Source organism: Argiope bruennichi, chromosome 5 (assembly GCF_947563725.1).
Source record: "Argiope bruennichi chromosome 5, qqArgBrue1.1, whole genome shotgun sequence".
Classification (NCBI taxonomy): domain Eukaryota; kingdom Metazoa; phylum Arthropoda; class Arachnida; order Araneae; family Araneidae; genus Argiope; species Argiope bruennichi.
Genome location: NC_079155.1, coordinates 93,083,974 through 93,156,062, shown reverse-complemented (window position 1 = coordinate 93,156,062; position 72,089 = coordinate 93,083,974).

The window sequence follows — 72,089 nt, the reverse complement described above, 5'->3', positions numbered from 1 at the left end:
GATGACAAGTTGTGGGAAAGTCTTTTACCTTGCATAATACGCATATCATGCACACATTAAAATATTAATAAAATACGACCATTTTTAACAATAATTTAGATTATAGTTCTGAATCTGAGAATATTGGAAACATGGAGTCCGTGAAGATTTATTCATTCCACTTATAGTATGAAAAAGTGATCAGGAGAGCCATCTGCCAAATTTTCCAAAAAAGGAAAGGTATAATTTCCTCTGTTTTTAAAAACGTCAAATTCTTTGAGAAGTTATTTTTAATCAAGATTTGGAAGGTTTAATTCGATATCAAAAATACAAATGTAAATTGTATTTTTTTGAAAAAGATATAGACAATATTTGTAGAAAGAAAAATGGAGAATAGGCTTCAAGCAAAATGGATTATCAGCTAATTTATGCAAGTAAATCATTACTGCGAATTATCTTAAGATCTAATAAGTGTTGTAAAATATAATGCAATGATACATTTTTGAGTTCGGTTTATGCTTTTTACAAAAATAACAAATTTATAATGGATGCCATTTGTAAGTCTTATAGAAAGCCTTAACAAAATTCTACAGTATATTCTGCTGAAGATTATTTGCCAAATTTCGCAAAAGAAATTTTCAATTCATAGATTTCTAAATTATTATTATTATTTCTATTTGATTTTACTGCAGTAATAAATCTTTTAAAACAGAAATAGTATAACCCTTTTTTTTATCTTTTCTTTCAGCGTAGAAAGTGAAAAATCGCCCAGACAATGCCAAAAACAACTAAAGTTAAAAGTGTTTTCCAAGAAAAACAATAGCGAAGTCGAAATAGATTTTACAATCCTTTTAAAAATCCTTTAAAGCATATTATATAATTCAGAGTAAAAAAATGTAGTATTTTAGCAATTTATTTTCAAGTCAAAGTAAAAATATTGTATTATTTTTTCTCACTATCTTTGGCATGTAAGAAATTTATTCGTGTTTCTCTTATAAATATTGGATAATGAACCTGTAAAGAATTCATAGCTTCATTTCATTGTATCTAAACGAGCAAATTTTTACAAAATATTTTTATAATAAATAATAATTGGAGGGTTTAATACAATTTCGAAAGCAAATTAAGAGTCTCATTAGAGAATATATACTATTTTTATTCAAGACATCGCATTCATATTTCTCATTTTGTCATATTTTAAAATTGATTGTAGAAAGGTTCAATACATATAGGTTTAAAAAGCCTAAAGGCCATATTAAATATTGCAGTCAATGGAGGTTCATAGGACAGGAAATACTGTTTATTTTGCCTTTTATTTCTTAAAGCATAATAATCAGTGCACATATATAAAATATATTTTATTGCAACCGTAAGAAATATGATTTTACTATATTTACAAGTATTATCTGGAATCTAGTATTGCATCTGGTAAATATACTTTAATTATTTCCACGCAGTTTATTCTAAGCACTATTTAAGTACTTAATTATTACAACTGTTTTATGTATTTTTATTACTTTCCCAATTCTTTGTTGTTGTTTTTTAATTTCAATGTATTAAAATGAAATCCCAATGCTAAATTCTAGAAAGTCAAATGACGAAAATTCGAGGGGAGCAACAACTGGTAATTTAATGGCCAGGATCAATCCTTTATCCTGAAATCAGTACATTATTCTTACAGGTCAAGTTTATTTATTATGTCCTTTCTACAATGTTAGTGTGTCCAGCTTTCAAAAATCTAAAATATAAGAAATATGTTTCAAATTTCAATATTACAAAAGAAGATAATTTGCTCGAAAACGCTTATGAATAATGAAGAATAAATTGAAACTCGTTTTTGAAACTTTCTTTCATCAAATTCTGTAATTAATAGATATTGTTGATATAGGCGACTTTTATTTGTCCAAGAAATAGCTTTTCATGATTCCATTATTAAAATTTTCGCCCTTCTTTACTTGTTAATAATTTTGATTAAACAGCATAATGTTTGATAAAAAGCACATAGGTAAAATAATAATTGAAATGAAACAGCATATAGTTTTTCTCGACCCTGTGGTGTCATTTGACATAACCATAAAGCCATGCTTTTTTGCGCATTTCTAGATTTAAATTCAGTTGGTGAGGGTTTTATAAACCAAGATTTTATCAGAATCTTGATCTTGATTAAAATGAATAATAGATAACAAAATTTTAGTTAATTAGCGAATTGATTGAAAAATAATTAATATGAAAGAAATGAATAATTTTAAACATGGCGTATACATTTTTTATTAATATAACATGAATATTATAATATAATTGATCAAAGTAGCAAAGCTCATAATAATTTTGCTTCACATTAGAAAAACTTTCGTGCAATTTAAATATAATGAATGTTACAAGAGACGATTAAATACATCTTATGGAAAGAAGCTTATTATCAAAGAGAATATTCGGTATAGGTGTTTAAAAAAATTTAAATGATCTCTTTCCTTTCTTCCCAGATGACTGCACTTTTCCACCTTCTTCATTTTTATTTTACACCCCTTTCTCCTTTAACCTCTAGTATTTTTTTGTTTACGAACACATTTTCAAAAATTAAGTATAATTAAACCAAGACTTTCATTTAACGAAGATCGTTAGCACTATGTTTTCTTAATATACTCTTTTTATTTTTATTTAGCTTTATTTAGTTTTTCTTCCAGCACTCTGAAGGTACTTAAGGCATAGCAAATTAACACCTACTTGCATGATAACAAGTGTCGGTTAAAACTATGATAGAAAGAAGTGTTGCAAGATTTTTTGAGATATTATTAAATAATTTAAATTAATGAGTATGCTTGAAAAACTTATCAAATCATTCAAAAAAATCATATGAATACTAGGAAAAATTGCTTCCCTTGGTTTTTTAAGAACTAAACATGGTAAACATATAAGAGTCAGTTTACATCTAAGATATATAACATATATAAGAGTCAGCCACATTGATTTTCTAATTCTACTAACACATATCAGTAACGATTATAGAACAAAAAAACCCAAAAAAGAATGAGATTCCAGCTTCAAAATTTAATCTGAAATAGGAAAATTCATTTTGTTAAACTATATTGGAACAAATTATAAAATTATAAAGATCGTTACAGAAATTAGCTTTGTGAAGTTAAAATAATGTTCCATTTTAATACACTTGATGGTATGGATAATATGCTAAAACCATTTTGATATAAAAAGAATGATTTTTTTCGTCTTAAAATATAGATATCAAGATCAAAAAAGAGATTTAAAAAAACGTAGATGTTTCAGAATATATTGTTATGAAACTCCGGGGTTCTTTTGATTTATTAGTCGATCGCATGAAGGAAAAGACACAAGCAACACAAAGCAGCACACTGCAACAAACCAGCTCACAAGTAGTAATAAGTAGTAATAACAACCACAACACTCAAAGTGGCCAGATAGAATTCAGCTTTTACAATAAATTCCAGGACTCGGCACACAGCTCAATTCAGCTATCGCTTGTGTTCCACTCACTACCTGCGCTTCGCTGGACTAATCCAACTAATACGCAGTTGACTCGCTATATGACTGTAAAACTTTCGTCTACTCTTTTCACGACTTTGTACACAACTCAATACACGACTATCTTCGGCTTGAGACTGCCGGCCTTTAATAGTCTCCTGAGGCGGGCAAAGAAAGTTCTGGAACACTCAAACATACCTCTGCTCCTATTGGCTATATCGTCAAAATTCTGGAAAATTCCAGCATTATCTATTTTTCGCCAAAATTGCGAAATTCGTTGCCAAGCAGCCAATGGTCACCAAGTTTGTCGCCAAGTTGAGATCTCTGGTTCGGCATCCTATCAGCAGTCAACAGAGCTGATCGTAAAATGGTCTTTCCAGTAATTGAACTAACCATGCTGGGAAGCAACATTACAGATATGTAACAATATTTACTGTGGTAATGACCTCAAAAGACTTTGACTTCACGAAACCAATATCTAAATGAATTTGAATTATATCACAGGACAGCTATGATATGAGAATCAGAAGTATTGATCAAGGGAAAATAGGAAATGAGTGGTACATGAAAATATTTAAATTTGGGATTTTGCATGTGAATATTAATCTGTCATGTCAATCTATCATTTTAAAAGTCATAATTTATCTAATGCAATCAGTTTGGAGGAAAAAGACATTATTTGAAATTAAAAGGTTAAAAGCTTTCCTGAAATTTAGCGATAATTGATAAAAAAAAAGTGTTAGTAAATTACAGGAGAAACAGCTTTTAAACATGCATTTTTATTAAAGTGTTTAAAATTAATTATTTTTTCTTGAAATCACTTATTTCTATTTTCATTATTTTTTAATTTTAATCCTTAATTTATAATTTTGCGATTTAAATATTTAGAAATTTTCAAATTAATATTTTTGTCTATTTCATTCTCAAATTGTGCCACTTGCAAGGAATCGGAATTTAATTCAGTTGCTCGAGTAAATCATAACTGAATTTCAAACATTTTAAACCCGCATGCTTTTATCAACAATATACCTATGTACAAAATTTCGAAATGCTGGTACCGAAGATAAAAATGGTGGTGTTTTTTTTTTTTTTTTTTTTTTGTGGAAATTCTATTAAAAAATTAACTTTTTACAAAATTGAGGCAAGAACAAATAAAATAAATGTGAGAAAAAACAAAAATGGAGTAAAATAAAAATCGATAACTATGCTGTAAGCATGCATTGTTATAGATATATTATTAGAATACAATCTGAAATGGAACCATGGAATAAATGAAAAACCATCGATTCCTTTTTCATTTGAGAAAGTTCTATATAGTTAAAAGTTCTATATAGTTAAAAAGTTCTATATAGTTAAAAAAGTAAAAAGTAATAAATTCCCCATTCTATATTTATTACTTGATAATTATATGTAAATATAACTGAACACATTTGATTAAACAATTTTAACATATAATATTTTATACTGAATTTTCACTTCTTTTAAATATAGAATTAAATCCCTTTTAAATCAAAGAGGATGTATATATTCCCTGAAATGTCCACTAAGTTTGAATTACTGCATGCATTCAGTTTGAAATTTTAAATCCTTTAGACCATATTTATATGCATTTCTTTTTTCATATCTTCCAACTTATTATCGTTTCAATGAAGTTGTCGTTTATTTATCACTTCCCTTAAACCGATAATTAATTCCAAAAATCATTTTGAAAATTGAAATTTTTGTTAAAAATATTGATGGGATCACTAATTAATGAACAATATAAAAATCGAATTTGCAAATAGAAAGAAATTGCAAATTAAGATTATATCAAGCAAGATAAATTGAGATGTTGAACAGTAATGCCAAAAATAGATAAAGGAAAAAAGACATTTTCGAATATAAAAATGTATAAATAAATCGAAAATAACGATGAATTTTTCATTGTTAATTGTTAAAACATGTCTTATTCAATTTAAAAATAAAAAGCTTTCTCTTCTTATTAAATTTAAAAATAAACATATGTTGCTCAATACGTTTATTTCTCTATAAAATGTCATATTTTTAATTTAATAAAATCTTTACCATCTTTATAATGAAGTGTTTTAGCATTTTTAAAAAAACAAAAAAACATCTACATGAAACAGAATATAAATGAAATCCTGTTTCCAATAAATTTAATTTCAATTTGTATAAAAGTTCTGTTATTTATTTCAAGTTAATGGAAAGATGTCATTTAACGATCAGATTTAAAAATTTTACAAACTTTCAGCATTATGGGAAAAAAAAATAAGTTTAGAATTCAAAACTTTTTTAATTTGAAATGTTTCATAAGCAATTATTTTCATTTTCGTAAAACTTTGTTTTCACTTGACATATTTCATATTTATAATTTAGTAAGTGATTTTTCACTCACTCTATGATGTGCTAGAACGCGTTTGAAGATTTGTGTCTTGATAAATCTATACCCTACATTGTACAGAAATTAGTACTGACTATACTGTACATAGAAAAGTACAGTGTGCTTTTAAAGTGATCTATTTTCAAGTTTCAAAATTTAGTTACTTGTGAAAAGAATGGTTTAACTCAATTTTCATTTCATGTAAGTGGTGCTACGTCGTAGTAAAGCTGAATTATAAATTTCTCCATATTCATAATAAGATTTTTTTAGTTTTTATTAGTTATATCCCGTTGTTAGAGCAACACTAGGGTAAAATTGAGACGGGCCTCGTAATTTTGAACCGAAGTCAGATGACGTGGAAGACACCTGAACTGGCACCCCCAATCCAAGCTTCCACACCACACAAGCGAAAGGACGTTTAGACCCGACGGATTTCGCGCGTTCCAAGCCAGCTTACAATGGTGTCCTCCGGTCGAACCTGTAACCCTCCAGTTCGATTCCGAGATCTTATCACCATGCCACCCCGTGCCATTTGTAACAAAGAATTATAAATTAAAGATAAAAATTATAAAATAACTAAAATTATCTCCTTTTTAGTACAATAATAATAATACAAAAGTTTTAAACGGTATTAATTAAACTATTCAAGTTTTATTATTAAAATATTTCATTCAGCACGTAGAAAATTACAAGGGGTTACATTATGTGTTAATAATTTATTTTTACACGTTTTAAATCCCTAGAACAATCTCTGTAAGATTAAACACTTTTCCCTCATGTATTCCCAGCCTTAGAATTATATTGGCGAAAGACCAAAATTCATCAATTGAAGGGAACAGCCTTTCAAAATCCTTTTTTTTTTCCCTCTCTTTGCTGTATGTGATCCAGATATCCTTTCAATTGTTCTGCATATGAAAAAGATATCAATCAGGTGCCATCTGGTGGATTAGATTTATGATTATGATTACCATTTGGATTTTAATTAGCAATATAAAATCTTATTAATGAAATAATATTTAATGGTATGAAAACTAAATTATTTCCAATAAATAAATTACAATTAAATATAATAGGATCTCTCCCTGGATAATATATTGATCATCATGATATATCATATGGAATCCCCGATTTTTGGACACTAATATTCACTATCTATAAGTGTCGATAAATTCAGTGAAATCCCTTTACTCTTTATTATGAAACTATTATCAACACTAATAGCTGCAATCCACTCATACTGAAATAAACGCTTTCTTTTTAATTAAAATGTTAAATATTTTTTTAAATTTATGTTTTACAGATTTCAAAGATTAAAATCTTTAAATTTATATAAATATAAAAACAGCTTCGACCTTTCTTTTCTGATTATAATGGCTGACATTAAAAGAAAAATGTATGCATGTTATAGAAAATGTTTGCATTAATTTAAATTATTAATTCATGCAAAAAATTCTAAATATAATTTTCCATTCTTATTAATTAAAAATTGTCTGTGGAAAATGAGCATACATGGAAATGTGTGGGATGCTTATAGTTAATTTGAAATTTGTAAAAGAAATGCATTAACAGTTTGATATATCAGTAAAATACTTCTGGAATTTGCTTCTGGGTAGTCATTTGTGATGTGCTATTTCATATCACATTGGTCACATTAGTCCTTCTGGATAAAATATGAATTGAAAAATATAAAAAAAGAAATGAAATAGAGCAAAAGAAATCAACTGAAATAAAATGCAAATTTGGAACAATAAATTATTGTGTATTAAAAAAAACGATATAAAGAAAAATCAATTTTCGCTGTCACAAAATAGTATATCTTATAAAAAGAAAAATGGAAAAATGGAAGGTCATCTTGACATTTAAAAAACAAGTTAAAAAGAAAAGGATATCGAATTAAATTGAAATGGAAAATATCTTATTATATGTCAATGAAGAAGATTACAATTTAATTAGGTGCATTCATTTTCTCCCTAAAATATGTTTTTTTTATTACATGATGCACTTACCTCCCTTATAACAGAATGTTTAGATTCTTTGCAAATAAAATAGTTTTTGAAGGAAGGCGTAAAAAAAATGAATTTTATTTCTTGTTACATTAAATTGTTGTATTTTATTTCAAGAAAATGACGCATAAAATGCTGTAAATGAGAACAGTTCAACTAGTAAATTGATTTTCCATTTTTCGTCATGTCCATTGCTATGATGATATAAAAAGACAGACACAATTTAAAGTAAAAACTTTATTCGTACTATGATGTATTTTTCAAGCGATGCTTTTTAAACATTTTGAACACTTTTTGATAAATTAAAAATAAAATTTAATAAAATAATTATATAAAACTATACAAATATGTATTTGTACATTTATAATTTAAAAATAATAAAAAAAAATTGTAAAAAATGTTTAGATGTTAAATTTCTTTTCACAGTTAATTAAATAAGACTGGTGTCAAGCTGACAACTATTGACTGCTCTCTCATTAATATATGTCTTGATAAATGTTTCATCACCTCATAAAGTTAAAAAAAATGCCTTTAAGAAATTACGTTAAAAGTAACCAATCGTCTTAAAGAATGAATGCAGATTTTTGGTATTAAAATTTGATTTTGTTGAATTATATTAATTACTTTTAATACGCTTAGATCGTCTTCGGAAATTTTTTTATGAGGGTAAAAATGCAGATGGATTTTTTTCTATACTGTTTATTTCATTATCATTTAATATAATTTTAATAATGCTTTTTATTAAAAAAAAGCTTAATGCATTAAATCTTGAAACACATCTCAGCAAAATCAGATAGATTTTCCATAACAAGATTATGCCTTCAAAAATTCAAATTAAATTTCCTTGGAAACCGGACCAACAATATAGTATTTTATTAATTAAAGCACAATTAATAGTATAAAGACTAAATTATTTTCAAATAAATCAATTACATTTAAATATAATAGGATTTCACCTTGGATATTATATTCATCATTGTGATATATCAGATACAATCCCTTATCTTTGAACACAAATAGTTACTATCTATATGTGTGAAATCATTTAAATTCAGAAAAGCAAAATTGAATATTTTTTTTCTTTGTTGAGACACCGTTATCAACATTAATAACAGAAATAGAAATAATATAGAAAGACTGAAAAGTAATACCTTTCTTTCACCTCGAAATAATAAAAAATCTCGCAAAAAACACTGAAATTCATGCCCTTAAGTATAATCCAGTAGGAAATATCCTAACTCCTTTCTATTCTTACACAATCTTGCTTCTGCCGAGTTATCTTTCTAGCTTATTATGCATCCCTTTGAACTTGTAACATTGGCAGTATAAAGTAAGGAGGGAGATAGAAAACCCTTGAAGATCAAAGCAGTCCTCAAACTTGTACTCAGACAGATGAATTTCGCATATATAGAGAGAGAGTGTGGCGTATTTACTATTCCGTAATATAGTAAAGAGAATTTGCATTTTAGATACCTCACTTTTCACAAACTTCATTCAAAATTTAAATATATCTATAATTTTGTTACTGTACTAGTTATATACATGAAAATACTGAGGCCCAATGAATCATCTCTGCTTTTGGAAAACTTGCATACTGGACAAATTTGAACAAAATACAAAAATGAATCTATAATTCTGATGATAAGTTTGTATATCAAACTTTAACCATATAACTATTTGTGTTATTTTGAGATATCATGCTCATATGCGTACGGGCAGATAGACGGATTTACTTCCTATAAATTTTATCTAAAATTCCATATAAATCCGCGTATTTAATGTTAAGGCTACAAATTACATTGCTGAAATTCAATGCATATTTTTAGTTTTCGTGTGCGAACTAACAGAGCATAATTCCAATATCATAATTCCAAAAATGTGTTTTTCAAATCCCAGCATGTTTGAAATTTCCAATTTTTTGATGATTAAATTATTTATCGAATAAAATACTTGCTACTAAATTTCTTTTCTATATACAAGAAAGAGAAAAGAGTAATTTCCATGTTAACATGCATGCAATGAGAAAATAGATACAAAAAAATTATATTTTATAATTATTATTTTTTAGCAATTCCTGAAAGTAACATTTTGCTCATAAATAGAGTACCTGTAAATAACATTTAATACATAGTTATATTGCAAATAATGATTTTTTCATATCCACATTACTTTCAAATCATGAATTTAAAAAGAGTAAACAAATTCAGTAAGAAAGTATTTTAATATAAAAATGAATTCGACATTCTGAGATACATTCAAACATCATATATGTCCCAAAGTATCTTTCTACTTAGAACAGTTAATAATATAAGTTCAGTATTAGTTTAACGTTTCATCAAAAATAATCTATGAAGAACACATTATATATCATAAATAAAAAGCTTCTCCATCCATTTTATTTTCATCGATTCTTTATTTTCCAGCTTCAATATGATTTCAAGAAAGGGCCAATTATAATTTTATCAATTATAATTATATAATTTTCCAAAAACGCACACCTTAAGTTCCAAATTAGGCATTGAAAAGAGCTAAAAATTGAGAGCATGCAGTTTTTTTCTGAATTTAACTTTTAAACCTTTTCTTAAAACTCATTTTATATCATTTCTAGAAATTTTACTTTCATATAACAGCTAATTCAAAAGAGGAATAAGGTCTTTGAATACATGTGAGAAATGAATAAGCAATTATTAAATAAAACTGAAACAGAGCTTTAAAAAAATCTTTCGAAATAAAATATAGTCCTAGAATTGCCAGATTTTGTGCATTAAAGACAATCTAAACGGATAAAGCAAAAGCTATTTTCGAATTTCTAAATTGGCGTAACCCATAACAATAAAATTGTCGCCTTGGAAAAGGAATGTTCATTTTAACTTGTTAAAATTGAAAAGAAACATGTGTTGGAAAAAAAACTCAACTTAAATTGGAATGGCACATTTTTATTACGTTTTGATGAAGAAGAACAGAATTCAATTAGGTGACTTCATTTTCTTCCTAAAACATCTCATTTTTAGTTTAAGATAGCTGTCGCCTTCTTGATAATAGAAAGTTCTGACTCATTGGGAAATGAAATTCTCCCTAGAGGAAGACATAAATAAGAACAAATGAATTTAATTTCTTTTTACATTAAATCGTGATCTTTTATTGCAAGATAATGAGACAAAATGGCGTGAAGGAAAAGATGTAATTTGACGACTTGATTATTATTTTTTTATCATGTTCATTACTATGGACGTATAAAAAAAATAGGATACACTTGGAATTAGAAGCTTTTTTTTTTCAGGATTTAAATTGCATTTTAAGCATTTTCTTTCCTCAGATAGAATATACTATTTTTTTATAATTATTAAACAGAAAAATATCATTAAAAACCTTTGATAAAAAAGTTGTCACCTTAAACCATTGCAGTTCGCAAGCATAAAACTACGCTTATAAAATATTTAATTTTTGCTTACTACAAATAATTATTCATTTTTATTTTTTATACATTACTGAAAATGTTTACAGGGGTACATTTTTTAATAAAAATAAAATTAAAAAATTTAATATTCAGATATTAATATATTTAATGTATAATTCAATTTTTCAGGAAAATTTGAAAAAAAAAAATACTAGTTAAAGTAAAGAGAGAAATTCAAATAGTTTCTTAAAGCTATAAATTTTTATACAGAAGAAAAAGGCTTTATATGCTTCAAACTTATCAAAATAAATAAAATATATAAATAATCAAAATAAATATGTAAATAATTATAAATCAGTTTATGTACGGCCATAAACAGTTTATATTCTTAATGCTATTTGCATCAAGAAAAATGTTGTTTTTTTAATTTCAATTTGTGCTTCGTTTAAAGAAAGAAAAATTCTATACTCACTTGATGTACTTGTGTCATCTTAATTATCTTCGCCTTTAAGTTATTAAAACCTCTAATTTACATCAGTGCTATATATATATATATAAATATATATAAATTTGAATTTTAAAAAATCAGTTTTATGAAGACTTTAATCAAAGTTTATTCATTTTTTATTTTTTCATGTAGTTAAAAAAAATCTAAGAAATCAATTCAATTCTTCAAAAGATTTTTGGTCAACGAAACATAAATTTCACGTTTATTGTCTTACTTAATAATATTTTTTAGTAGATAAATTAGGATCCTGGTTAATTATAACTTGTTAGAATCATGTTTGTCTTGATAATTAAATTTATTATTTCCTTGGTAAAAAATTGTTCCAAAAATGTTGTTTGTTGGTATGTTTAAATAATTGCAATAATATTGCGAAGTTTCCTGATTATTTTCTAAAACCATACTGAAATAAAAATGCCTGAATTAATTGTTTTGGTATGAGAACAATTAAATTTTTCTTTACGTAACTCCATATTCATTTGACTAGCCATGTAGTAGTATTTTGATGATTTATTAAAAGACTAATTTTAAAGTCTAATGATGGAAATAGAGTCAGCACTATTTTTTATGTAAATATATATGTACTTATTATAGTGTGTCACTTTCAGGAGAACAATTATTTGTATACTTGAAAGAAGTAAACAATGAATTAAGGAATTATCGATAATTCAATAAATAACAAAGCTCAGCTTTTAAGAAAAGTTATTAATATCTTTTAAGACAATGGATATAAAAGAATAATATGAAGAGTTCAAAAACATATTATGGCTCGAATAAAAGTATATCTGGTTAGAGCATCGTGGATGAAGTCCAATAGACTTTCCATTTCTTGTGATTTATATTTCACAGCACAGTGAAAAGAATATGTCTTTTTTTAAATCCATACAAAGAGAAAACCCATTTTTATCTTTACCATTTCACATTGTTGTAAATCCTGCATTCATTGAATTCTCTTTTGAATTTTATCGCAATTGTTTGCGACTATTGCAGTACTTTAGTACTAACAGATCATAATTAATTTTCATCTTGACATTTAAATGAATTATCATTCCAATGTGCTTAGATTCAAACATTTCCAAGTCATTCATCTTTGGGAATGCTTGGATCATTCAGAATTTGTCAATTTTCATCTATATAAATTTTAACATTATTTAAATTGTAAACTATTTAAATCTAGCATTATTATGCAAAAGCATATTATAATTCTTTAATATGCTTGGTTAATATAATGGATTTTAATTTGTTCAGTTATTTCCATTTTACAGTTATGTCGCAATCCAGAAATATTATAAAATTATTTTTTTTTCCTCTACTATGCTGTGAATGGGCCATTTTATAGAGAGAAAAAGACTGCATAAATTCTCATTCACGATATAACAAGAAAAATATTTAACTTGCGCAGTCTTGTGATAATCTGCTAAAAATGAATATATATTTCTAATCTAAATTTTTAAAAACTTTTTTTGCTCTTAATTTTAGCATTAAGAATTCCTTTTGATATCATTCTTAATTTTTTTTTATCTTGAAGCTGTATAAAATCCAAAGCGAAATATTTTTTTAAATATCTCACGATTTTAATAGCACTCGAGCTATAGAAAATTAAAAATAAATTGTTTCATAAAAGGTCATTCATAAACAAATTATGTAAATTACAAAATAGATTAATATTCATCGTGGTCAAAGACTGGAGATAATAATTTTATCGTTCTGCAGTTCATTTTTCTTTCTTCAAAAAAGGTTGGTATTATAAAAGAACATTTGGAATATCCGCAACAAAAAAGAAAAAGTCAATTTTCTTCATGCTTTATTGCCATTCTGACGTGAAATTATCTTATCTCTAATAGGATTTAAATCTATTAGCATAGAATGCATTTTGATAGAAAGTATACTTCATAATAATTTTAATTACTTTAGGCCAAATCAACTTTAATGTGTTACATCCTGGCCAAGGGGCAGTGCTTCTTTATCATGGTCTAGATGTCCTGGGTTCGAGTTCCGTTTAGGGCATGGTGGCTCTACCTTATGCTCAACATGTGAGGTGTGTGAACGATCCACTCTGTGAAAAGGGGTTCTGCAAGTGAGTGTTATCTTCGCATGAGTTAGAAGTCAGACTTCTGTCCTCGGGTGCTCAGGGATCCTTAACGAAGCTACTGCACTCATCTTTCCCCGATATTTTGGACTTGGATTGAATTGGAGTTCAATCCAAGGGGGATTAACAACAATTTTAGTCGCATATTTATATCCACATTACAAGACCCTCGGGGGGGGGCACCTCGAAATGAGGATGAGATGCTTCCGGCATGGTGGTTGGATCTCGCCACCCTGGAGGGTACACTAATAGGTGGGGGATCTGGCTCCTCCCATCGATGACGGGACGTACTTCCTTCGGGGAGGGTTGTACCGTGGCCGGTGACGGCCCTTAGGACTCCACCACAGTTCCCGCCAATTGCTGTTGCGGCGGTCCGGTCATTCAGTTTTATGGTTTAAATCCGTGTGCCTTAGGGCGGGTCGGAGAGTTAGATGGTTGACTATCCACATTACAAATAGTTTTCTCTATAAATCCAAGCACTTTTGATCTTAATTTTTTTATGGAACCAAACTTTTTCCACAAAAAATATTTGTGCCTCAGATAGAACATCTAATAATAATCTATTATGATACGATTACGATTTGGTTTATGATGTAAATACTAAGTAGTGGAGATTGAACCAGTTATAATAAGAATATTTTTAAGAATTTTTTAAACCATGTAGACTAAATACTTATCCTTTCCTCACAAAAACCAGATATCATATTACTCTGTTTTCCCGAAATCATAGATTGTAGATTTATTGTACATACTGTTACGAAATTTTTTCTCCTACAAATACCGCTAATCAATCGCAACACATTTAATCGCTATAGTTCAGCAGTTTGTTTGCTGTTTCATCCTCTAATTTCTCTTATTTGTCGGCGATTCCGACTCCTCTCACACACACACAACTTTTGACGATCCACACGACTTCTTCGCAGCTTCAGAGTGCTCGTATTTTATAGTTCCGGGGGGCGGGGCTAGAATCTTCAGACCAATCAGGGCGTACCTGGGTGTATCTCGGTTGTTAGTGGATGGATCGGGAAAGTTCTCGAACTTTCCGGTATTATCCATTTAGTCGCCAAATTCGTCGCCAATTGATCGCCAAGCTCACAGGTCATTGACGCACAGGACAGATCTTATAAAGGGTTTTAACGATTTTTCCCAGGATGACACTATTCGTACCGGGTAGCAAAATTACAGATTTGTAACAATACTATAATGAAGGCATATATAACTCTTTAACATCCAAGCACTTTTCAAGTGGCACTCCCTTTAACATCCAGACTTTTTCAGCGTGGCTCTGAAAGACATGGACTCTTCCTAGCTGAGGGGCAGTTTAACCCCTCACTCTGAAGTAATAAAACTGTCGTCGCTCTACCTTGAATAATTGCCTTGCGGTTTTCGACAACGAGATTCATTTTCCATCAGAGTTTTATTCTAATGTATTTATATTTTTTAGTGTGAAGTGTTTCGCTCATCATCTTTGTGGGGTATTTTTTTTTACAAAAACTTGAAATTTATTCTATAATTTAGAAAATAGTTTTTTTTTTTTTTTTTTGTAAGTTTTATGTTAGACTTACAAACCATTTAAATAAAAACTTGCTTTACTAGCAATTTCAAAAACATTTTTGTTTCATTTGATTCTCAATAGGCTTTTACATTTTTTTGTTGCCAAAATTAAATAATATGTCATATATTACCATGTAAAATTTTTTTGCATAGTAATGTAAAACATGCATTATATATATATATCAATGCAATTAGTTCATTTTTTAACATAGTATAGATGTGAATGCTTTTCAGTGATAAACAAGATAATGTATTAAATCTTCATTTAATACCAAAATAAAAACAATCGTTGGATAAAAAAATGTTATTGCTCTTTTTGAAAGATGTTTTGAAAATAATATGTTCTTTCAACACTCAGCTAAGATTTTTTTTTTATTGTCTTTAGCATTTTTTTTTCAATATAAACGATTATCTTTATTGAATTTTTAAATATAAAATATTATTTTGCATTTACGATAGTGATACTAAGAGAAAAGTTTTAGAAAAATTTTTAAAGAAGTTTTCACATTTTTTTCCCCAAAACCTTACGCATTCTTGCTTTTACATTAAATAATCGAAAAAGAATGTAGGGTAAATATAAATTTCAAAAATATCTTTATTTTGCCACTCATTTTTACTAATCTTTTAAAATATAACTATTAAAATTTTTTTCTAACCAAGGGAATGTATTACGTCAAATCTTATATATCTCATCTATCGAATTGTTTCGATAGATGAGTTAACATATTTTTAAAACTTCATTTAATAATGAAATACAAACATTTATGAAATAAAATTCGGGGGGAAAATTGCTCAGCGAAATATATTTCGAAAATACATTCCTTCAGTTTTCAGCCTGAACATTTTACTAAAACATTACATTCTTCATAAACTAAATATGAAGATTTAACACATTTAAAATTACATTAATCATAAATATTACTTTTTTAGTATGAACTGTCATGTTGAATTTTTCAAGCTGAATTTCTGATTTTAAAATGTTATGTGAAGTTTTCTATAGTATTGTTAAGACAAGATAAATTTTTGAACGAAAGCTTCATGTTAAATTTCCACAAATTTACACACGAGGGAATCATTTGCAAATTTTTGTTAATATGTACATTATATAACATTTTTTGACTCCTCATCTCTCTCTCTCTCTCGTTCATCTGACCGACGTTAGTTTCATCTCCTGCTTCTTTGCTTAGAATAAACGAGAGATGAGCTAAAGTATCATTTTTTGGCCAACCATCATCTGATAGATCACTGTCACTTTCATCAGAATCAAGTAAAATTGCTTTAATTTCTTCTTCAGTGTGTTCACGATTTCTTTTACTCATAATGAAGAAATAATAAGCGTTTCAATAAAAAAATTACTCTGCTAATCCAAACACCCGATTCACAGTACATAAAATAAAGAGTAGCTATTCACAACTGAAGAGAAATTTTCAGAATGGCATTCTAAAAAGGAACTCAGTATTTATATAACTTATCTCACTCTTTAAAGAGGGCGATAAAGAATACTCCCAATCTTTTTTTTTTTTTTTTTTTGTCTTTTAATTCTATTTTAAAAGCGGTAGTTTGTACACGGCCTCCGACGGTCCTTTGATGAAAGAATAAGATGCTTGGAGTGTAAAACGACTTCCTTCCATAGTAACAAGTTCCGTTACCCATTTTGTGAGAAAACTGAGATGTGAATAGGCCGCATTGACAATGCAATGGTTTGTCTTTATATCATTACAATAGTCTTACTACTGAAAAGGGCATCTGATGCTTGTCCGAAAAATAAACAACGTGTCGGTATCCTTATATATCATTCATCCTTACCAGAGAACTTCAGTGGAAAATTTGTTTTATAAATGGCCATAAAATCTTTCCAATTTTGAGCTAACAACACGTGAAAATAGAAACTAAAACCCTTTCAAAATACAAAATGTACGCCAACAACCTATTTACTGAATCCCTCCTCAACCCCTACCGCCCTAAGGCACAGGGGAAACTACTGTGAAAACGCCGCGATTGTCGAAGATAACGAGGACCTCCTGGAGTGTTCAGTAGAGGAGCCTCTTTTAATACCCATCTCCCCTAAAACGGCTAACAGCCGCCCCAAACCGCCCCACGTGGATATTATAGGGTAAATTCTCAAACCGCCCCAAACCGCCCCGCTGGAATCGAGAGGGATAAAGGCCATTAAAGAAATATTTAAAGTACACTGAGTCTGTATTTTTTTACATATTTAAATCAAAACATGTTACATTCTATACTCCCAACATGGTGTTGATATTCAGGAAGAAAAAAAAGCAGCTCCAAAAATGCCTGAGTTTCGAACTGATGAAAAAAATCACTTATAATTAAGGAGTGAAGGAGTTTTTAAAATTTTTATAACTAAAAATAATATAGTAATTTTTAATATACAAAGATTTACTTAAAATATTAAGCATGACTGAAATAGCAATAAGATAGAACATTCTATAATGATCTATAATTATATGATTATTTGTAATACTAAAAACTGGAATATTTTGAAAGAATTTTTTTAAACAATATACATTAAATTCTTGTCCTTCCCCAACAACTCTCATATCACTTATTTTTCTTAGATTCATTAATCGTCCATTTATTGCGCATTCCACGGTTATGAATGTTTTAATGACGACTATTAACGAAATGTTTAAAGCGTAATTAAATCATGTAACCCTTTTATATAATTAGATCAAAGCATTTTAAATCCGATTCGCTCAACTTGGTGTTGATGTTCAAGTTAAAAAAAGAAAAGAAAAAAAGTAGACATCTCAAAAAATGTTATAAATTCGCACCGATAAAAAAAATCACCAATTAAAGCGAAGTGAAGACTTTAAAAGCTTTTCACTAAAAAAAATCTAGGGTTTTTTTTATGTATATATAAAGTATGGATATATATATTTAATGGCTTAGTCATGATTTAAACAATAAGCAAAAAAAAGTAACTGCCTGATTGACGGCTCATTTTTTTCTGCAGGAAATCTGCTTTTTATGTGTTTCAAAATTTTGGGAATATTTTTAAAAAAATATTCTGTGCAAATACTTGTCAGAATTTTTTTTTTATTTAGATATTTTATCAGGTAGAATAATCAGTAGAATTTCATTTCTACTGATTAAAATAAATATATGGACAATAACTAAAAAAAAATTTACTAATTATTACCCCGCTTTGACGGTCCCCTATTTAACTCTTCACTCTTTGTTAACATTATTTTTTATTGGTCTCTTCGGATTAATTTCAAATGGTAATTACGGTAATTGGTTTCCGGCCATTTGCGCCCCCCCCCACTGTTGTTTACACTATTATACCTCTGGTTTCTGAAAATGAAAAAAAATGGGATTAATACTGTATTTTTTTAGACATCAAAGCTCTAGTAAATAGATGTCATTATTGAAAAAGCAAAAATTGTTTTCACTCATCATGATATCATAATAATCACCATGCATATGTAAAAAAAACAACCTCTTCAAAAGTGTTTTTACTCGACACAGTTTTAAACATTATTAATAGCATACGTGTTAGGAAATCTCTCCGTTGATAAATTTGGTCCAAATGGGACTAACACTACATTTTCTTAAGACATCGATCTGGTAAATAAATATAATTATAGAAAACGTAGAAATTATTTTCATTCATCATGACTAGCGTCATAAATATGCAAAGAAAATTTTTTACAAGTGTTTCTACTCTGCACAACTTCAACCATGATCAACAGCGAATCGTGTTAAATACTCTCCCCGTTGAAAAATTTGGTACGAATTTGAATTTTAACTAAACTTTTATTGTAAGAACCACACGCCACATTTTTTGAACAGTCTAAAGATGTTTCTAGTTATTGTTTTCACATTCATGAATAGGGAAACAGAATTCCAAAACATTCTTCCATACAAGAAAATATATATAGAAATTTTTCCAAGATATTAAAGATAAATTTTTTCCAAAATATCATTGTATTTCTAAACATATTTCATGAAATTGAAAGGAATCTTATTATTTTTCTGTTTCTTGGGTAGTATTAACACTGAATTGAAAAAATGTTGCATACCGAATTCGTATGTATCAATATGACTTGGTGAAAAAAATTGAGTTGCTTACTATTTTCCAGAAATTAACTGAGAAGAAAATTTATATCACTTACTTTTTATTTTAAAATGAAAATAATTGTTTTCTTCCTTTTCTATATAAATATTTGGTGAAAGTTTTTGTGGAGAATCAAGTATACTGGCCATTTATATGTAATGTCAGATTTAGGATTATGTTAATAACGCATAACTATTAATAACTCCATAAAACTTCATTAACAAGTTTTCTGGAACAGTCTAAGTTTCCTTTAAAGAAAATTAAAATCATTGGAGAGAATATTAATTCTTCATCGGATCATCCATCTCCGGTGTTTTCATTAATTAAAGTCAAGTGGGTTTTATTTACTTAATCTGTTCAAAATTATACGTACCTAGCTATTTATTAATTTTTTTTCTTGATTTATTAATTATGTTTTAGAAACTTTAATAAAATCTTCTCTTATTAAAATACTACTTTTTTTTACATTTTTGTATTTTTAGAAGCGAGAGGAATAAAATTGTTCTATGATTATGATATTCGTAAAAAGTGTGGTTCGAAAGATGTCTTTAAATTAATTCTCGTGTTTTCCTCTTTTAAAAAATGTCTTAAAGTTTGCTAATTTGTATCGTGCCAATATTTAATTAGCTAATATAAAATCAGAAAATTATCATCTATACAAATATTTAAAGTTTATTAAATATTCTTATTTAACATATATCTTATGTTCTACAACCTAAAAGTTAAGAAAGAAAATAAGAAATTACCATGAAGCAATTTTTAACGAAAGAATCTTTTAATTATGGAAATACTTTGTTAATCATCCAACATATAGCTTGCCAGCTATTTGGAAAATCCAAAAATCTGAAATAAATTCCAAATTTTGAAAACAAATTTAAACAAACAATAAATTGTCCAAATTTATTTTCATAGTTCAGATAATTAAATTTACATCTTATAAAAAAACAGAGAAAAAAAACGTAATTTTTATTTTTATTTGCATTATTTTATATATTAAGTATACGAAGAGAAAGTGCTAAAGTTTTCAAAAAAACTGATATTCGAGATTTTGACAAATCTCTAAGTTCAGACATTTTTGAATCCGAAAATGACAATTTAAAAACTATGCATATCTATTTGAAAGCGCTGTAACTCAAACGGATGTGAGTTGGATGGATGAAATTTGGATATGACTTTTGCAATATGTTGCTGATTTCTATCAAACTTTGATAGAAATCTATTAAGTTTGATAGAAATCTGATTTGATTATTTGATAGAAATCTATTGTCTGGGTGTCCGAATATATGTTAACATGATAACTACAAAATAAAAAGAGCTAGATAGATAAAATTTGGTTAATGGATTTAGCTTCTTAAGTGTAAATTTGTATGATATTTCGTCTGTAAATATCATGCAAATTTATCCCAAGAAATTCATCGCCTGTCACTTCTGCATGTATGTATAAGCGATAATTCTAAAGTACAATGGTTTTAATAAATGAAACTTAGTATATGATCTTGTGATTATAATTGTATTTCTGTGTTAAATTTGGTTTCCACCGTTAAAAAAAAGTATCTGAAATACATATTCGGCTTTCTACTGATTTTGTATCAACCAAATCCCCACAAATAATAGCTTAAGATCCCAAGCTAATAGGTTCTTAACTACTAAATGAGAGGTAGTCAATAGTACTGAAACGGTTTTCGTTACTATACTGCATTTCTCATGTATAGTATTTTGAAAATAAAACAATGTAAATTTCATAACTGCTAACACACTTTAAAAAGACACTGATATTCTTATAAGAATTTTTTTAAATGTTTCAAAGTTCCTTTTAGATCCTTTTAGGTTTTACTTGAGTAATATATTTGTAAACGTTAAATTATCACTTTTTTTTAAGTTAAACAGTTTACGAATTGGTTAAAATTGGACTTCATAAGTATATTGGTAACTTCAAAACTGCAAAAATGTGCTAATATACATTAGGTATTTTTTTTTCTTTAAGAATTAATGGTACGAAAATATACAGTTATTTAACCACAAAAATTTTAATGAAGTGAAATTTTAAACAGAATGTATGCCTAATTTTTAGCATATTTTAAAATTCTACGATTGCATATATTAAGTATAGTGTATTGCATATGTATAAGTGCGTATAAGTTAACATCAAAACTAACTAGCATTCCATTTCAATGAAGTGGTGTTTGTTGTATCCTGAACAATATTATTACAATATTTTAGAGAATCTTCGATTCAATGCGAAAAGACACTCTGAGATTATTTATAAGAATAAAATGTGTAAAATGCCCCCTTTGTTTGGTCAAGCGATTCTCCAATCTTGTGACGTAACAACTCATAATAGTAAGAGAAAAGATCCAGTAAAATTCAAAATACACAGTGTAACTGATGGAGGTTACTTCAAAAACAAAGATAAAAGTATTTGCTGATAACTAATTGTTCTTTTCATTTCCAACTATTTTATGGCGTAAGAATGTTGGAAATCGTGGTTAAATAAATGCGCATATTACAATTTATTCTTAGAGTTATTGCGCTCAGATTGCCTGTTCATTCTAAATCGAAGATGCTCTGCAGTTTTGGAATTGGCTATTTTTATAGCTTATACCATTTATGAGCGGATATTGCTAATTCCGTTGTTCTCCGCCAGATGGCGTTGTATCCAACATCCCCACATAATGAATGGTCACTTTACCAAAACAACAAATTTGTTGTAATAATTGTCGCAGTTCAAATTAATATAGAGCAGAAAGACTTTAACATGCACTGTATATAAGCATTTACTGGACATATATACAAGTTGCCTTTGGAATTCTTTTATATTTTTGACCTACTGTTCTTCGCCAGTGTGAAAGCTTTTGCATTTGTTATTCCAAATTAATTTAAATCGATTGCACTACTTAATTAAAAACAGAGCTGCTTCAAACATATACAACTAACCTTCTCAAAAAATAAGCATAAAAATCTTTCACTAGGATATTAATTAAGAATTAAGATCTTTATTTTACACCAACCCTTGTATGAGTCACAGCACAATTCTTTGGTATCATAAATTCACGCTCATTATGCTGTCATTACTATTTATCTAATGTCGCAAAAAATAAGCATAAAAAACTTTCTGTCTAATATTAGGAAGATTTAAGATTTTTATTTTGTGCCAACTCTTGTGTGAATCATGGTAAAATTCTTTGGCGTCATAAATTAAAGCTTTTTACACTATCTTTAATATCTATTAAATGTTAGATTAATGAATTAGTTTAAATTATATTTTAATACAAATTTCAATAATTTCATAATCATTAGTTTCATAAATCTTAAAGAAATCGAAAACACCGAAAAAAAATTAATTCTTTATAGGCATATTCATTAAATAAATTGCATGCTATCTGGTATTTTCATAATTAACGCCATGGTGATATTATTCATAAAATCTATATAAAATTATTTAAGTATTTCATTGGAAGTTGCTTTTTCAGTTTCTTTATTTAATATTCAGTGCAAAAATAAGTAAAATCTTAAAAGAAAATTCTTTCTTGGTAAGATATTAATTTTTTTTATACTTCATCGTATTTTTATAAATTGAGGATATGAATATATTCTACTTTCATGGTTTAGTAAAATACATGTTTCCCACTATGTATTTAAATTAATTCTTAGTTTTTCTTTTGAAAAATTGTCTTAAAGATTATTAATATGTATATTGCTAATATTTAATTAGCTAATTATAATCTGAAATGTGTCTTATATTAATATATTTAAATTTATACTAAAATTGGGATTAATATTAAAATGCTTTTTTTATACTAACTAAATGTACAAAAGAAATAAGTTTACAATATATTTACTAAAATATTTTATGTTATAAAATCATTTGAGTTCTGTAAAATCAGGTATTTTTATGGTGCTTCACATTTAATCTATTTCTACATTTAAAATCAATTCTTTTTAGCTTTTAATTAATCCGAAATTTATCTTTATAACATACGAATTTTAGATTTAAAAAAAATTATTTCTTTATAATTAAAAAGTGAGAGAAAATCTTTGATTAAATATAGAAGAATTAAATGTAAAGCAATTTATAACTTAGATTCCAAAACAGGTATTTCATATATGGCTTTCTAATATCTTTTTTAAAATATTACTAAAGTATTTTCAAGAAAATCACAAGTTATTTCCATAATATATATATATATATATATATATATATATATATATATATATATATATATATATATATATATATATATATATATATATATATATATATAAGGAATTACAATATATAGGGAATTAGAATTAAGAGGAGATATGTTTTCTTTAATTCATGCAGAACAAATCTTTTCAGACTAATTAAATCTGATATTTTTATACAAATAAATAAAAACTTAACACTATTTGAAAATATACTATTTAAAATAGGCCCCTAGGCCAAGAAGCTGGCTTAAAAATTTGTTGTTGTCGTTGTTGTTGCTTAAACCCCTTGAATTGAACTCCAACCAAACCAAGTCCAAGAGATCGGGGAGAGAGGAGTACAGTACCATACATTTACGAGCTAAAGAATGACTCTATAATTTAAAGAACGACTCTATAACAAACACAATGTAATCTCGGGCTTATTTCTTTTGGTTTGAAGATCTTTCAGGTTGGGCACAGTTCTTTGTCACAAGAGAGACAGAAACTATTTTAGGCTTTTTGGCAGAAGAACCATAACAGGTTAAATTGCGCTTTGAAATCCAATTACAAACCACTCATAATAAGCTTATTTAAATAACATTATTATCTCCAATGTGTACTATTAAACACCATTTGTAGAAAAAAATGCAAAAAATGTGTTTACTTTAGCCGCTACTGAAGTGCAGTAGTACACATGATTGTCCCGTTGATTTTATTTGATATGATTACATTAATGTTAAATTTGAAACTATGCACAAATTATTTGGAAACAAAACTCATGAACTTTGTAACTTTTAATCTTGGTCAAACGAAGTCATGGCCTTCTAATATATTCCTATAGCGTTCTACTCGTTCGCTATTGGTGAAACTAGGCGAAGCAGCCCTTTAACATAGTTTTGGTTTTATTTGTTAATTGGTTAAAATGGTTTTGTGTTAAATGGTTAAATAGCTAAGTGTTAAATTGGTAAAAATGATTTTTGTTCATTACTTTTTCCATTTTACATATTTTTCATTCATGAGCCCATGAAAAATAATATTTCAAACAACATGTTATTTTATGATTCAGATTCATTTATTATATTATTCCTTCCAGAAATATGTACACATTAATAATGAAACATTGTAAACAGACTGAAGCCTTTTACACTACTTAAGATTTTAAACTAATACACGCATGTAAACATCTTTTCCGCTTAGCTTTATATTTAACAATACTTTATTTAGCGAGATTTCTCTAAGAATGCACCATTGAATAATTACTTTCCAAAATCGAGAACTTTCATTTGTTTGAATATATTCATGTGCCAGAAAGATGATATGCACTGCTTTAAAATTATTCTGTTCTACGAAAATACCGCCCAAATAAGTGGATAACAGTTCGATGTTCGAATTTAAACTTGTAAAGTAAAATTGATTAGTAATAGTTAAGCTGGAAAGAGTATGCGAACATTCCAAACATAATTTTCAGTCAGAGAAGTTTATTCTAGTTATGTTATTCTAATAGAAGTAACTAGTTTTAGGAGCAAGTAATTATGTTATTTCGCTTTACATGACACATTTAAATAAATTTAAATTATACAGTTCTAAAATAAAAACTCTCTCACGCATGAAATAAAGTATAAAGAATTTAAAATATTAAATAAATTGTACAAATGAAGTCACTCTTATTATAATAATATTCAAAATCCGTGTAATTTTTTTCATATATTTATTATGAAAGAGGAAATATTTCTTCATATTTTTTAAGTAAAACTAAAAAACGATTTTTTTTTAAATTTCAAATACTGTGTGTTAAAAGATATATAAATCATTTTTATTAATAATTATTTTTGGAAAGTATTTTTACTTCATTAATTCTATGATTACGTTTTCGGAAGATTTCGGATTTACAATTTAATGGTGAGAAAAGTAGACTGTGTTTTGGAAAATGAACTGAATGTTGCAGAGAACTAAAAAATTTGAAATCTATACATTCGATTTTATGTTTTTTTAGATCCATTAAACAGTTGGATCAAATCTTTTCAGAACATAATTGTGCTTTAACATTGTTAGCACTCAATTTAATACATTTTTCATTTAATAATGTTTTTAGCTAGCATGCTTTCTGTAAATAATTATTAGAAGACTAGACGCCTTTTGAGATCAGCCGGTTCGCCAATCTTAATGCTCGTTAAAATTGTCAGTTAAGTATTTTATGTGACTTGTCTTTAATAGCTTCTTCATCAAAATATTTTTAAGCTTCAAATTTTGATAGTCATATAATTCACACATACTATTATAAAGACCTTAAGCCATAACGTATTATGTATCTCTTTAATTTTCTGTCAGCTCCCGTATAATTTTAACTTTAAATTAAAGTGGAAATGATTTAACTTCAATTATCATAAAAAATAAATTATTTTACTGAAACCTCGCATTTTTTTTTTAATACGAGTACTGAAAACCGAATCGTTCAGCGTTTAAATCTTAGGTGCACTACAGAGTAATTTTCATAATTTATGTAATATCCGAAGAATTATTCAACAAAAATTTATCAGATTCATCATGAAATTAAGTTTTTAGTTTTACTTTCAAAATGATTTAAATGTCGTTAATAATAATATTTATTTTTGTTTTAGTCTTTAAATATACTTCAAAATTTTATGAAATCTAAATTCTATAACAAGTTTCTTAGTCTAAAGATTGACACATATTAGACTGAAAATTAATATTTTCCTTTTGAAAGTACAATATCTTTTGGTTACAACAAGTTTCCTAGTCTGAAGATTGACACATGTTAGAAGAAAAATTAATACTTACTTTTTGAAAGTACGATATCTTTTTTTTTAATTGTGACAAGTTTCTTAATCTAAAGATTCATACAGGTTAAAACGAAAACTAATACTTTCCTTATGAGATTACAATATGTTTTAGTTACAACAAGTTTTCCATATTAAATATTGTCACATGTTAGAATGAAAATTGGCATTTTCTTTTTTAAAGTACAAACAAATAGTAGTCTTCCTTGTAAATAAGCATAATCAGCTTTTAAACTAATAGCAAAGTTTTTTATCTGATATTATTTACTTCAGCGAGACTATCTTTACATAATCATTTATTGAACAAAAAAATTAGATTCTAAATAGAAAATACCGAAAAGAGAATGAAAAAAAAAATCAATCAATGAAACTTTTAAAAATCCAAACGTTATGCAAAAAACTTCAAAATTTCTATATAATATATAAAATAAATTTGAAATACATTAATATTTGCTAAATTCGGTTCATATCAGAACAATACAATTATCTCTATATAATTGTTTCTATTATAGCCGTTGTTTCATGAAAAAAAAAAACAGGAAAGTATTTAAGAACTCGATAAAGCATTTCAAAGGAAATTCTCACACCAACTTATATATATTTCACTGCAATGCAAAAGCTCAAAACAGATTATTCATTAGTTCTTTTTCTAACACGCAGTTCTTGTAGTTTTTTTTAAAGATTTTCTTTTATTTTACATTCTGTTATAAACTATTTTCTACAAACTAAAAATTCTCACTTTCAAAAACATTTTTTTAAATGAAATCTAATTAAACTAAGCTTTGTTTTACCGAAAATTTTCTTCCGAGAGCTTTGTTAATTTATTCATGTTTTCCCCCTTTCTTTAATTTTTATGCGTGTTCATGATTATGTAGAACTTTCTTGCCACACAATACTGTAGGGTTTGCTGTTAACTTTTTATCTAGTTCAAGTGAGAAACAGGCAACCTTTTTTTCTGAGTTAAATAGAATATTTGTCCCTGCATATGAAATAACTTTTTACGATTTAGGAAAAAAAGTTACATTGAAATCTTAAGCCGTATAGGAATTGAATCTAATAGTAAAATATCTTTTAATTTGCCCCTGCAAGTATTGTTGAGATTGTTAGACTGACTCAATTTGTCTCACAAATTCAAGAAGAATGTTTAAGTTTTGTTTTAAAAAGCGTAATTGCGCTACTTTCTGATTGTAGGTTATTTAGTTATTTAACCTCTGCAAATATTGGAACACATTTATAATCTGCAAAATAATATCACAAAATTAAAATGTACTGTTAAAAAAACTTGATGAGAGAAGTATAGTAATGGTACTGAATTACTTTTAAGTCATTTATTTGAACAAGCAATATTCAGGAAGTCAGAGGGTCACGGTGTTTAGGTGGTAAGGTCTCGGTTTCCGACCCGGAAGATTTCCCAAAAGAATCGTCTTGTAAACGGATCTGGTGTACGCTATATCCGTCGGGGCCAAACATCCTCTTTCTAGTGTGGTGTGGAAACTTGGAGAGGAGAGCGCCAGCTCAGGTGTCATCCTCGCCATCTGATTGCGATTCAAAATTATGAGGTCCGTCCCAAATAGACCTTGAATTGCTTCATAACTGAATAATACAACACAGACTTTAATAACTAAACTAAAATAAACTCAATATGTCCAATTTTACTTTTTCTCTGTTTTAAAAACATAATAAATACAGGAAATTCTAGAGAGGTGTTTTCTCAGCCATATGTTGTTATTATGTCTTTTGTAAACCTTTGCATTTTTCTTATAAATATCCACAATTTCATTGTAATTAATTTCATGGCAAATATTTACCACATTGTGGTGGAATGAAGATCATTATGATCCGTGCAATGGAAGCAAGAGGACATATGTTTTCGGGAACATTTCTTTAATGATCATAATTCACACAAAACAAACACAAACATGAAAGACAAGACAAGACATTAACGCGGGCACATCTCTTACAGAACAGCATCTCATTTCTTTATAATTACAATCGTAATGCAATATGGGATGCATACCTAATCAGGCATAACCATCTATAATCCAAAAGAGAAGTAGAGTAATCCCACTGCTACAACATATATATCTTTAGTTTCGTGATTTATATTGTTTTCATTATTGTTTCAATAAATGTTGTATCCTTACATTTCAAGAAGCTCTAAAAAGTTTCTAAACGTCAATATATGAAAAATTATCTTAATGATATAATTTTTAAAACCAAAAAATCATATAAAATCCTTCATATTTTTTACAGAAAGTATTTATTAACTAGTTATTAGATGATTTTAGCTAATTTTAATGGCTTATTAGTTAGAGATCCACCAATAAACCCATAAATGCGTCTTCGAAGAAGTCGTTGATTGGTCTAAAAAAGGAAATTGAAATCCTCATTGCTTTCTAAATGAATTTCAGAACTTTCTAAATGTCAATATAAGAAGATTATTTAATGATATGATTTATTAAATCGAAACATCGTATAAAATCTTCCATAATTTTTACAGAAGGTATTTATTGATTTAACTAGTTATTAGATGACTTTAGGCAATTTTGATGACCCCCCCAGTGAAATATCTGCCAATAAACCCCATGGATGCGTCTTCGAAGAAGTCGTTAATTAGTCTAAAAAATGAAATAGAAATCCTCTTTGTTCTTTCAGTTCGGTTCACAAAAGAATAGAACTGTCTAAATGTCAATATATGGAGATTATTTTAATGATATGATTTATAAAACCGAAAGATAGTATAAAACCTTTTATAATTTTTGTATAAAGCATTTATTGGTTAAACTACTTATTAGATGATTTTAGGCGATAATAATGGCTGCCCCGTGGATGATCCATCATTCAAGAAACCCATGGATGCGTCTTCGAACAAATAGTTAATTAATCTAAAAAATGAAATTAAAGCCTTCATTGCTACTTCAGTTTTGCTTACAGTAGAACAGAACTTTCTAAATGTCAATATATGAAGATTATTTTAAGGATAGGATTTATAAAATCGAAAGATTGTAAAAACACTTAACTTTAGACTAAATGTTAAGGGCGTTTCTCTAAGTTGAAGTGAATATATCATTGTTGGGGTAGGAATTTAAAAAATTCATGAAATTTTGCATTTGAATTTAAACAATTCAAATGTATAAAACACAATAAGAAGATTTAAAGCAGCTTTACTCATAAAATTTATAATGTATAAAATAAATATCTGAACTCGCACTCGTGAAGAAATCCAGTTAGTTTTATACTGATAATCTTGTCAGAAATTTGCATAATTTAATTAATGAATATTAAATGTCCTAATTAATGAACATTATTAAATGCCATAATTATTGAATATTATTAAATCTCATAATTAATGAACATTATTAAATGTCATAATTAATGAATATTATTAAATCTCATAATTAATGAACATTATTAAATGTCATAATGAATTAACTCTATTAAATGTTTTAATGAATGGACATTATTAAATATTATAATTAATGAACTCTATTAAATATCATAATTAATAAACATTATTAAATGTCATAATTATGACATTTAATAATGAGTTTTATAAAGATTCATAATGAATTTAATAATGACTTTAGAGTTTATTAATTGATGAACTCTATTAAATGTCGTAATTATGATATTTAATGATGAGTTTCATAATGATTCATAATGAATTTAATAATGATTTTAGAGTTCATTAATTAATGAACTCTATTAAATGTCATAATTATGACATTTAATAATGAGTTTCATAATGATTCATAATGAGTTTCATTATGATTCATAATGAGTTTCATTATGATTCATAATGAGTTGCATTATGATTCATAATGAGTTTAATAAGGATTTTATAACTCTATTAATTATCATAATCTGAAGCATATAAAAAGCATTTTTCTTCTTATTTTTCTGTTAAATTAAGCATAAATGCCTCAAAAAATATCAATAATATTTTTATCATGAATTTAATTTAGTCTAATAAAAAAAGATATTCACAATTTAAGTACTTCTTGGTATTAGAAATATTTAATAAATAGCTCTTTAAAAAAACTGGAATAAAGATCCTATACATGAGCAACAGAATGAAAGTAAATTACGAATCCAGATATTTTACAAACAAAAGACGAAAACAGGATAATTAAAAAGTATTTACAAGATTAAAGGGGGATTTAAACAATAAGATAAAATAGAAGTACTTTTTTTTTATTTTAAAGAATACAACCATACAGCTGGTACCGTCAGTTCGCTCAATTTGTTAACTAAAGGGGGAAAAAATTATCTCAAATCAACATCTGATTTGCCAAAAAAACGAGAGAAAAAAATATTTCGAATCGCTTGATGTTATTAGTGATTATGTTACCCATCTACTTAAATTAATTAAGCTTTCTATTTACATCTGACATCCCCCTAGTAGAACCAGAATAATTCTCTCTCCCCCCCAAAAAAAATGTTTCACAGAGGGTACCATCAGATTCTATTTAAACTAAAACTCAATTGGGACAGAGTATTATTTTTTTCCCTTTCATTTAATTTTTGTGTATAATCGAGAGAGTTTAAGAAGAAAAAAAGAAGGCAAAGAGGAGTTAATTCCTCAGAATAGTTCTTTATTTCAGTCAGCTTAACATTGATTTCACATTTACTTGAGTATTTTAAACAGGGATTGTGAATAAAATTTATCCACAATTAATCACAAAACCGAACAAGCTAAATCTTTTAACATTTTCATTTATTTTGAAGAAATTAGAAAACTTAGGAAATTGTTAAGGGAATCAGGCCTTTTACGAAAATGGAAATCGTATAAAATTCACTCAAAATTTATTCAATCGTAAAATGTGGGAAAGAGTGCCTGTAAATTTTATATCTAATGTAAATTTATATTTTATATGAATTGCCAGTAATTTTTATATTTATATTTTAATAAACAAATATCTCAGTATAATAATAAAAAAACTTTATCCTTATTATACTGAGGTATTTGATTCTAAAATAATTCCATAAATCGGATGTATGCCTGTTTGGATCCAATAAATTGCACATTATCGTCGCACTTCAACATTTTTTTTTCTAATTAGAATCCGGAGAAATGTTTATACTTCTTATTTGGGAACATTTCATTCAAAAATAAATAAATATTCAAACATATCAAAGAATCTTTAACAACTTTGTATCATTCATTAAAAATATTCTTACTTCAGTTTTTATGTTTTTCTCTTGCTTTTTTTTCCAAAATGAATTGTTACTTATATTAAATACCTGCTGAATTATATTACTGAATTGTATTACTTATATTAAATACCTGCGTACATTCAAAGGATTTATTTATGTTCACAAACAATTTATTTTTGTTTGTGCGATATTTTTCAAGTTTATTACTACATACTTGTATAAATAATTACGAATAAAATCAACCTAAAATTAAAATAATATGTCAATATAGGTTAAATAATTGCAATAAGCTTATTTTCGTTTTAGTACAATATTTAAGATAAAAACTTTTAAAAGTATTGAATGCTGCATAATTTTAAAGTCGGGGAGGGGGGATACAAATAATATTTCCCATTATAAATGGCATTTAGAGATAAAAAATATTTTTTTTAAAAAAATAGAAGATTTAAAATAAGCATTCTATTTATATATTATAGTATTCTAGCATGCAAAACTTAAGAAACGTTTCTAATTGTGCTGTAATTCTTTAGAAGCTCAATAGGAAGGCCTGTAATTCAGGCTATAAAGAAGCCTGATTATTAAATATTAAAGGATGAAATTATATACGGATATATTAAACGATGAAACAAGCTTGATAGGGAAAATATATATCTAACATCTACATTAGGGAATGAAGCAAAAAAAAAGAAAAAAAAGATTATATTGATAGAATAGAAGTGGTACAAAACAGTGTCTTATGGACAATAACAAAGAGATGTCCCTTAGCAAGGAATACTATATATCCTAATTGCAATGACTTCTTGTCCCCTTCTGTTTATACTCAAAACAGTATTATCCTTTAATTCTGGAGGCAAGAGTACCCATTCCTCAATAAGAATCTGTGTCAGTTGTCTGTTGGTCTCTGAAAAATATGATGGTGCTAAGTTTTCACAAGATGCCACCCCATAGTATCATGCTTAATGGGATTTAAATCAGGAGAGAACATTGACCAATCCCATTGACTGATATTTTCACTTTCTTAAAACATTTGAACAGCCAAAGATATATTGTATCTTTTGCTGACACAATATATCTTTGGCGGTTCAAATGGTTATTCAAATGCTCATTTAGCTGTGGGGCTGTCCCTTATCTTCTTTAAGTACAAACTCTGCGCCTATGGTACCTCGGAACAGACGCACATAGAGAAGAAAGATCCCGAATTACTTCTGTCAATAAGAACATCTGAACATCTCCTTTTTTCCATTCGTCACTATGTCTCCTCACACAAACTAATCAGAGTCAACCAAAAGATAACTTTCTTTTATGTTAGTGGAATGAAAAGGTGTCAATATTTCTCCCCACGTCAACTGACATCAAGAATCATTTGTGAGCTTAAGCAATATGGCTTTGACATGATTCCTAAAGAAAATTTCCAATTTTTGCGTATATTATACCGCTGTAGTAGGTTATGAAGTATTCTGGCCACAGAAAATCTGGAACCCTGCCTTCTGGTTAGCGTACACAAGTGCTAAGCAATGTCGCCCATTTTCTGGTTTCGATCTCTTTTCATTATAATGACAACATATCGGTCATCTGTTACCTTTGTTTCCCTGGGAGAAAGGGACATTCATCACCAACCTTTCTTACTACTGCATTTGTACTTTGAATCGCTTTCTGAACACATAGAACAGCATTTTTGTTCAATTAAGTTCTTTTCGGCAAACTATTTGCACATTATACAAATTACATCCCTATTTTTAGAAATTAAAAGAGAAAAATGCTTTTTTAAGGTAAAAATGTCCCATTTTCCCAACGAAGTATTATCCTTTTTTCTTTCAATACTATGTTAAATATAAATAATAATGACAAAATATTTCCTTCAGCCAACTTGCAAAGCAACATGATACACTGATGGAAAATTGTTGAAGATGGATCACAAGAGCCTATATAGCATATAAAAAAGAAAACTGGTTGGATGTTAAGTGAAATAAAATAAATTATGCATTTCAGAAATCTGTCTTTTGTCAAACACCCTCCAGCTAGTGTGCTGAAGAACTTTTGAGAATAGAATACTGATTCATTTGACCATGTTAAATGGTCATGTTTCAGATGTATCAGATCACTCCAAAGTGGCCAACATAAGATAGGTTTTATTGCTTAAAAAATAATAGTAATAGCGTTTAACACAGGATGTTATTCAAACTGAACTAAATTTGTCTAAATATGTCTTCTTTTTCTAAATATGCACCATAGTAAAATTCAATAGTAAATATTATCCTTTAAATATATTTGATTCATAAATATTTTATATAAAATCATTAAATTTTTATCCTTATCATATTCATTTAACTATTTCTTATCTGACGTTTTGAATAGTTAATACTTTATTTGTTCTTTAGTATATGTAAGCTAATCCTCGTTTTGAAAATACTAAAACGAAATATCATTTAAACCTTTTTGTTGAGATGTTATAGTCAGTAATCTGGAAATAATTTCTGGTTAACTTCGTAAAAAGTATATAAAATTGAAAGCTTCATAAACTCTTGAAAAAAAAGCATAAAAACGCAATAAGAAAATAGATTTTTTTTTAATCCCTGTCTCTTATCTCTTTGAAATATGGCTTTGTATCGATTTATCCGCGTGCTGTTCATTCAAGTTTGTATAAGAAGCTGCACTCCGTATGAAAGGAACTTAAATTACATTTTACTTTTCCTTTTCAAAAGAGATAACATTTTTTTTTATTCCATAGGTTGTATTGTCTTCAATCACAACTTTTCACTTTCTTATATACGTAGTATAGAGAAAGTATAGTAATCGTCAGAAATTTCGAATTCCAAGTTTTGACGAATTTTCACGTTTTAGACCTCCGTGACCTCGAAAAACACATTTTTGGAAAATGTCCGTTTGTCTGTCTGTGATAAAGATAACTCAAAAACACTTTGAATTAGACAGTTGAAATTTGATATACGGTCTTTACACCAAATCTTCATATTTCTTCCAAATTTTGAGTAAAATCTGTTCTGAATAAGTCCGGCTGTTCAAATACTAAGTTAACACGATAATTACAAAACGATGAGTGTTAGATAGATAAAATTCGGTACAAGGAATTAGCATCTATGTTGAAAACATCTGTCAAAGTTTGAGCCAAATCCATATATGAGTTGATTGTCTGACTATCTGTCCTTTCAGAAGTGGTAAAAGTGATGTCCAAGACTCGATGTCCAAGATTCGAATATCAAATTTGATATTCGAATTTGTAACAATAAATGAAACGTTTTGTCAAATTTTTATCTCAATTATTTCAATGAGAAAAACGTGTCTTGAAATAAAAATTCGATTTTAACTACTATGATCGCATGCCAAGGATTAATAGCCAAAGATGGCGCAATCTTTTAAATAAAGATTCTAAATTCAAGCCAATAGTTAATATTTCCAAACGTTTGCACTCCAAATGCCATATGATGCGTTCCCTGACATTATAAGTTCATGGTAAAATATGTAAGAAAGTTTTCGGGAGATCATTCCCTCTGGTTGATGTTTGATCCAATGATGAAAAAATAACACACTTGCATCATGGTTTCAATCTTACAAAACGAAATAAAAATATTTTTTTTTTACTTTTCAACCTAGTTCTTTTGATATTAATAAATATTGGTTGTGATTTAAATGCTAAAAGATTTTTTCAAAAAAAATGAATTGATCGATACAAATAGGAATGTAAAGAGTTTATTATCATTTTATATGCTATTTATTAATTTTACTAAATAATTACAGCAATTTTACTTTGCTGTTATACATGTAAATATTTATCTGATAAAATATTTATCTGATGAATAAAAACATTATAACTAAGCTTATAAATGATTTTAGAAATAAATGATTGACAATATTATTTTACTCTTGACAAAAATTGAAAATTTATTCAAGGGTAGATAATTTTGAAACTATAAATTTAGAATTAAAAGTATTCATCAAATATGATTTGCAAGAGTTACTACTTTTACACTGAGAAGAGATTTCAATTAATTTTTCAGACAATATCATTTAATAAGTAATATAATACATAGTTTTTAACTCTATAAAACTCTCTTTTTCTTAATATTCACTAAATTTTACTCAATTTTCTCTTGTATAATTATTCTGTCTCAAAAATATAGCGAAATTTTGATGTGCTTGACGAAATGATAATTATTAAAGTCTCTGTTTTGCTCTTAAACATTTTGAGAAAACATTATCATTTCACTTGTTTTACTGAATATTTCATAATGTTCAGACACGAAATATGAATGTAAACAACTATAATTAATTCTCGAGAAAGTAGTTAAAACTTACAAAAATTCACATTAAAGAATATTCTCATTTAGATACTAAGCTAAATCAGCGAACCGTTATGAACTATCTGAATAAAAATGTTAGGAATATCCTAAATAAACTCAATAGCGCTTTTATTATAATTTTTTATATATAAACTAGTTGGTACCCAACGCGTTACTGACACAGAAGAAATAATTTTGGAAATATCGTTTCAAAAAATTTGAAATACATATCTTGTTTAATTAGGAATGATAGAAAGAATGATATTTATTTCCTTGTCGACGATGCATACATTCTATGAAATTGAGTGATATCTAAAGGAAAGGTATAAATAATATTTATTCTTTTTTTATTTATTGATTATTCAAATATATTTTAGAGAAGACAAGATTTTTTGTTTTTCCGGTTTCAGCAAAATAAAAATAATTCATGGTTGTCCGACTTGTGAGCATTCAACATATAACTGGTCATGCGTAAAACAGGGATTTTCTAGGTTCAAAGCAATAAGTTGGCAAGGTTTTATCGCAGACGGATGAATGATGCGGCAGCGCATAAAATACGAACAAACAAAAAATCAATTTTCTTATATTAGATATAATAATTATACAATTCCTATAATTCTTAGCTCAAGTGCCAGCAATAAGTTGGCAAAGTTTTATTGCAATCGAATGAACACTGCAATCGCACATAAAATACGAACAAACAAAAATTAATTTTTATACTTTAGAATATAGCTTTCTTTTTGTATTATTTCAAAGCAGAATATATAAAATACCATATTTAGCCAATGTTATCCAACGATTTTGGTATTCTAGACAACTCTTTAGTATTCAATGATCGATTTTAAAATTTTACAGATCCCAAAATACCCCGTATAAAAATGACAATCTATCCATTATTTTCAAAACAGAAGAATTACTTCTTCTCTTTTCTCGAATCATTTCAATTTCCAAGAAATATTTCTTCAAATTTCTTCATTCCAAAAACTGTTCAGAATTCCTATTTCACTCTAAATCTTCTAAATGTACGATTTTCTAACAATATCCGATTTCGGATATTTAATACTTTAGAAGCGTAAAGCTGGAAATGGAAGGCGAATCATCCGAAGAAATCTGAAACCGAAGTATACACGCCTAAAGCTGGAATAAAAGTTAAAATTGAAACAGTTTTAGTAAAAAAAAAAAAAAAGAAGAAGAACTAGGCTTGTAGGATTTGATGAAAATATTTTTTTTTTTTTGGGGGGGGGGCTATATCGTGATAGAAGCCTAATGTATTCTTATTTTATTATTTGCGATATCGTGTAAAAGGTTGGAAAACACTTGCTATGCAATATGTCGTAAGTTGAGTGAAATATTGGTTTAGCTTTTCTTAAAAACTAAAGAAAAATATTTTCAAAATATGATACGCCAAATAACACAAATAAAAAAAAGTTACATATAATCTTGCACCTTAAAAGCAAATAGCATCCGTTATTGCTTAGACCTATTGTAGCTAAACTTTTACTCAAATTTCAGTGCAATTTATTTCTTGCATAATGATTCTGTCTCAAGGATGTTTCGAAATTTCGATGCATTTGTTGAAAAGATAACCATTAAAATTTCTTTTCCAGCTTGAGTGAAAATGACATTTTTGAGTTCTGGTTCATTTATTTAATGTATTTTGAACTTTTTTTGCTGTGAGATCTATTCTATTTGTTGCTCGAAATTAATTATTTCCCATGCATCATGCAATTTATCTTTTCCGTTGGTAAAATTCAATAACTATACCACTCATAAATTTACATTTAATAATGAACTTAATACTCAACAGCATACTACAGCTCCATTTTTATTGCTATTTGGCCCCTTTCCGGTTTGTTATAGATGTAGGTGGACTTTATTAAAAAAAAAAGGAGGAAAAAAACTTCAATCAATTTAAAAGATACATTCAAATGTCAAAATACAAATACATACAGCAAAAAAATGGTATGAACTAGAATGAAAAATATCTGGAGTACAAGAAAAACTAGATAAGTGAACATGATATGTACAGTATGAGTGAAAAAATAAAGTAATTATAAGAATTAAGTACTTGAATCAGATTTAGGATATGTTATGGATAAAATGCGACAAGTATTAAAATGTTGCACGGTAAAATTGATAGGGTTAATTTAATTCGAATGATTGTCTATGATCAGTTAGGAATTTAATCATGTTTATGATTCTTTTTTTTTTTTTTTTGGAAGTTGAATTATTAAGGATTTTTTTGCACCAAAGACTTTCTAGCAAAGATTAGATTTTTCTGAAGTGCAATGAAAGAGTTGAAAGACAGAATTTCACAAACTGGATGGGATAGTCTACTTCCACAAGAACAAAAATCATCTTGTGATTGGTGAAAACGATGAAGAAATAAAAAAGGAAATGAACCATGTCCTGTGACAAATAGGATTTCTTCACGCGTCCAGGAAAGTGCTTGTAATTTTACGTTTTAATGACTTTATAAACAGAAGGTCATTCTTTCAACTATTCCTGCGGTTTTGACATTTTCTTATAAATATTTCTTGGATATGCTGTCTAAGATGGCACCGGGGTTTTGAAGCTTCAATTGAAACAACTTCGATAGCTTCTGCTTTTGCGAGAATAGTAGCCTCTTCATTACCCTGATAATCAACACGGTCTTTGTTACGTAATAAGGCTAAGGCTAATTAAAAAAGGTTGCTTTTTTTTCTTTCCTAATTTATTCTTTTGAAATCCACCCTTGGAGCTTATTTCCTTTAGGTGAGTACGTTGTCCCACCCCTAAGTATCCACGAGTCTTTCCTCTTCTTCTTTGCTCGGTAGATGGCTAGGAGTCACCCAATCAATTGCCCCATAATTTGATAGAGAAAGATATTTATTGTTCTAAATGCATGGAAAGTAACTTACTAGTATCTCTAATCTATCCTTTTTTTTAGCAGAATGTTGATTGTGTTGATGAGAGGTGGTGAATGCCAGGGATAGAATCCCGATCTGCAACCAAACATATTTTGATTTCCCCCAAACCTACTTTTGCAGTGATTTTTGTAAGAAAAAAAAGGATTTCGCATATCTCATAGATTGTCCTAGGGAAGTTAGTAGAAAATGTGGTAGATTCTGAAGAAATAGAAAGCAAGAGGCTTGCCAAAACCGTTTGAAAAGTCATTGAATGAGCGCCCTGACATAGTAAGACTTCAAATAATGGTAATGTACAGATAATGATTGGTCTGGTGACTATTGAGGAACGGAAACAACTGCTGGTCAAATGGATCGATTTTAAGTATTACATATAGATGTGCAAAGCAAAATTAGTAAATTGACATTTAGTATACAGTGAATTTTGACACTAGCGGTGATGTTAGGGCACAAGTACTGAATTGAGTAATCTAAGTCTGCTGAGTGGTGGGACGGAGTATTCTTCCTATCTGATAGAACCTAGGAAGTTTAATAGGGTTGTTTGAAAATAGGATGGATTGGCATTGAAGTAGAGCAACAAAGAATGGTGCAATCATCTTAGTAATGAGTTTAGTGATTGAAACAGAGACCACCATTCGATTCTCCAAATGAATGCAGGTTAGTGATGTCAAGGCACGAGTAAGATATTGAATTGAATAATCTAAGTTAGTTTGATGACAGTGGTGTCAGTATACTTCTAATCTGATAGAACCAGAAAGTTAGGTAGGTTGTTTTAAAATAGGATGGTTGCGCCTGGAAGTAGGATAAATTAATTTAGTGGTTAAAACAGAACTGGTCGAAGTGAATACAATTGGTTTGGAGAGATTTTTATGTTGGTAGTCGTTGGAGTTTAAGAAACATTTAGTTGGTGGGAGTTTTGAATCCTTGGACGATTATTGTTTAACAAGCATTTAATTTGATTGTTGTAATAAGTCTTAGTACAGTAATTATCAGAGTAATTGTAATACTTAGTTTGAAATAAATTCAGTAGAAAAATGGTAGTTGGGACGAAATTGGAGAGTCTTCCAGTCTCTGTCTTCCCCTCCATTTCACATGAAATTGCAGAGCGTTTGTATCGTTCTCAGAATTTATCGTGTGAACTTTGGCGAAATATCCTTCGCATGGATTGAATACACATTTACCCAAAAATCGATTTGTGTTCTGGGAAAAAAAGACGAATTTAGGAGTTTTCAAACCCGGATTTAAAAAACCGGCTTTTTACAGTAAATTTGTCACATTTTAAAACCGGTTTTTAAATTAAGAAATCCGGTTTAAAGAATTCATATCATTATGTAAAGATTAATTTTGAACTTATTTGATTTGCTATTCATTCTATGCAACGGGCAATAAACACATTTTTTCAACTTTCATTTCGTCAACGTTTTATATGTGAAATGAAGCTGAATATCCTAAGCTTTTAGAACTTTATAAAGTCTTGAGACCGACTGAGCTGAAGTGAAGCAATTGAAGGCTTAAGGCGACGACATGCCAATTTATTAACAAGAGAAGGTATATTTGAATTTCTGTTAAATGAACTAAAAAAATTTAAACACTGAAATAAGTTTCAAATTATTTTTATGCTTTAGAAGAAAGAATTCATATCAGAAGGCAAGTAGAATCATCAACTCTTTTGCTGTATTTACAAATTCCACAAAACATTTCCAGTTCAGATAAGAAATCTAGTGTACTTTCTTTAGCTTCAAAAACCGAAATTATTAAGTTATCTGGAAAGATAGTGTCTAGAATATTTCCAAATTCTTATATGGAAACCGATTCTGATGAATAGTAAATCAAAGAAACTACTCATCAAAGTAATGCCTATTTAAAAGAAGCAACGGAAAAAATCAATTCATAAATTTCTTGAAGACCCTGAAGAAAAACAAATCCAAACATACTGAAAGCTGAATTTTCATTATTTGAGGCAACGAATGAAAGAAGAAAAAACTTGGATTTGTTATTTGATGCCATGAAAAATATAAAACCAAGCTCAGTAGCAAGCATTTCAGCATTTTCAGGTAATATTGTATCCAAAATAAAAACAAGACTTAGCAACCATTCAGTGGATATTTTATATTTTTTAAAAATCCTATTTTCTTAGGAGAAATTAAAATTGGTGAAAATAATATAAATGTTACTTGAAATTTTTGTGTGAGATTTTTTATTTTGTATAAGTAATATGCATTTGTAATCTTTATTATTTTTTTACTTTGATATTGATTTTGTTTTTTGCTATTTTATATAAATTAAGTAAAATATGTTTCTATGTTTCCCTATTCTATTTTTTTGACAAAAATTCGAAAACCGGCTAAAACCGGTTTTTTGGAAATATTGAATTTGAAAACCGGTTTTTCAAAAAGTCGGTTTTTGTATAAACCCTACAAAAAAGCTTTATCCTGTAAAATTTATTCATTATTTTTTAAACAAATTTCCTTTCAGAAATCTAATAAATCTAAAATATAGTTCTGAACTGCAATCTGTCAGAATTAAACAAAAATAAAAACTAATTTCATCATGCCGCTTGAAGTTTGATAATGAGTAAAAAATTATTATAATCCATCTGAATAATAAAACAAAATAAGATGCCTTTATATATGTTGTTACAAATCTATAATGTTATTTCCCAGCATGGTTAGTTCATTCACGAGGAATACCGTTTTGCGATAAGTTCTGTTAGGTGCTGATCGGGTGCCACATCAGTGATCTTAGAGCTTGGCAACGAATTTGGCGACTTTGGTGGCAAAATATATATTACTGGAAACTTTGAGAATTTTAGCGATTCATCCAATTGGAATCGAGATACGCCTGATTGATCCAGAATCTTCTCGGCCCGTCACCCGCGAACTATAAAAGACCGGCAGTCTCAAATCGTAGTCAGTTGGAGTCGTGAAACGAGTCGTTGAGAAGATAACGAAGCAATGGCGGAGTAGTCCAGCGTTGTGTGGAGCTCAAGCGATTGCTGAACAGACCTGTGTGCCTAGCCCTGGCGTTTATTGCAGAAGCAGCATCGTGTCGTGTGTGGAGTAGCCAGTCGTATAGTAGTGAGTCGGCAGTTGGGTGTAGCTAAAGCGAGGAGTCAGTGGAGAATTGCAGACGTTTGGAGAGTCCATTGAGTGAAGCTACCTGAAATCCTCCTTCTGCTGAATTCTGTCTGGTCACTTTGTGTGCTGTGGTCTATTACTACTTCTAGGCTACTGCTTGCTGTAGTGTGCTACTGTGTCCTGTCCTGTGTTCGTCTCGGCTGTGTATTTGTTATCTTTGTTTTAATGTTTTCATGTTAAATAAACATCATCGTCGTTCGTTATTGTGGTTTACTGATTGTTTGCACACCATGCATCCACAATATTGCATATACCAAGTCCTCGTGCGTTCAATTCAAAATACAGTAGTGGCTGATGAAAATTCTTCAGTTTCTTTTCCTTACAAATATGGCTATATCCATTTGAATTCTACAAACATTATTTTTCAAAAGACGGTTGTTAGTATCAATTTAGAATAGAGAAAACACGACTGCGCCATCTTTTTTGCTATTTCATCGCTCTTTGCGCATCTGCGGCTGTCTTAGATATAAAATTAGACAAAATCTAGGGTAGTACATTTTCATTCGCCATTACTGAAGTTCAATTTAAAATTCAATCCTAAATTTTTAAAAAAAATTGCCTCCAACATTTTAATAATACGTTTTATCCATATTAAATAAACCAAAAATCATGATAAAAATTTGAAGTCTGACATTTAAAGGAAAATGCCTCTCTTTTTCTTAAGTGAATAAAACTTAAGAATGTAAAATTTAAGTTCTTTAATTCCTTTCTAATTCTCCCATAGCTGAATTCTTGGAATATTTTTAGTTTACTCCCGTTTTTTAGGATGAAATATATGACTATATTCATATTTTTAAACAGTTTATTTTAATTAAAGCAAAGTTTCCCTTTAAATAGATATTCCCCTTTGTGTTTTGCTGATTTAATGCAATTTTTCTGCTCTTTTCTTTTTCATTGCTTTTAAAGCAAATGTTAAGACGACTTTCAAACCATTAAGAATATATTTCAATTTTACCAAATTTTAGAATTTTTGAATCTATTTTTTTTTTTTTTTGATAATTTTTAAATAACTTTGCTTCGAAACATCGCTTTTAGAGAAATTTAAAACCCATTTAATGACAATTAATGTTTATAAAATTCCCTTTCATTATGTGTGTTTTGTCAGAGATTTTATCATCATTAATTAAGAGATTATTTAAATACTTGGTGGATATAAATTCATTTTAAAGGCTCTCCATGTGAATTTCGAATAAAATTTTTGCTTCAAATCCTAACTCATTATGAGACATTATTTCAAATGCTAAAGATATAATATACAAAAAAAAAACACAAAGATAAAATATAAGTTCCACAAGTACAACTTTCCTTATAAGTTTTCAACCATTAATTATCCCAATGAAGCTCCCTTTTACCTAAACTAAAATGAAATAAATTTGAGTTTACTTTGTCCTGAATTGTGATAGTTTATTCTTAATAAGGATACATAATATGATCTTAATAATGCACATTCCATAGGCCCTATTTACATATCAGTTTTCATCTAATGTGTATCTCAATAAAATATATATGATAATATAAAAGGAAGAAATCAATAAAAATAAATAAGTTTAAGTTTAATTTACTCTGATTCATGACATTTTATTTTTAACAAAAATATTTAATATGACATAAATAATGCATATTCCATTAGATCAATTTTCTTTATCAGTTTAAATCCATTGTTCAGCCCAGTGAGTTTCAGTTTTACTAAAAGAAGAAATAAATCTAAACCAAAAAAATACCACATTATTTTTTTTTTCGTGATATTTTATTTTTCAGAAAGAAACTTAATAAGATCCTAAATCAGAAGCTATTCTAGTAATCGATATTTGTATCTAATTCTTTACTTTATATTCAGTATTTGATCTGTAGAATAAAGATCGAATACAAAATTCAATTAAATTTTTATAATGTAATTATTTTCTTTTCATTTTTTAAATACTTTTGGTTGCTAAGAAACATATAGATGACTGTTTCTTTGTTTCAAATTTTAATGAGTTTTATTAAATAGTTATTCATGTATTTTCAAAACCGTCTATATTTTATAAGAATTTCCATAAAAAATACTTGGAAAATGAATTGTGCCATGTAAACATAATAAAGTATTTTTACTTCAAAATTGAATACAAAGTTTGTTACCTACTTCATTTATTCAGAAAAGAATTTGAATTCACAAATCAATCCATATATTCTGTCTTAAATATTCTATATAATCGTTGCCAACATGAAATTGGATTTTAACAACATATATCTTTTTATTGTCTGCTCTAGGAAGTGTATGTATATAGAGAAATAAATATATTTCCAAGAAATTCTACTTTTAAATTTCGATGTTGTAAATCACCCTTAGTTCATACATATCATTTTTGAATGAAGTTTGTCTTCCTGTAAGCAGGAAAATTCAAAAATTAAATGAGTTTCACCAATGAAATTTCTTGTATAAGCTGTATATCAAAACTGTAGTTTTATAATAAATTCTTAAGAATTAACCGGCTAAATAAAGTAAAAAATGAAACAAACTAATTTAATGAAATGTATTAAATGGTCTAGGCTAAAACAAAATTTGGTGATTTCTATTAGATTTTGAATCTAATCTCGCAGCAAAAAGATTTTTAAATGTATATTAAATTTTCTTAATTTATTAAGCTAAACAAAAAAAAGTATTATACTTTGGAAGCATATCATCAAGTCAAGGTGATTAGTCTTAATTTCTTTTCATCCTTTAAATTTGTAATTCATACTATTTGGCAATGAATGCATAACAAATATATTTTTTTATGTTTTAAAGTGTGTCCCAAAATTAAAACTAAGATTTGAATTTGTCACCATTCGTGAAATAAAGTGTTGGTAACCCCATTAAAAATACCATGTGACTATATTAAGGTAAGTAAAAAAGTAGCGTTACACAATAGAACAACATGTTAACGCAAGATTCGAATTAAATAAAAAAACCACAGTTTTACTTTAAATTGTGATATTTTTATTGAATCGTAAAGAGCACAGGATAGGGTTACGTATGGAATAATACATAGGGTAAATGGCTCACGGCTTTGCTAACGCATACACACCCTTTTGTCCACATTTTCCATAACCATTTTGTATAAATGTGGCTGGATTTCGTTGAACAGTGCTGAATTTCCCCCTTCAATGCAAGAGTGCTTGTGGGTTTGTTGGCATAGACCTTTGGCTTCAAATAACCCCATAAAAATAAATCCAATGGTGTTAAATCCGACGATCTAGGGGGTCAATTCTCAAATTTACGATCTGTGTACGCCAGACTTTCATCATTTTTGAAATATTGTTCAATCATGAAAATACGTTGTTCTATCGTGCAAAGCTCCATTTTTACTAACCCTAAACTATCAGCTGCCAAATTGTTTTATAATAGGGTTGATAACATTTTACTACACGAATGATGGCAAATTCAAATCTTGCGTTAATTTTGGGACACCCTTTATAATAATTTATCATAATATAAAGTAATTCTATGAAATAGAGAAGCTGTATTAATTCCATATTACTTGGATTATGAATTCATCTCCACTGTAATAAAACATTATAAAAATACATCAAATTTTTTGCATTAAATAATCCATATTTTAAAAAAAATTAAAATTACATTAGAAAAAAATTCTATAATGTCACGAAGGAAAATAAAAGAAAAATACCGATGAGTCGATGGGGTAAGCTACAAAACCCCAACAGAATACTTAAAGGTGGAAAAAGAATCAGGAAATCATCTAGTAGAAAAAATATTGATGGCAGCTCGAAAAATTGGTCCAGAGAGTCTTTTGTTTCCGTTATGCACGTATTTGTTCCATTTCTATCTTCAGTCGTCCAGAAAGTCGGTTATGTTATTCTTGTTTTGTTTTGTTTTTCCCAAAAGGGTTGTTGGCAGTTTCCATTTCATTTGCTTACAGCACGATGTCACAATCGTTGCTTGTACGAAGAACTGTCAGATGTGCAAATGATTGAACTGAAATTGTAAATTACATCAAACTACATTAAGAAAGTTTCAAGACACTTTTTATTGTTACAATTATATTTCTTTTCAGTTTGATTGATAAATTTAATAAATTTTCAAAAATGTTTTTGAGTTTATTTTACAACAATATTTTTCTTCTTCTCTCTTTTTTCCCCCTTGCTTGTCCCGTTTAAATACAATTTTACGTTTACATTACCGTTCTTCTAACTAGGAGTAATTGTAAAGAGAGACGAATCAAACTTGAAGTATTACCATGTTATAATATTTCGGTTTAAAAGTTAGAATCTCCATTGAATTATTTGTACAACAAACATAAACAAATTGTTTTACATTGTTACGATTTCCTAGCATTACTTCCATTGCTTCCTTGCACCTGAAGTCTCATTATAAGGAAAATAGTTTTAGAAATGGTAATGGTAAAGAAATAGTAATGGCTCCTGAATGGATGCAGCATGAATGACCCTCCGGTCTTGGAAACAAATTTAGCAATCTTAGGTAACATGTGCAACGGACTTTGGAGCTGTTTCTGACATAAATGAAAGACCAAGAATATTCTTAAATATCGATGTAACTCCTTTAGGAAAACAATATCAACGTTTATTCTGGAGCATTTACTTCTCAGTCACGAGAATTTTACAACCACAGCCGGGTTAAGTCGGGTAGTAATAGTCTTTTGAGTTGAGTTCAAGCGAATATTCTCAAACGAGTTCTTTCCAAACGCTTTGTGCTATTTTTTTATTTATTACTGACTTAATGCTTATGTGCTGCTGTTTACAGCAAGTTTTTTGTAGCTTCTTGTCTATTTTGATAACTATATATCATGTCTCCTTGTAAAATAATAAGTCATTATTAGTTATTCATCCTGATGATATTTTGCCATCCATCTAACGGTCAGATTTTTTTTAGTGATTATCTGTAACGATATTTATTTTAATACCATGCTAGCTCAAGTGATTAGTACTAGCTGCTCAAGTGACATCAAGAAATCGACTCCCCACCCTCCCTCTGTCTTGTGAACCATGGTGGAATTAGGGTTTCAGTTGTAATAGCAAGGATTCTGGCACAGTTCTAAAAGCTAGAATATCATTTCCCTTATTTGTAACAAACTATTTCCAAAATAAAGTATTACTTCAAATTTTTCAAAATTATTTCTAAGACTTTCGATAGTCATTCGACAATTTTGAAGTTTCAATCTTTGCTATGATTTCAGAAACACGGAATTATAGCTAATTTTATTAATTTCATCACTGTACATTAAGTTTTTCATTTATCTTCTGAACATAAAATGTCCAACAGGATAAAAATAAAGTATCAGTTAAAATTGAGAGATTATTTATGGTACTGTTAATTATCTATTTTTTAAAATTTCATTAATATAATTTAGAACAAAAAAACCCTTCTAAATTTGTATATTTAATTTCATTTGAAATATAAAATAGCCGAAATAGAAATATGTATTCATTTCATTTTTTTCTGGATTAAAGCGATTTCGTATACAAGCAAGTAATTTCGATAAAAAGCTTTACTTAAATAACGATATACGTAGAAACAGTTTTCAAGGATAAGCGTCAAAAGAAACCTCAAATATTCCATTCTTAAGATATTCAAATCTTTAATTAAATTTTTGTCAAGAATATAAAAGAATTGCTGCCTTTTAAGAATAATAACAAACTGAAATGAAACCCGAAAATCAAATATTAAACAAAGGAAATTGAAAAACTTCTTACTTCAAAATTGTTTACAGATTCATAAGACTGAAATCAATTGTGATTTTTTCTAATGAAGTTTAAATCCAAGATCTTAATTCACTTAATGTTGGATTAAAAAAAATTGTTTTATTTTATTCAATGTCTGGTTTGAAGTGAAAAAAATATCTGCAGTTACAATGCTTATTTCTCTTGTTATTATTCCACTACTTTAATTTATTAAGTATTCGCTACATAATTGTTGCCAGCATAAAAAAATATGTTGAAAAAAAACAAAATTTTATGAAATCTGTAGTCTCACTTATGTCAGATTTTTTTGTTTTTTTTTCAAACAGAGAAGTCTTGAAAGCTAATTCTTATGATTCCATCTTTTGTCAAGTTAGCATTAATTCTGTGTGATTACTTGGTTATTTTAAGAACCAGATAGGAGCTAAATTAGCTTCACAATTAATCATAAATTAAGTAAATAATATTTTGACTCATCAACTCTTATCTCCTTGAAGAATATTTTGTTTATGATGTTTCATTTTAAGAACAGTTTCTGGTACGTTGTTGTTTTTACTTATGGCACATGTCATAGACAAGCCCACTGACAAAGTCAGCGATTTTAAGCCGAGTTTGTGCAGTAGCTTCTGAGGTTAAAGACCGCTGAGCACCGGAGAGCAGAAGTCGGACTTCAAGTTCATATGAAGATGACACTCAAACAATCGCTTGCACAACTCATTTTTTACAGGGAGGTATTTTCACACACCTCACAGATAGAACACAGGGTAAAGAACAACCATGCCTGAACCCGGGAAGCCCAGATCACGGCTAAGACGCACTACCCCGCCGGCAAATTTCAGGTATTCAGTATGTAAACTAAATTTTGTATCATAAAGATTTTCCTACGTTTTCCGAATACTTTTTAAACAATATATTACATAAATATTATCAGCTATATGGAATTGTGGAATGTATGTCAGAAGCTAATGAATTGTAGAAAAATTTTCCACTTAAAAAATAATTAAAAAATATATTCTTCCTTTAAAAGGGCTTCTAAAGGATCATTAAATTTCTTCATCTATAAAATAAATCTATATTAAATTAATTCGTATACGTAATATTTTCATAAAATCATCCCATTGCTTTTTTTTTTTTTTTGCATTTTCTCATGAAAGATAATTACTAATTTAAGCATCTGGAATTCCCCTGGTTATAATAAAGAAAACATTTCTATAATATTCCATCGAATTTCTAATGATTAATATCTTTATTTGTGAAAATTCCTCAAAGCTAATAGCACGCTAAGGATTAAAAAACAGCTGAGGTGTGTTGAGCATTATCCTTCTGATGTAAACTTTGCAAAATTAAAAAATAATTCAACAACCTTCTGAATCCAGCGCTTTTATATTTTTATTTTTATTTTCCACAGACCAATTTCCTCCTTATTTTCTCTCTTTTAATCCATTAATTGTATTTATATTATTGGTTTTCTGAATGCTCGAACAACTTTATATCCAACATTAAAATGCCTCTTAAAAGTTATTGAAAAACGATTTAATTCTTTTATTTATTTAAAAACCCAATTTTCTGAGTTTTATTCTGTTTTTGGCGCAGTTGCTTAAGCTGAAAGCAAAGCTCAGAAAAAAAACATGGATTTAGAACCTCACAAAAAAATTCCATTAATGAGGACAAAGTGAAAATTAATTTTTAAGAGCTTCATACTCAAAAACGCTTGACTGTTTTTGTTGGAGTCAATAACTTAATGACTTAATCATGACTTAAACGATAGCAGGAAAAAAATGTAAAGAATGTTTTCGCAATTACATGGTCAGCTGTTCGTTAAATATTCAAAAAGAAATTAATTTCCCACGTGTGTCCAAAATTTGGAATATTTTTTTTTAAATTTAATAAAAAATATTTCTCGTCACCATCGCTTATTACCAGAAAAAAAATTATTTTATTATTATAATTAATAATAAAAACTACAGTTGAGTGAGAAAATATTTCCAACATGAATGTGATATTTAGTAAATATTTTCGACTAATCAAATGAATAAAATATGATAAATATTATTAAGATTCAAAAATAATAAAACTATTATTGTATCTAATTAATTAGAATTCTTTTTCTACAAGGTTAGTTGACTACAAATTCAAAAAAACAAGCTTAAAGCTTCCTAACAAAATCCTATTGAAATTCGATACTTAGCTGTCAGGAAGTTTTCGGCAGGTGCTTGATTATTAGAATAACTATATTCATATGAAACATAAATTTCTCTTTTTATAGATATCAAATTATTTGACAAGATCATCACAGACATATCAGACTTGGGTAATGGCAATCAGTATCTAATGAATTAATATCTATGAGACTCGAGTCAGACGTAAAAGATTATATTTTTCCTCTATTATTATCTTAATTAGAAGTATTTAAAAGGAATGGTCTCATTTAATGTTTTTCGCATATTCTCAAATAAAATACTATTACCCCCTTCCCATTGTATAAAATTTTGAATCTTTGACAAAAAACGTTAACAATATAAGTTCTCAGAATTTTATTTTCACGTATGAGAATTATGTGCTTCCTTGCATAGTAAAAAATCTTTTTTATGCATCATTGTATGCAAACTATATGGTGAATATAATTACAAAAGTGTCTATTAATGCACTGTCATTGGAGATTAATTACTGGGATGCTGTTGATACACAAATACCAGGAATTCAAACTGTATTTTGGGGGTCTATTTTCCAATTGATTGGAACCAAAATTTGACACAGATTAAAACTTTTCGCCAAAAGATCGCATTCCAATTTCGTTTATTTAATCGTTGTTGTTTTTTTAACTATCACATTTACGTGCATATACGAAAGTAAAGAAGGACAGACAGTAAATTCCTATACGAATGTGGTTCCAAATTTAATATTGTTCTACACTTTAGTTGATTAGAGATATTCGAGGTGTGATTAAAAAAAAAGTTTACAAGCAGCAGCATTTGGAAAGTAGAAATTGTGGATGGGAATATTGTTACCCAGAGTGGAGACAGATAGCCCTTAGACCGGTCGTTCCAGCAGATAGTGTTAGTACTGAGACTTGAAACAGCGACAGTAATGGCAAGACGTCTAGAGAAGTGGTCTCACACAGAGGTGCGAGCCGTGGCACGACTTCTATGGGCCAAGAATGTGTCCCCATCGGACATTCACAGACAAATCGCTGAAGTGTGCGGGGGTGAAGCAATGAGTAGACAATAGGTGGCGAAATGGTGTCGTTCTTTTGAAGCGGACAGAGAGATTGCTGGAAACGTATAGGTGGGAAGTCTGCAGCTACCCCCACCTATAGAGTCCCGATTTGGCTCCCAATGACTATTTCCTTTTTCCGACATTGAAGAAATGCTTATCTGGAACAAGATTCATATCAGACGGTGATGTTCAAAAAGGTGCCGAGAACTGGCTCAATAGCCAGGGACTTGATTATTACCAAGACGGGTTAAACAAATTGGTCCAGCGGAGTGATAAATGCCTCAACAGGTTTGGTGATTATGTAGAAAAGTGACCGCCACATATGTCTCTTAATTACCATTTGTATCATGTGCCTATTGTTGATAAAGCATTTTTCCTTTGCTTGTAAAATTTCTTTTTGGATCATACCTCGTAGATATCTATCACATTTCGTTCAAAATTCGATAGTAGTCTACGAACTTGTATATTTAACTTTATCCATCTAACTAAATGCGTTTCTGAGTTATGATGATCACAATTTGACAAAGTGATGGATAGACTATTTACAAAAATGTGTTTTTCGGAGACACAAGGAACTCTGATACATGGAGGTTCGTAAAAATTTTCTATACAGTTTCCATCTAATTAAATGCGTTTCTGAGTTATGGTGATCACAATTTGACAAAGGTGATGGATAGACTATTTACAAAAATGTGTTTTTCGGAGACACAAGGAACTCTGATACATGGAGGTTCGTGAATATCTCAAGTTCCAATTTTTCTTGCCGATTACAATAATTTGTTCTTGTATATTTCCTACAAGAAAAAGTAAAACACGTAACTACATACAGACATTAAATACCATCTTAAATATTTTCCGAGTTAATCACAAACACATTTAACATGAGCAAAGGCAATCAATGGTATAGTGAATTAATAAGTTTTATAACTAAAAAACATGAATTGGATGAAAATGGTTACGGTATCTATCTTCAGGCTGTGTTAAATTAACTTGGCGATTGTTCACAAATTGAATAAAGCATGTCTTTATTGAAAATTTTTTACCGAGATTATGGAAAATATCTGATTATGGTGATATAATAAATAATATGATTATTTCAAAAAAAATTTAGAAATTCGAAGTGTAAATTAATGTTTTATCATAAAAAATGTATGAGTTCATTTCGTATATATATACAATTGTATGTTAAATAAATTGTTGCAAACATATTGTCAGCTAAAATAACTCGATCAGTTCCTATTAAGATTTGAATTCCGAGAATTATTATAAATTTTACAAGATATTTCAGTTAAATTTAAATAAAACGGTTTTTAATGAATACATTTCATAGAAAGTTGATTTCTCAAGTCTTAAATAAGAATTTCTAAGCTTGCCTACTTCAGAAACTTTATTGACTTGTAGTTAGATTGTTGTGTAATGAGTTGAATTTAAAACACCTATCTATTCACATTTAAAAGCCGTTTGTATTAGTAAAACTGTAATCTAACAATGGTTGTCTTCTGATCGTATGGCAGCTTCTATTTAAAAGTTGGTTTTTTGGTCAATTTTACAATGTAAAATTGACCAAACATAATAAAAATGTAAGTAGTCTCAAGACGAAATTTACTTTTTAGTTCATTATAAAGTTTATTATAGTTAACTCACGTATATAATTAATTTTAGCATTTTCCTGATTTTGTTATGTTAGAGCTAACATAAAAGAAATTTTATATAATAGTAGTTACAATAGTCTTTTTCATGTGTATAAAGTTTTTATAGAAGTCGTAAAAATTCTAAAAGTATGGCTGCATATGCTTTGATGACCTCATGTCATGATTTGATTTATTAAACTATACAATATTGTTCAATAATTTACAATATTCTAAAACCACCATAAATATTGCAATATCCATGAGTGTTTTTTAATTATAGCCAGTCACCCCGTTATAGATATCTATGAGCTGTTAAGGATATTGGAACCTGCTGTGATGTTTCTTATATGTTCTTTTTAAACAAAGTCGAGTCAATCTGATAGTTTTGCCTATCAGAATTTTAGAAGTTATTTAATATTATCTTGGATTCCAACTAGATTTACAACCATTAAATATATGCAAAACTATTATATTTTGGATATTCTTGTTTATTCAATACAAATCGTTTTGTATTAGAATTCGTCGAATAAGGGAAAAAATCCAATATAAATTTTGCCCCTCATTGTTTTGACCATTTATGTCTTGATATAAATCTAAAATTTTAGTGTTAAACGTTATGTACTAAAAGTTATTTACCTTTCTTGTTATTTGTTAATTTATAATATTCACATGTCTAATGACAAACAAACAAAAGTGAAACCTCCTGTAAACAAAATTACCCCAAGTTTAAATTCATCCTCCCAACTTTTTGTGTAATTGAATCATCCTGCTCGTAGCCCCATGAATTGGTAAACATACTTCCTGTAGTCAAGTTTAATCAAAAATTTCAGAGGCATCTACAGATTTGGTGCAAAATGTTACTTTTGGGAGGGTTTGGAGTTGTAAATCAGGGTCTCATAAACGCATTGAAGTAAACGTCATGATATCTACATTTATTGATTTTTTTTTCAATACTGTCATATAATCTGCACTGCTAAAAGAAATTATTAATTAGTAAAATCGTTTCGTAAAAAAATTGTGCAGATCCATATGATCTACGAGATATATTCGAATCATAAATTGGATACTGCTATATTAAGGCTAAGGTATGTTTATAATACTCTTAATAAATTTTGAAAAGTAATGATGAATTCTAAAATGCGGCAATGCGACACATTCGATATGATTTCTAACTGGCATTATTACATTGATTTTTGTTGTCGTGTTGTAAACGAAAAAGTATTGTAATTGTCAAAAAATTTAACCTCGAAATTTTTACAAGTCTCAACTTGTCAAAACTATCTGATTCCAAAAAAAAAATTTTTTTTTGGAGTTATATCTATTAATATGTATGTAAACACGATAATTCAAAAATGCATTGAGTTTTGAATTAAAATTTAGTTTGTGATTTTTACACCAACTTTGTGAATTGCTAACAAATTTTGAACAAAATCCATTTATAGGACGTCTGAATGTCTTGTCATTCGAGTACAAGTGAACACGATAGTTACAAAATGTAAAATGCTAGATAAATAAACATAGGTAAAAATATTCGGTACACAGGTTTAGCACCAAAAATGTAGTTCCTTCTCACGTTTATCAAAAGACTGACAGTCTATCGGCCTGTACATATAAAAGCAATAACTCATGAAAGTAATGCCTTAAATCAATGAAAATTCGGCGTGAATTCTCATGATTATAACTGTAATTCCTTGTCAGGTTTTGCATGCAATCAGTAAGGAAAAATGTTCAAATATACATATTAGCACGATAGATTTTAACTCATGCCAAATATGAATATTTCGTTGCTATTGTTCGTCATTATCATGCAAAGCATTCACGATCTTGCCCAATGTTCACAATTTTATCCGGGGGGGAGTAAAACTTTTATTGTGAGTATGCGAGAAAATTTCTAGAAGACCATTCCCATTTTTTCTTTCAGCAAATAGCATTGCAGGCATATAATGAGGATAATTAATATGAATATTTTGTTTGATTGTAATAGCAAGTAAAATATTTTATAAAAAAATAATTTTTATTCTTCTTAATAGTTTTACCAAATTATTTAAATATATCTTTTATGAATAAGATATAATAATAAGAGTTTTAGGTTTTAAGATGAATATTTATTCATCAGTCATAAATGGCTAGAGCGCCTTCCTCGTGATCTGGGCGTCACGGGTTCGAGTTCTGGTGCGGGCGTGGTTGTTCTTTCCCCTGTTTTCTATCTGTGAGCTGCGTGAAAGAGTCCCCCTGTAAAAAGTAGTTGTGCAGGCGAGTGTGTGGGTGTCATCTTCATATGAACTTGAGATCAGACTTCTGCTCTCGGGTGCTCAGGGGTCTTTACCCTCAGAAGTTATTGCACCCCGCTTTCCGATGGAACGCGGACACGACATCATCATCATCAGTGATAAATAGCGAACTGGACATTGTCTTTACAAATTATATTTCATTATTTTCCCGTAGCAGATGCTAATAAGATTAATTTTGAAAACAAATATGGAAACCAAATAATCCCCAATTAAACTAATTTTACTTTTAACTTAATTTGGTTAGTTTTTAATTAGAATATTTCCTTACAAATTGTGTAAATATATATTTAAGAGTGCCTTTGTACTGAGAAACTAATTGTATTAATTATATCGAGTACTTCATGAAATATTTTACCAAGCAGCATTTAAATTATAAATTTCATAAATCAAAATGAATATTTTAATAACCTTATATTTATTCCCATGATGCACGGAATTTTTAATAACTATCTTGTCAAAATTCTTTTTTATTTATAAACATTCATCTTTTATGTGTTTATTAAAAATTACCATTAAGATAACGATATTAAACACCATTAAAACTATTAATTAGCGCACTTTTCTGAACAATATAAAATAATTAATCCTCTTTTATTATTAGCTATTAAAATCTTTCATTATTAGCTAATAAAATCTTTCCTTATTAGCTATTAAAATCTTTTATTATTAGCTATTAAAAAGGTTTCTTGTGTAAGCCATGAATTAAATTTATAATTAATGTTCTTTAATCTTCAAACCCTTAGACAAATAATTCGATATCTGTAAATTCTTTTAAGAAATTTGTTATTTATAAAATAAATTCTGCTGAACTTTTCAATTCAAAGAAGCAATTTTTACATAAGAATCAGTAGAATATTTTTGCACTTCAAAGAGAATTATTTTATTATAACATTATATGAATTCAATTTTACTTCTTGAGCATCAAGCATATAAAATGTATTAGCAAAATTTAAAAATACGTACATGTTTTGCAAAATCAATGATTTCTAGAATATTAAAAATTGCAATCATAACATATTTAATAGAAGAAATTTTAATATTATTTAAATTATAATTTCATTTTTTATTGTTTCTTACAAAGCCCTTTATAAGAAATATATACGTGATAAATTACTCTTAAAATCTTCCACTTCTAGAAACTCGATACATGTTGAAGATCTAAAAATATTTAATCAAAAGGGATCTTTAATATTACGATCAAGAAAATATTACTCGAAAGCATACCAATAATATAATCAAATATTTACTGGTTAAATAATATTCTCTAGTTTAAGTCCTATTAAGAGTGCTAGAAAAATATGAATGTGAAGAATGCGAACTTCATAAGTAAAAGCAGTTCTTATTATGATTTACAGAAATTCTTCCACAAGATGGCGCACCTTGTATTTAACTCTGATGGACAGTGAGAAGCATCAAGTACGAATACCAGATTTTTTCTTCTTTGACACCTATGGATTTAAAATTTGATGTATATACTCGTATATAAGTACTTCATATTTAATTTCATTCAGCTAGTTGATAAATGCCTGAGATGGGAAAAGGACAAATAGTCTTCCCATCATTAAATTTCAATCCTTTAATTAATCTCTTTTTAAAAGTTCAAATTTGTTTACAATTTGGATTTCAAAATAGCATAAAAAATATATTACACAGTATTTTGTACTTTTAAAATATTGTTTTCTAGTACTCAAGAATAAACAGGCAGCTAGCTACATAAACAAATAAATGCTGAAATTCAGCCAATTAATTTTTACAAATTCTTCCACTAGATGGCACACATTGTATTTAACTCTAACGGATACTGTAAAACATGTACGAATTTTAGATTTCCTTTCTCTGACACTTATGGATTTAAAGTCTCATACATATCTACATAAGTACTTCATACCTTATTCCACTCAGCTAGTTCGTTGCAGACCTGAGAGGTAAAAAAGACAGACAGACTTCCCTTCAAAGGATTCCGTTTCAATTTTCAGTCACATCTGTAATTTCGATTTCAAAATCATATAAAAAATACGTTACATACATTTTATGCTTTTAAAATACTTTTATTTGTATATATAAAAGAACAGACAGACCGCCAAACAGGCAAGCAAATGTCGAATTTCATCCAAACTTCAACAGAGATCAGCAGTTTTTTAAATTAGCATAAATGCTTAATTTTTTTTTCTATATAGCTCATTTCGTTTTTAAATTTCCATACTTCCATACCTGTGAATGGGCAGACATAATTCCTTTTCTTAGACCTGTTGCCTTTTTTTTTAAATTTGAAAGTTTGAAATTCATCAAAATTTTATTGATAAATTTTTCGGAGAATAAAAATTTTATTTGTAAACGTTCTTTGGAATAAAGTAAAAATATGCTTTTTTAAAAAATGAAGTAAAACTAGGCATAGAGATGCAATGAGATTTAAATGCTTAAAATACTACTTTCCAAAATGTTGGCTAATTTTTAGATCCTTTTATCACAGGAACTGTGCGATCTGTTGTTTTTGAATGACGAATGTGTCCATAAAATTCCTATTGGGTGGCAGATGGAAAATTTTGAAAATTTAATTAGTGAAAACTCTGTATTGTATCTAAATTTTGTAGGAAACATTTATTTTAATTTTGATATAACAGTTTTTCTAATGGTGTTTTTAATAAAAAAATATATATCGAAGTTAGAATAATACTTTGTTTACTGTGAAATTATTTCTTGTTAGAATTTTTGAACAAAAACGTGAAAAATTATTAAATAAAAAATTATATTACTCTTTTTTACAACTAAGAAAAATATTTTGATTATAGAAAATCCTACGAAATAATATTTAAAGCAACTTAATCACATTTTGAAAAAGTATTAAAATAAGTTTTGTTCAGATCATAGACATTTTTTGTCTTATTACTTATAAACAATAAAAAATAAAATAAATAGCATTTTGAATATAGCCTTAAGTTAATAAACGTATTTCAATATATGGTAACACATCATAATAATATTTTATTTTAGTAAAGTTTGCACAAATTCAGATACTATAATATCTGCATTTCAGGTTGTATATCTATTACTTATCTCTATATGAAATCAGAAATCTTAAAATGAAATGCTGTAATTGGTCCTTCTCTGTAAAATCGGTCCCAAAACATCATTAAATATTTAATATAATAAATATTTCTAATAAATATTTCTTAAGCTGAAAATTCTAATTTTTTTTTATTCCTGCTTTGCATATCAATACCAATTGAACTCCTTTTTCCATAAACTTTGAAATTTCAAATATATTTTAATTAAATATTAAAATGCATGCATTCAATTTTTAGAAAACCAAACTCCTTTTGAATTAATTAAATTTACTAATTTTTTCTGTAATTTATTTCATTTACTTTTTTTTATTCATTTATATTTTTTTCATCTTAAATATATTTTCAATATATTTATTAATTCGTTTTTATTTAATTGAGAATCCTTGACCGACATCAATGCTATGGGCAAAACTATATTAGCCAGATTTAATCAATTCCACTTCCAAGAAATTCTCAATACCCAGATTTTTATTAAATCGGGTTTTCAGAAATTCTAGACGTATCTCGAATATTATATTGCAGTATGAAGAGGAGAGGAAATGAAATGGTGTTAACAAGAATTTTTATGCAGAGGAATATATCCTTAAGAGACATGAATTTTGATACAGCAAATAAAATAAATTATCAAAAGAATAATTTTTTTTATTCTTTTCCTAAAATTTTCCATTAAATGTAAAAGAAATTTATTAGACAGGGAAAAAGGAAATTTTCACATGAAAAAATTTAGAACTAGGAATATAGAATTTGAGATGCGCCTACGCCTATATTACTATATAACGATTTGTGATGCTACATGACCATACTCCTGCAATCGTTTTCGAAATTTCATGTTATGTCTCGAAATATCAAAAGAAAATAAGAAAAAAATATGATGGAAAGGAAAATATGATCTATAAAAGATTGATATATAAAAATAAACATAAAATATTATTAACACTAATGCAATACATCTAGGAATCCTTATCAAAATTTAATAAGAAAAACGGGTAATTTTGGATAAATTTATTTCATATCAATTTGAAAAAGTGATAACTAATGTATAAAAAGTGATTTCTAATGTATGCATGTCTAATGTATGACATGCATATATTAGAAAATTTTACCTCTCATCAACTGCAAAAATGGATTTTAAATCCACATATATCTAAAATTATCATAATTTTAATTATAGTTTTACAAAACAAAAATCGCCCTCCAAAATTAATCAAAATTATGCGATACCCAAGTGAATTGAGTGAGAAGTTCTGATTTTGGAACAGGAAAAAATGGATTCTCAACCATTTCCTCTAAAATTAGAACCCGCATAGAGAGTAATATGCTTTAATTCGTTGGTTTTGTTTTAAATACCCTGCCCTTATTGTGATGAATCAGCTTAAGAATCTCCTTTATCACTTGCTTATAGTTAAAATTGTCTGAGTTACCCAAAAGTATATCGTTATGATAGCATAATATGGAAGACATATTTGGTCAAGTTCCAATCATTTTAGATGAAATTGGGTTTCATCAACACTTTAAAATGATAATTTATGCATGAAAAATTAACTTCAAATAAATTCATGATAAAATACTAGGATGATAATTTTTTAAATCAAATGTTTTAATATTAAAATTTTGTTTTATGTTATCTGAGCAGCAGATTTAGAAAACATTTTAGTTCTTAAAATCTTCAGTTATTAATTCCGTAGCAGAATATCGATAGAAATAAGAAGGGTCAACAAATATTAGTCGGCTGCGTTTTCTATACTTTCTCGTATACTCATAGTGTTCTTTTTTCTTGTGCATGAATGTGGAGTATCAATATGGCCAATAGAACTAAAATCGTTAACTTATATTCCTGTATTTCTATCTTTGATGAATGACTTACCAACCGGAACCAGATGCTACAAGACTAGTCATAGAATCACTGTCTTGAAGCGTATAATCTCATTTGCCGTATTCATCTGATATTGCTCCTTTAGGTCAAGAAATATTTTGATTCATTCAGAGTAACTCTTTTACAAAGTACTTCTGTCTTTATAAAGACATAAAAAAATTTCGTGTTTGGAATGCTTTTCATATTAAAAATGTTGAATCCATTAGTAGCTTCAAATATAAGTAAATATTGTATTGTCTTATGGAATTGCTTTTTAAATTTTCTTTTGTTTTGGAATCAAATAATTATTTTTATTTATTCGAAAGAAGACAAAGTCATATTTATGGCATTAATGCTCTAAATACCTTACAAATAATGTTTTTGAATAAATTTTATAAAAGCAATTTTTTAAAGCACACTTTTATAAGGAAAAAGTAGAAATTCTTTTTTATTGTGTTTCTTTACCTTTTTTCATTTTTAATTTCAAATACAGTATTATAAGTATTATGGAATAATGAAATAAATTTTTCCCAGATGGATTTATTTCTATGAAGAAAAGTTTAAAAAAAATATCAGATTGATTGATAATCAAGTTCTGAGTAATCTTAAAATAATTTTTCAGATTTATATAATACAATGTGCAAAATTTTAAAACTGTATATCAGAGAGTGAAAATAAATCGCTTGCAAAATATCATCTTTACGGACATTAAATCACTGAAGTTAAATAAAACTGAATAAAAATTATGTGAAACATTCTTTCTTTTTTTAGAGTTTATGGAACAGGTGGTAACTTAGTTCGAAGTGCAGACATATTATAAAAAGCGTTCAATACGTCTGTATCAGATGTATTTACTTATTCATTCCAAAGAAAGATTCTAATAACGCCTCATAGAAAATAATTTTATTTCCAAAAATAATGTTATGTTTCATTTGCTTCATAATCTTTTTAAACGAGCGATTTATTTCTTTCATTCTAAATAAACATTTTCTCCTGGGAAAATGGAAAAAATCTAGAGTTATCCAATGTTATAGATGAATATGTTATCCAACTTCTTATAAATAAATTAAGCAATTTGATAACATATTCAATCTATTTACATTAACAGTTTTCATAGAAGAATTGAGAAAATTTGTCAAGAAAAGTTTTACTAGGATTTCAGCCTGTTTCTATTCAGACCAAATCTCACTGAGGGTTTTATTATTATTTTTTTTTTCGTTTTCACATTATTTTTGCACAGTCGTGAAAGATCTCGGAAGGAAAAAAAAGTTTCGGCAGTAAAGTTAATTCCTTAGAAATTTTTTCCCCTTTTTTCAGTCAACTTAGCATTAATTTCACGTTTACTTAGCGTACTTAAGAGAGATAACGGTTAAATGGCTTTACATTTAATCACAAATTGAATAAAACAATATTATAAGATAAATCCTTTGCTTTTTTCGTGTATTTTGAAAGTTATAACATCTAACAGTACTCTTAAGAAAATTATATAGCAAAATCTTTTTTTTTAAAGTTACATATTAAATAAATAATTTGAGATAAATTGTTTTGTTTAAAGAAACAGAAATATTTCGTTTGTATTTACCAAAATTTAAAAAAAATAGAAGAATAACGAATGATAGGTAATAAGCTGACTGAAAAGTGAAGAAACCATCATAAATAAATTACTTATTATGATCATGAAAAAATATTTATATTAAATAACTCCTTTAAAACTATAAAGCCCCAAACGCCTATTTAACGAAACAACATCGAACTCCCACGATAAATGGATATCACAGCGAATTTCCTTTCTCTTTTTTTAAATGTTATTTATTATCTATAGAACTTGCTTTTGATAGATACATTCGTCCATACGAACCTGAGGGAGGATTTATAAGAACTTTGAAAGTATACCCCAACCTACAACTACCTAGTAGCCCTTATCCAAAGCGGGTGCAAATTTTGTGTATCAAGATTACAGTCTGTTAATGTGATTTTTAACAAAGATAGGAAATTTTTCTTACCTTTGAAAAATAAATTCATATATTCTAAAGTGCATATCTTACAAAAGAGAAGTTTAGACTAAATTAAATTAACGGATTAATTTTAGAAAATCAATTTTAAAATAATTAATCTATAAATATCTTTAAATTTACCTTGAAGGCTGGTATCTTTTTAGAATACTAAATTTGTAAAACAAAAGTATTTTCAAATTGCAAATTACTTCATTCTTTCGAGAATTTTTAATTTATATTCATAATTATAAAAATATTAACAGCATCTTTACTTGGGGAATATATTTTGAAACTACCTTCCATTCAAACTTTAACTGAAATTACAGTATATTTAAATTATAACTATTGAAACGAAGTTTCAATAAATATTTACATAATTTCATTGACGTTATCGTTTTCTTTGCTTTGCTACGAAATGGTATTGTGAAGACAAATTGCAATCAAGACTTCAAAATTTGACAACAAATTCGACGAATAAGAAAAATTAATTTAGCAATGTTCGGATGAAAGAAGTCATGTCAAAATAAATACTTTCATGCACATTTAGAAAAATATAATATAAGAAAAATCATAAAAACTTATCAAAAAATATATTTATTCAGCTAAAATTCTATTCATTGCAGATTAAAGGGCACAAGCAGAAGAATTTTTTCCTTAGTAAGAAAAGAAAAAAAGAAATTATTCTCTATCTAGTAAATAGGAATATTTGTATTGGGTTTTCAATAATTTTGGCAGAAATAATATTGCTATTTTGGGACTTTTACTTGGCTTATCTGCAACTAAAAGATATTGAATTTATACCTTTAAATAAGTTGCCATAAAAAATCCTTATTTATATCAGTTTATAAAAAATACTAGAATTTCTCTTTATTAAAATATACATCATTTACTATATAGAAATATAAAGACCTTATTCACTATAGCCAATTCTTTCCTCAATACTAATAGTTATAATCATAAAAGAGGTTCATAAGTATAAACTGCGCATGCTTTGATAAGGCAACTTCCTCAACCTAGCGGCAAACTCAGGAGTTAAAATCCTTATCTTAAAATCTATACGCAAGGAAGTATAAAAAAAAATCACTAAGCACAGCAATGAATGCTAAAAACAGATAGAATATAAACTTCGTTCCTAATTTGAAATTTGTTCTTAATTCGCTATTTCCGGCATTGTTGTATCAAGGGATATCTCAGCAAAGAGCAACAACCTGCCACTAGATTCATTTAACGCTTTCTCTTTACCGGACTAGTTACGGAAATCTATGATAAAAAAAATATTCTAGCAAGAAATTAAAGTATCGGCTATGACGGAACAAAGAGCAAACAGCACATCATTGCATTGAGTTTTGTGAGCATTCATCAAGGAGGAAGTCTATGAGATGTCTTCGACAAGAATGAAAGCTCTTCTACTTATAACTGATGACTTTGGAAATGTGACCTGACCTGCTGTAAAATAAGCAGGCTTAGATTTTTACTGCGCAGTTGTTACTTGTGATTACTGCAGAACACTGACATTAAATGTATTTGATGAGAACTAATTATTGATTTCTGAAACTAACCTTTGTCAGAAATCATTTACAAAAAAGAGCTGTTCGCGTACTGTTCTTAAAACTCGAGTCCTCGTGGAGTCATTTCGCTAAATCAATACAGATAACTTCGGCACTAACTAATTGATAAATATGTCACGTCATGTATAACTTACAAAATATGTACACTAACATTGCTATTAAATACCTTCGGAATTATGTCCAGTTTCGATGTATAGGACATAATTCACATTTTTATTATTGTTAAGTGTTTTCAAAAATTAGAAGAAGCTGAAACGAAACTTTATTGGGCATTCTGCTAACAAATATTTTATTTCAAAAAAATTTTTAATAAAATTTGAATGTTTCTATCATTAAACATAAGGAATGATGGAGCACACATACTTTATCAAACAAGCTCAAGAAACATATTTTATCTTTAACTAGTAAACTATATCTGCAACTGCAATATCTTGTAACTAATATCTGCAACTGTAATATCTAGTAACTAATATCTGCAATAATATCTTTACTATTTAAATATCTTTATCTAGTAAAACATTTTATCTAATAGTAAATATTCTAGAACCGAAAAAGTGTTATGGATTTTATGTGTTTTCACATGTTTAAAACATATATGATATCAGGTTTCATCCATAACTGCTGTTTCTAATACTAAACAGCGACGATTTCGAGTTAATTCATTAGAGAATTTATAATATATAACTCTAAAAATAAATTCTTTCAATAAATTTTATAAATCTATTTAGATAATTGCAGTAGTCAAATTAAAATTTACAAATGCACATTAATAAATTTTTAAATAAAAATAAGAAAAATGAAATAAAGGCAAAAAGAAAGGTTTCTTTGTTCTTTTCGCAAAATCTTTATTCGACATTTCTGAGTGAACTTACAGATTCCAGAAGTAATCTATAATCATTATTAGATAGATTTCCAACTTCTTTAGAATTGTTCTTCCACTGTTTTTAAATAAATACTGATGAAATTATTTATTTTCCACTGGTAATAACAAAATTTCCAAAAAATGGCCTAAATCACTGTGGAAGTAGTGAAGATTTATAATCACATAATTACCAACATTTTTATCACACAAAACAAACTAATTAAACATAACTTTAACAAATAAAGATATAGCAGTTAACATAATAAACATAATTTTCAGCTTTGTGATTCCTCACAATATTTTTGACAACAATGGTAAACGGAATCCACATTTTTTGGCCTTTTTTATTCATAGAATTCACACAATAAAGATCGTTTGCACTCTGTCTGATTTCAGACTTATCAAACAGTTTTAAATCTTGCTGTAACTTTTCAAACATTTACATATCTTAAAAAAAGAAATAAGCTCCATGCTTGATAGAAAGATTTTATTAGTCTTAGCTTTATGCGCATTGTAGTCTATATTGATATGTCTCCTGCATTTAAGTTTTCACGGCATTTCTCAACATTGCAAATCAATCGTTCCTTTTGGAATTTACAAATAATATCTGCTGAAGATAGGTATACCATCTACCAATGACTACAAAATTACAGCAAATATCTTTATTGCTTAGCACAGAAGAAACGAATTCCTTAATTAACAAATTGCATAGAAATACATATGTGGTTGAAAAAAAATTTTTAAGAAGCCTCTAAGGAGATAATATAATGACAATGTATAATAGAAAATAAATAAGTTAATGCTGAAAGCAAAATTTTTTGCAAAGAATCGGAATGTGTTTCATTTTTATAAATTCACCTTTCCTTTCATGGATTAAGCACCGAGAAAAGTAATCAATTACTTCGGAATCTCACTACCTGTATAATTCCATTTAATATATTTTGGGAATCTTTTGTTTATCTGTTTTGACTGTGATTATGTTATATAATTAATTAAATTTGATGAAATTCCAACTAAATTACTTTTCTTGCTCCATAACTATTTCAAGGAAATCTTATAAGCAATAGAGGATTAAATTATTCTTTTTTCAATCTTAGGAAATATTAATTCCTTGAGCATCTTTTCTCATTTCCAGAGCTCGAGCAAATGCCTTAGGAGAATTCCATAACATTCCATAAAAATTAATTCCTTTACACAGAACAGAAAAGATTATTCGAACTTTCTTACTAATATAAGATTTTCTATATTATAATAAAATAAAATAATTTTGCTATTTATATTGTATCTATATAGAGATATTGATTTTTAAACATCTAAGGGTTTTATTCAATTTCGAATTACCAGCTTGATTTGAATAAGAATGTTATTGAAAATCTTATGCCAAAAATAAGAAAGGTTTTATTATTCTAGAAGCAATTTTTGAAATCTTAAAATAGTTTATGAAAAAAATTGTTTATTTTTGAAAATTTTAATCCGATAAAGGGTTTTTTTATTGAAAAAATAAAAGAGATGAAATGCATCACTTTCATTTGAAATTATTTTCACTAATATTTATTTATTATGTATATTTATAATCACATTAAACTGCTTAACATTAGTAACGCGTTTTGATTTATATATTCAAATTAGAGAAAAATAAGAAGTGTATGAAAAATGCAAAAAATACTAATCGACATGCATTTGAAAAGCTTTTTTTAAATGTATAATAATAAATTGGTTTCGATCTTTCGCTTTAGAAATAATTATTTCAAAAGTAAAATAGAATTGGATTTATAATATAGACTGCTTAAACTGTCATAATATAGATATTTATTTTTTTTCTTTTATTTGTCCCTTTCTTAAAATTATCTATTTAAAAAAAAATTTCAATCATGAAGTTCAATTTTTCTTGAATCATAAAAAAATGCTACATATCTAAAAGTTATTCATCCATTTTTACTGTTAAACCTATATTTTTTGTTTACTCTGCATAAAATTGTATACTGAAAAAAACCGTACAAAACCGAATAAATTCTTTCCTTTTCTTGTTTTATGTGTTTCTGTGAGTATACATTATGCAAACATATATTATGTCTTATATTTTATATATTTTATAATGATATATTTTATAAAAGTACTAACCAAGTTTTATTTATAAATACTTCTTATCTTAAATGATATTTGATGTAGTACAAATTGCACGCATTTTCTAAGTAATTCAACAAATATTTTTTTTAATTGCTAAAAAAACAAATAAAAAATAATACCTGATTTTTCTACATCAGCAAGTGGATTAAACAGCACTAAATTAAATATCTTGCAAAAAAGGACCAAAAACGTAATGCTCCAATGCCATTTACAAATTTAATCTGCGGAAATAGGCATTATAAGAATAAGGTTAGGGAAAAAACATTTTATTCTGGACAATACCCACCGAGAGTTGATGTTTTAGTTCCTAAACTTGGTTAACTAACGAAAAAAAAAACATCTTTTCTTTTTTATCTCAAATCAACGTTTGGTTTTGGGAAAAAGGAAAAAAACGATCTTGAATAGCTTTTGTGTTAATGTTGATTGTGCTATCCAACTGCTTAAACTAATTAAGCTTCCGATTTACATCAGTGCCCCTTATAGAAGAATTGTGATAATTTGCCAAAAAAAAAATTTACTGGAGACGCAGTTTTATTCTGAGCAAATCTAAGTTCTGTTGAAGCTTAGTTTTTCTTTCACTTTACTTTTGTGTTTGTCCGTGAAAGATTTTAAGGGGAAAAAATAAATTGCTTTGAATGACTTCACTTTTTCAGCCAATTTAGCATTGGTTTCTGGTCTATTTGCGTAACTTAAAAGAAGAGCTTGCATAAAATTTCTTCACAATTAATGACAAATTAAATAAAGTTTGTCAGAAATTTAAATTTTGTATCTTTTAAAAGAATTTCGGTATTTTTCTTGATCAGTAAATTCGATAAAATATACATTATTATTTTTTTCTGCCAAATTACTATCATTTACTTTTTTCAGACGAATTACTATTAGGAAAAAAATTATTAAAAGACGAAAATTCTATATCTGCTTGCAATTTGCTTGCAAAATTCTTAATATGAAATATATTGTTTTGAGAAGTTTTAAATTTAAAACTTTTTAAACATAAATAAAATTAAAATATTTTAAATTATGAATGCATTTATGGTTAAAACATATTCCATGTTTCTGCTGAAAATTAGATTAAGTTATATCAATTGTTTTTTTTATCTAATTCAAGAAAACTGAATAAGTTATGGCTTTAAAGTAAACCATTACAGCAAATTGGTTTTTCGGTTTTTAAAGAATTTAAAGATGTCATTGCCTCTTTTTATTCCTCAATTCTTTTTCAATGCTTTACATCTTTCTTGGAAGTCTAAATAATAAAATAAAAAGAGATTCAAAATAAATATTAAAGGAGTATCCTTTATATAATCACATCACGTTATTTGCATAATCATTTTTTTGGAAATGATCTTCTGCATACACTGGCATTTACTGTTTACAAACGGCCAAAATGATAAAATTATTATTATTATATTGTAAAAAGATAGTTTTTAAGCATTTTTTTGAAAACATATACTGAGAATTATACATTTCTATTCCATCTATCAGTATTCTGCTAGCAGTAAAAAAATAATTATTTCACTTCCACTCGGAATATATTATTTTCCATGAACAAATAAGCTGATTTGTAAAGAGGAGAAAGAAAATCAGGTTACAGCAGATTATTTTTTCTTTGGCAATAGAACAAAAATACATTAACCACATATGCAGCGTAGCCTTTTTTACTACGCTTCTGCAATAAATTATTCTGTATTTGTCAAAACATGTATGAAACCAGTGGGATATATATATATATATATATATATATATACACATATATATGTAGTGTACGGAGCGTCCCCCTAGCGGCGTTAGCGGTACGGAGTGTCATCCTAACGGCGCTCGCGTCGTCACTCAACAGCCAATAAGAAGCTATCTGATTCCCGCTCTAAAAACTGTGTTCGGTACTGTACTAGTGTCCATCGATGTAAAGCAGCCTAGCCGTTCGTCCAGTTCATTAAATTTGTTTATGTTAAATTAGTGTGTGATTCTCTTAAAATGAGCCATCTCTACGCATTAATCTCAACCGGGCTTTCCCATAGGGCCCGTGAGAGATATTTAATTTGATATAATCCGATTAGTAGAGGCCTGGTTTTCGAGCCAGAGTTAACATACCTCTACATATATATATATATATATATATATATATATATATATATATATATATATATATATATATATATATATATATGTATATGTATATAATGGCACTTTGAGAAGGAATATTTGTATAGTTCCCATGATGCCTTTCAGTTAGCAAGTAAGACATCATTACTCTGTGATAGTTCGCTAGCCAACTAGAAACTATGTGATATTTTATTCTTCCATTTTAAAAATGTGTGTATAATTTGATGTTTGAAATAATGAGCTTTTTCTGATGTCTCTATTGTTAATAATGACACTACAAAATATAATTTTCGTGTTCATGTTTTGTTTCACAAAAAGGAGCGTGACGATTCATTTTGAAATAAAACTTTACGAAAGAGAAATGATATTGTTCTCAATTTCTTAATTGATGATATTGCAATTCTGTAAAATTTAAAATTCTTCCTTTCAATTTCGTGTATACAAATGCTCAATTAACATTTTCTTTCCACAATAATTATTAATTTTGATTAATTAAAATATTTAAATAATGTACCACAATAAATAATGTTGTTTTAAATATTTGTAAGATGTTAGCAACATTTAAAAAGAGTAAAAAATGTGCACTTAGGTTCTTATTCGGGTTTGTTTGTTTTTTGTCCTTTCTATAGCCCTTTGAAGTATGCTTCCCACCAAATTTATCAATTTTTGTGTGAAGTTATGTAAACTGGCGAAAGTTCCGACAATTTTTGCAATAAAACAAAAACTAAGATGTTTCACTTCCATATCTCTCACAAAAGGGTGTGTCTTGATTTGTTATTTAATTATTAATTAATTTAATTAATTAAATTAATCAAATTAAATTTATATAATACTTTTAATGAATCACTTTGCTTAATCCAATCTCGATTCAAAAAAATATTTTAATATACCATGCAAAAAAGGCCTTTTAAAGAGTTAAAAGGGTTATTTTAACAACACTTTTTTTGAGATTTTGATTTCATTTTTTTTTCGAAAAATGTCTATTAAAAGTGCCGTCATCAAGTTCTTCTATCAGAAAATAAGTTGTATCTACCAAAATGAAGAAATTATTTTAATCTACTTTCCAATTAATTTACGAAACAGAGTTTTAAACATTTTTGAAGATGTATTATGGACTGCTTATATTAAGATGTTAAAGTGAGTCTAATCCTTTTTGGAGTTTTATAAGAAGCTAATTTCTGAGGAATATTTCTTTATTATTATCAAAGAATTTGATTCCAAAGTAAAATTATATCATATATAAGTAGCATTTCTAACCATTGTCCAAGAACAAAATGAATAATTACATTAAATATATTAATTTCTTTAATATCTTTGAAAAATAATAAAGTTTTATAACTGAAAAATAAATTAATTTATGTCACTTAAAGGGTGTAATTAATTTAATTTATAATTAAATTCTGAAGTGTGGGTTATATTTACCACTCTTTTATTATAGAAAGAAGCATGGTCTGGGACTAGATAAAATTTAGCAGCAATTCATGTCAAAATAATCATATTTGATTAATATTAATTTTTCTTTAAATACTGGCACTCGACATTAAAAATAAGTTTTAAATTTTTAACTGTCGTCTTTTGGAATTGATACATCAGACTATTTCTACTAAAGCAACTTCCCCTATTGTTTAGTTTATATGTCTGTAGATATACAGACGATCCCTGCTATGAAAACAGAGAAACGAAACAGTACTTCAACCCTTTTTCTAGAACATCATTCTGTCGATAATCTCAAAACGATTCGATTTTAACTTCGTAAACAATGTAGAAAATAAAGTGTGTCGCAACCTGGCGTGGAAAAAAAATATATAAACATCAAGAAAGATTTTTTTTTATTTTATCTCTGGCCCCTATCTTCTCAAGTTGTTTCTGAACATCAATTTGTTGGCGTGGAGCTCTCTCGTGCTCATGTAAGTAGTTATCCCAAGTACAAGAAGGAACTAAAATTGCGTTTTATTGTACTTTTGACAAAAGAAAACGAATTACATTTTTCAAAAGATCTTCCTAGTTTCTTTTCTTTTTCAAGTATTTTTCTAGCACATTTCTTTATTATACGTTTAAAAAATTGCTTCGAATTCATTAAAGTTTATGATCATTTAGATTATTATTAGTTTTCATAGTAATTATTATTTCAGTAACTTAAATAGTGTGTTAATGTGTTTAATCTAAATGACCTATTAGAATGTGTTATTTATTACCTATGTTAATGTGTTTAATCGCTCCACTAATTAATGGGATTTAGAATAAATTTCAGTGCCCCTAATAATGCAATATCATGTTGCGAGTAAAATATTATTGTGTAATATTAAGTAGTGAATTACTAATGACAATCGGCGATTTGTAGTAGTACGAAATAATTGCCCTAACTAATAAATAAATGTAATTGTTCATATATCTTAGCAATCATTTTATCTTAACCCTTTCTAGAGCCGTGGGAAGTATGCTTCCCACCAAATTTATCAATCTTTGTATGAATTTATGTAGGTTGGCATAAGTTCTGACAATTTTTTTTAGAAGGACAGAAACTTAGATGGTTTAGTTCTTTATTTTACACAACATGATGTGTCTTGATTTGATACTTAATTATTAATTAACCAAATTAATTAATCAAATTAAATTTATCTAATAAGCTAAATGAATCCCTTTTCTTGTTCTAATTTCAAGCCTAAAAATATTTTAACATAATATGACTAGAAAAAAAGGGCCCTTTAAAGAGTTAAAATAGCTTATTATATCTTTCATATTAGGTACAGCATTACTATTGACAATCGGCGGTTTGTATTAATAGTAAATAATTGGCCTAATCAATGAATTGATATAATTGTTGGTATATTTTAGCAATCCTTTTGTCTCGAAATAACCTATCATATCTTTCGCATTAGGTACCACATTACTAAGGACAATCGACGATTTGTAGTAGTAGTAAATAATTGTTGTAGTTAATGAATAAATATAATTCTTGATTATCTTAGAAATCCTTTTATCTCAAAATTGCTTATCGTATCTTTCGCATTAGGTACTGCATTACTAAAGACAATGCAGTACCGGCGATTTGTAATACTAGGAAATAATTACTCTAACTAATGAATAAATATAATTTTTTATATATCTTAGCAATCATTTCATCTCGAAATAACTTATCGTATCTTTTTCAATGCAAATATTAATCTTTGTGTAATCATCAATAAACTAATAATTGAAATGTGACTTCATTTTGAATCCTGCATTTTGACTATGAATTCTATCCAAATCAATAAATGAAAGAAATGCCAAGCAATCCAATCATTGTTGAATGAATAGAAACCGTCAAATTTCTCTTTAGTAATTATCGCTAGTTAACAAATATGTTCTTTATTTGTTCTGAATAAAGTTCACTTACAGATTTGCTATGCATGAGAATATACTAATTGAATCATCAAATATTTGTTAACAGATCACTTTCCATAGTTTATTGTTTGGTTTGTAAATAACAAAATCAGGCAAACTCTACACTAATGTTCTTTTTTTTATAATTTTTATAAGAACACCCGATTGTTTAACACCCAGAGGATCCTTGATTAGCTATACTTTCGTATTCTTGTTCAATAAGTAATTTTTGTATACCTTGTTTCAGCTTACAAGTTTTCATAACATTTCATTATTATATTCAAAAACGGAAGGTATAACGACGATATGATTCTTTTTCCTACGCTAGCTATCTCCCTGAGAAGAGCATATATTTTTATATTTTTAATTTTCCAACACGTTCAAGAATTATCTACTTT